Below are 72,089 nucleotides of genomic sequence, written 5' to 3'. Positions count from 1 at the left end.
GGGAGCTATATCCAAATCTGAACCGATTTCAATATAATTTGGGAAATAAATTTTTTTAGATAAAATCTATCACACGTTTCAAATTTCATTGAAATTGGGGATACATAGCGTGTTTGGTGCATCAAATGTTTGAAATCGGCCGAAAATATATATGGGAGCTATATCCAAATCTGAACCGATTTCAATATAATTTGACAAATTTATTTTCGGATCAAATCCCGTCACATATTCCAAATTTCATTGGAATCGAACATTCATATTGTGTTTTAGGCATCAAATGAACGAAATCGGTCGAAAATATATATGGGAGCTATATCAAAATCTGAACCGATTACAATATAATTTAGCAAACTTATTTTTGTTCCAAATTCCGTTACACATTCCAAATTTGGAGACTATATCTTTAACCGATCAATAGATATGTGCATATAAAATCTAAATTTTTGGGAGGTACCTCCGATTCTGATGCTATATCTCCAGTTCCAAGTGGAAATTCAAAAATGTATATAGCCTATGTTACTTTCAGGCGATGTTGCAGTATATATGGAAATTTTCAGAAAAATCTATTCAGCAGTTTTCGAGTCCATAAATTACAAACAAACAAACAAACAAACAAACAAACGTACAAACATTTCCTCTTTTATAGATATAGATATATATATATATATATATATATATATATATATATATATATATATATATATATATATATATATATATATATATATATATATATATATATATATATATATATATATATATACATATATATATATATATATATATATATATATATATATATATATATATATACATATATATATATATATATATATATATATATATATATATATATATATATATATATATATATATATATATATATATATATATATATATATATATATATATATATACAATTATACAATCCACTCATCCACTCCATTTACTTAGTAAAAGTGTGTTCAATAGTCAATTTATATGTTCCCACAAATGGGCTTTGTGTACGAAACATGCGGAATAGGAAGCAATTTCTTCGAAACCTATAACCAAATCTGAAGCGATATAAAAATATTTTTCCAAGGTACATTTGAGATCTTGTACCAAATATGTCCCCTAAGGAATGTGTATTGCGTCCGCGTAACATTACTAACAATACTATTAATCCACATTATCAGGATTTATTGCTTACCCCGAATATTAAGAATAGAATATCCACTCGATTTCAAATGACAATTCCCTAGCGAATATGTCACGTAAATCGTATTCATAAATGCAGTGGATAGATATTATTTGACATATACGCCATGGAATTGACATTTGTCATCGAGTGGAGTTCGTAAATGTAAGCCCTAATTCCTTTACATTTAATCAGCATTGTCTCAACTGAGATACATTTCCACGTTTCTAAAGTAACACTGGTTAAATCCTGATTGTACAAAATACTTAGTACATACTTTTGAGTGCGATTGAGGCGCTGGGAAAATAAAAATAAATGGTCTAAAATTAAATATTTCCCAGCCGTCATAAAATATCACATATGAAGAATTCAGTGATCTTGTGCGCTGACGCATACGATAATGTGTGAGATAATAAAGGTTATGACCCACAGGCACAGATATCGATGCGCTCAGTAGATGCACAAGACCACTTGAATGAAATTACAAGCAGCCCTTTGCAGCAATTTTCTCCATTCAATATTAGAATAGATAAGAACAATTGTGTGGCTGCGACTAGGTTAAGTTAGATTAGTTTCAGTAGTACGTAAGGAACATATTTCTTAAATAAAATCAGAATTGAATTTACAGCCAAACCATTAGGTCGGTTTTCTCTTCTCACTTATTGGTCATTCGAGCCTTCACTTTTGTCAAAGTGAAAGGATCTAGCGACTTTTAGAAGAAAATAGTAGGAGTTTTCCCCCACCAGTGGTAAGAGACTCACTACAAGCAGAAGTAGCTATTCTTCAAAAAAGAGGAGAATAGCTACCAGTAAAAATCAATTGAGGGATAAAATTATAAAGAGCCATAAAGGCAAAATTTAAAAAATATATATATATTTAAAAAAAGACCCACGGGCAAATTAAAAAAAGAGGACAATAACAATCCCACATAAAAATATACAATTTTGGAAAAGAGGACATCAAAGTCCCAACTGAAAAAATCAAAAAATCGAAAAAAGCCAAGAAGGCAATATAAAAAAGTTTTGAAAAGAGGACAAATAGTCTTATTTAAAATATTTAAATTAAAAATGAATAAAAAAGTGGAAGAAGATATTACCACTTTGGTAGACTATTTCCAGTCATTAACTTCGACGTCAGCCTTTGAAAAGGTGAAACACGTCGCGGCATGGAAGATACTGGTAAAAAATTCATATTACCAGTTACGACGGTACTTGAGGGTTCACCACAAATACTTTCCAACCCATATGAAGACATTGTGCTGTGATGTGGATATGTGTATGTTATCAGCAATGAAGCTTTTAGCAACCCGGAGTCGAAATAACACAGACTTGGACATCGATGAAGAAATCGAAGATTCGATGAAACCCCCATTACGATGGACACTGGAAGAAAACAGACAACTTAACTATGTCAAAACAAAGGAAGATTACGACAGAGAATTAGAAGATGGTTTGGGTCCAGCTCTATATATATATATATATATATAAAATTGTACATTTGACAACATCTCAATATAAAAGTGCTTTGGCATTCGTTTTTATACCTTACGATTTTGATAAATTTTGTCAATTCAAAATGCTCTCTTGACATAAAAGAAAAAACTAAAAAGTCGCATAAAAAGATGCCAGTAATGATAATACAAAGACAAATATATATATATATATATATAATACAAATATGATTCTTTGTCTGTCCGTTTGTGGAACTCACTCTAGCTTCCGAACGAAATGATGTGGGTTGATAACATTCTACTCAAATGTATATTATATCTGCAGGACTTTTGGTATTGAAAATGGCCCGTGTAGGTCCACGTTTTGGTATAGCCCCCATATAACGGTATCCTTGATACTCTGTATTTTGAACATTTTAGCGACACCTTTCACCGGGATTGTTTCAAATTTGGTATTTGATATACGTAATGGATGCTACGGCCCATGACAGGAGATTGTCTGTGCAGGTCCACGTCTTCGTATAGCCCCCATACAACGGTACCTCCCGATATTCGATATTTTGATGATTTTAGCGACATTATTCACCGGAATTAATTTCAATTTAGTATTTGAAGTTCGTAATGGATACTACAGCCTAAGACAGAAAATTGTCTGTGCAGGTCCACGCCTTCGTATAGCCCCCATATAACGGTATCCTTGATATTCTGTATTTTGATCATTTTAGCGACACCTTTCACCGGGATTGTTTCAGCCTAAGACAGAAAATTGTCTGTGCAGGTCCACGTCTTCGTATAGCCCCCATATAACGGTATCCTTGATATTCTGTATTTTGATCATTTTAGCGACACCTTTCACCGGGATTGTTTCAAATTTGGTATTTGATATATGTAATGGATGCTACGGCCCATGACAGGAGATTGTCTGTGCAGGTCCACGTCTTTGTATAGCCCCCATATAAGGGTAACTCCCGATATTCGGTATTTTGATGATTTTATCTACATTATCACCGATTTTTTTAGTTTCTCATTTGAATATTGTAATGGCTTATGGCAAATGTTACCTATGCAGGTCCATGTTGTCGTATAGACCCTAATATAACAGCCACATTCGGTATTTTTAAGATTTTAACAGAATTAACGGATTTAAATATTCCATAATATAGGTAAAATCTCGAAATTTTTATGAGAATTAGGTTTGGCTACAAAATTTGGTACAATTGTTTTTGGAGAACGAATGGAGCTGGATATAATGAAAAAGTCGTAAAAGTTAATAAATATTAAACATGTAATATCGGGGTATTCGAACACATGGAACCTTGAAATGTTGTAATCAAATAACATGTAATCCAGACTTTCGGAAATTCGTACTAAATGTATACGAAATATAATATAAGTTTACAACTTTTTTTTCAAAAAATGTAAAAAAATTGTCCTTATATAGATCTCAGCATATGAAATACAACTATTTCGTAGGTTCTTACAAATTGGATAATGTTGACTCATTTCTTGATCTTGGTGTCATATTAGACAATAAATTACGTTTCAATTTACATATTGAGTCTTGTGTTAATAAAGCAAAGTCTTTACTAGGATTTATAAAACGTTGGTCAAAGGAATTCGACGATCCTTTGTAACCAAACGCTTATTTATCAGCCTTGTTCGACCTACTTTAGAATATGGCTGCATAATTTGGAATCCTTTCTATAAAATATATTCAAAAAAGATAGAGTCTGTACAGGTTCAATTTCTTTTGTTTGCTCTGAGAGGTTTAGGATGGAATTCAAATGAACTTCTCCCACCTTATGAGAATCGGCTTAAACTTATCGATCTTCCTACACTAGAAAAAAGGAGATTAATGCTTAGATGTATTTTTATCATCAAACTTTTGCGTTGTCAAATTGATTCTGAGTTTTTAACTGGTGAAATTAAATTCAATGTCCCCTCGCGAAATACGCGTTATTACATACCACTGAAACTAACATTAGCAAAATCGAACTATGAAATAAATAATCCTCTCCGAAGTTTATGTGCTGATTATAATAAATTCAAAGAAAACATACAACACGATTTCTTTGTGTGAATCCTTGCATGTCATAAAAAACTCTATCCTACGTTCTTAGTTTATAAAATAGTTAATAGTAGACTTAGTTTCTGTGATTTAATATTTGTAGTTTAGTTTAGATACTTTAATTCTTTTTAATTGTTAAACCGGCTGATGTTCTAATGTAGCCGGTTTCCCAAGTCTACTAACCCCCTATAATCCGGACTATGGGGTGTACGTGCTCCCTACGTTATGGGGATGTGTCCCTCTCGGTCGGCAGGGGCGGGAAAGTGAGGCGTTGGGAACGATCGAAAAAAATTGTACATTTGACAACATCTCAATGTAAAAGTGCTTTGGCATTCGTTTTTATACCTTACGATTTTGATAAATTTTGTCAATTCAGAATGCTCTCTTGCCATAAAAGAAAAAACTAAAAAATCGCATAAAAAGATGCCAGTAATGATGTTAATATAGATTTTGTAGTATTTTGTGAAATTTTTTAATTTTTCGCATGCGATTTTTTCAATTTGACTTATAATATTGAAGTGAATATTTTGTAATATTTTTACACCTTACAACACAGGTTGGGGTTATTATATACAGATTGCAATTATCGTCCGATCCTCACGAAAATTTTCACAAGTTTAGGCTTTTTCTCAGAAGGGATAGGCCTATTGTTTTCAAAGATGTCCGCAATATATTTAGGGGTTGAAATGGATAAACAACTAAACGTGTTCCTGATTTTGCAGCCGTTATAAACGTCACAAATAGAAACGAAACAAACGACACGAAATCTCGCATGAAGTTAGGGTTTAGGTTGTGTAAAAAAAATACATACTATTCTACCGAAAATAAATTACAGGCGATATCCAAAATACATAAAAAAGGCGAACTTCTGGCTTTTTATGCTGATTTCGTTGACGAATATAGCCACATATCGTAGACAAGCAAATCATATATATGAGTCTAAATTTATTGCTTTTGGAGATGACCGCAAAATATTTAGGGGTTTCAAATGAACCAAAAACAGAAAAAATTTCCTGATCACACAATTGAAACCAATCGACACGCTTGAGAAGAGAGTTCAGGACTGGGAAGAGTTCTAGCGTTTTGGATGACCATTGCGCGACGGAGTGCGTAAATATTGGACAAATGTCCCTGGTAAAAATGCTAAGGGTAATATCTGGGCAGCGAAATCGAAATCTTCCAAATTGGCTTTAGACATAAAGGCGCTTCTAACATATTGTAGTGTCGTAGGGTATCATATTGTCGGCCCCGCACTGCTATGCTTTCTTGTTATATATACGATGTTATGTATACAAAAACATTTGTCAACTACGTTTCGAACTTGAATTTGAATAAATCAATTAATTTTGGATTTGGAATTATGAGATCGTGTTTTATTTGCAATTTTAGCTTGATAGATACCCGTTAGCATTGCAGACTTGGTTATATCGACTCCAAAAGTAAAATGAAAATGCTTTCCAATTGTAACCACACCATTTCTAAGTAAATTTATTTTGTAGAAAATATTGGAATAATTTCCTACTCTAATGTTTATATAAATAACGGAAAAAAATGTAATATATATGCACATAAGTAAATGCTTCTAAAGGCACCGTATGATAAATCTGCTTTGAATATATGAATATTAGTTTATAATTACATAAGAATATACAAATTTATGGGGCCAGTCAGTATTCAAGATCTATATCAGGTAGTCTGGTTAGAGGTCAGCGATAAGTAATGGTTTTTATTTTCCTGGTTGTGGAATTTTGTAATTACGCTGTCTCAGCTCTCTCAAAATGCACATGCCATGGCTGTGGGCATTTTCACATCTAGAATTATTTTTTGAAATAAAATCGTTATGTCTCCTAAGTGAGGTGATATACTTACTTCTCTGCTATTCCCTCGTTTTCTATGTTGCAGATTTTCACAATTTCTTCCAAGTCATCCTTGCCATCGGTGTACATCATAGAAAGCATATCGACAGTTTTTTCCTCGTCCAATGTTGTTGAGCCCTCAGCAATCTTTTGAAAATAGTGGAAAAATATTAAATAATTGAAGTAATAGGAAGGTTATGGGCCAAAATGGAATACAATTAAACTATTAAATGATGAAACAGTTCCATTCGAATTTTCCTATTTTTTATTAAAGAAAAGATTTTTTATATTTTTTCGAATTACAAATATAGACACATCAAAAACGAAAATTCAAGGAAAAGAAAAAAGAATTTCAAACGGAATACAATAAATGCAAATGGAATACTTAAATAACAATTAAAATGTTTCAAATTACGTCGGTGTAGTGACAAATAAATTAAATTAATATATAAATAAATTAATGAGTAAAGTTGTTAATGAGTTCTAAATAGAGGTATTCATTTGCTCTTTTCCCGAACTGCAAGAATTAACTAGCTTTTAATTTTTTTTCTAGTCATCGTAAAGCGAAAATCGGTTATCTTAGTAAAAACTTGTACATTCTTGCAGTTCTGGAACAGTGTAATTACAAGTTATTTGCATATCCATATTTACCAATTCAAATTCATGCATGAGACAATGTCTGAAACACTTCGAGCTTTGATGGGGGTTCTCGTCGTTCTTAATCAATTGCCTAATGTGTTCTGAAAATGTTCGATTTTAACTTATTCGGGTGAATAAAATAAATAGCACATTTATGTACCTCTGTCCGGTTTGGGGTCACAATTTTCACCGAAAGGTTCTAGGGCATCGATTAATTCCTCAGAGGTCATACCAATGTCGTCATCATCGTCATCGGCCTGAAAATATATTTCATAGTTCAAAACATAGTAAAACATTGAGTAAAAATTAAATTATCATAGATTTCTTCATCGAATTTTTCTTCGTTGTTAGGGTTAAACTTTGCCATAATTTGCCCAATGTAAGATATAAACTCATGATACAAAAGCCAATTACTAAGGTCTGACAAATATTTACAATTGAAATTGTAACTACCTCACTTGGAGACCTTTGGGTCCATTGTGATCATCCTGCATGAAAAAGAATAGCAAGAACGAACAAGTAAGAAATCTGTTAGTTCAGCCGGGCCGAACTTTGAATACTCTACACCATTTGGAACAAAATTAGCAATTTAAAAAAAAAAAAAAAATAAATAAAATAAATAAATAAAATAAAGTCCTTAAAAAATTTTGCTAAAATCACAAAAATTCCGAATGTAGCTGTTATATTAGGGTCTATACGACGACATGGACCTGCATAGGTAATATTTGTCATAAGCCATTAAAATATTCAAATGCGAAACTTAAAAAAAAAAAACGGTAATAATGTAGCTAAAATCAAACAAACACCGAATACCATTATATGGGGGCTATACGAAGACGTGGACCGACACAGACAATTTTCTGTCATAGGCTGTTATATCCATTACGAACCAATTTTGAAACAATTCCGTTGAATAATGTCGCTCAAATCATGAAAATACGGAATTTTGGGAGTTACCGTTATATGGGGACTATACGAAGACGTGGACCGGCACAGACAATTTTCTGTCTTAAGCCTGTAGTATCTATTACGAACTTTAAATACCAAATTTGAAACAATTCCGGTGAATAATGTAGCTAAAATAATCAAAATACCGAATATCGGGAGGTACCGTTATATGGGGGCTATACCAAAACGTGGACCTACATGTCCCATTTTCAATACCAAAAGTCCTGCAGACATAACATACATTTGAGTATTTTTTATTTTATCAATCTTCTGCAATTCGTTCGGAAGCTGGTGTGTTTTCCACAGTCGGGCGGACATTGCTTAATCGACATAGAATTTTTTGCTGATAAAGAAGATATATACTTTGTGGGGTCTAAAATGTATATTTCGAGGTGTTACAAACGGAATGACAAACTTAATATACCCTCCATACTATCGTGGAGGGTATAAAATTTTTTGAGAGAGAGATTAAAGGTGAAAGATCTTTAGTTTTAACTCCGACGCCAAAGCCGTTTTGTGAAATTAGCGATGACGAAGGGATCCGTGTTGATAGAGCAGGACAATGACATAGAAGTTCAATCGTTTTATTTTCTCCCTCATCCTCATACAGCCTACAGTATTCAACGTTAGAGTTATCCCATTTGGACGTATTTGATGGGATGATTTGGTGGCCTGTTTGTATCCCTATTGATATCCGTAACGTTGAATTATTCATGGTTAATAGAGGCTGGGTTCTACGCGAGGATATATCTGCCCAGATTTGTTTTGATACCTTACACCGTAGTTCGGTGTACCAGCACACTTTGCCTTTCTCCCTGGAGAATGAATATGACGAAGAGGAGTTATAACATGTCGACGACTATTTATGTCGACTGCAAGCCCATCATTGCCAATCCATCAACTTTTTTATTCCGTTCAATATTAAAATGACCAGATACCCAGCAAAGCCGGTGTGCAGATTTCCCAAAGCTGTTCTATACCTCAGAACTGCACAGAAATTGAATGTAAAAGATTGGTTGGTACAACTTGAAGGGTAGCGAAGTTGTATGCTTCGGCCATTAACGATACAACTTTGTGTACAACCTCTTTGTACAACTTCACTTTTCGTAGATTTTGTGTGCAACATGCCCACAAACGTTACAATCGGTTGGTACAATTTGATTTTATTTTTTGTACAACTGAGATACAAGTTTGTACAACCGGCCTGCAAACGATTCAATCTTGAATACAACCTCTCCAGTAGTATCGTGCGTGGCTTGCATAAGAGCCGCTTGACTATCTACATAAATAGTCACCGGTTCAGTTATTTCATTCTCCATAATTTTAATCAGTTCATGATCTCTTCTTCAAAACACTGTTCTGTATATTTCTATACTCCGGCGCCCGGACCTGTTTCCATCTTTGATCCTTCTGTATATATCGGAGACCGATTAGTGGTAAGTTGCTCCGTTCAATTCATCTCTGCTTGGAATCAGTATCTCAGTTCTGTCATGGTTGGTGATATGTAATCGATGTTCCGTTTATAAGGGTTGAAGGTTAATTAAACTCTTAGAAAGCCAAGAAAGCTGGCATAATCCTGTCGTGTAGTATGCAGCGGCCTGGTACTAAGTTCAACAAATGCTATGTTTAAGGTGTATTTTTTGATGCGGCCGCGGTTAGGATTAAAGCTGCTCACTGTAAGCTTGAGAGTTTCGAGCTATTTAAGTTTATCATTCCGTTTGTAACACTTCGAAATATACATTCTAGACCCCACAAAGTATATATATTCTTGATGAGCATCAAATTTTATGTCGATATAGCGATGTCCGTCCGTCTGTGAAAACCGCTCCAGCTTCCGAACGAAATGAAGTAGGTTGATAAAATTTTATTAAAATGAATATTATCATTTTGGCGATTTAAGCGACGTTATTCACCGGAAAAGTTTCAAATTTTGGTATTTGAAGTTCGTCATGGATACTACAGTCTATGGCAGAAAATTGTAAATGCAGGTTCACGTCTTCGTATAACCATCATATAACGGTACCCTCCGACGTTCCGCATTTTGATGATTTTAGCGACATTATTCACCGAAATTGCTTCAAATTTGGTACTCGAAGTTCGTAATGGATGCTACAGCCTATGACAGGTCCACGTCTTCGTATAGCCTCCCATATAACGGCATCTCCTGATATTCGGTGTTTTGATGATTTTAGCGACATTATTCACCGGAATTGTCTCAAAATTGGTATTTGAAGTTCGTCATGAATACTACAGGCTACAGGACAGAAAACTGTCTGTGCAGGTCCACGTTTCGGTATAGGCCCCATATAATGGTACCTTTCTATATCCGGTACTTTGATGATTTAAACATTCTTCACCGATTTCGCATTTGACTATTGTGTTGACTTATGACAAAGGTTGCCTATGCAGGTCTACGTTGTCGTATTGACCCTAATATAATGGATTTTATTTTTTTGAAAATTGCCAAAATCGTTCGGCCCGGCCGAACTTACAGTTTTTTTACTTGTTTACGCTCCAAAATTGTGTAGATATAAAGAGAGAGCTTAAAGGACACTCCATCCACGACTGCTGGAACGAATTGATCTGGCTTGCGCTACGTGTGACCAGTGCCAATTCTGTCATTGTTTGGTTGGACCTAAAGCTGTTGCCCATCGAGACAACTTTGTAAGTTCTCACTGCATAAGATCTGACACTGTGGTTTCCCCGTAATTGTTGAAAATTTAAAATATTCTCTTGGAATACAGAGGAAAGTAACGATTTTTAAAGCAATTCCAATTCAATAAAATCACAACGAGGTGAATTTAGACCCAAGATTTCTCTTGCTATACGCAAAATTAGTATTTTGCTTTTCTGGGTTTTTACGACAAAATGGAATTTTCCAATCGCCAGATGAGTCCTGTTGTTTTGTATAGTATATATAGACGAAATAAATTCCAAAATAAAGCAATACGATATTTCGGAGATGCGTTACCGCAATACTTCGGTATACATACTGCTCATCAATGTATGGCCACGTAACCATCGCTAGGAATACCAGTTTTAACCGACTGATATTATGTATTTTAAAGATCTTATTTGATTTCAAAGTCAAGGACATAATTTTTGACCCGATATTAAAATTTCACACACTTTCACAAGTCTTTACACACATTGATACCATTTTCAGTATGTATCTGGTCACATAAGTTTTGTATTGCTCTATTTTGATTATTTTATATTAACTGTTTAACCTTATACCAGGGCTAGGCAGAGAGCCTCAAGATTTTTTTGTGATTGTATGTGTTTTGAAATAACAATATATTGCAAGTGTTTTTTGCCTCTCTTTACAGAGTGAGAAATAATTGGTTATCTTTAAATTTTCAATTTAAAATTTACCGTTGTAAAAGCAACTTCGTTGTTAAAAATTAATATTTTGATCAGACAATTCGGAGATATATTTGCAGTTATTTCAATTATGATTCATTTTAAAATAAAAAAATATAAAAGTTGACATTTTTAAAAAATTTATATAATTTTTATTAAAAAAATTTTAAAAAAAATTTATTAAACACCAATAATAATTTCGGACTTAACATCCTAACCATCTAAGTTGATCCTTTAAAAATTAATACCGATTACCACAGGCTGATAGTTATATAGTACGCAAATAGTTGTAAAATTTTATGCTGAAAAATTTTTATGTCGGAAAAAATTTTATGTCGGAAACGCATATCCTGCGTAGGGTCCACATCCTGTTATTTTCCCTAATATTGACTAAGAACGTACATATAATTTCATAGAAATCAAAGGATATGAAAATGTCCATTAATTTGTAAGGACAATAAATTTGTCTAACAATATGAAATAAATTTCTATTCCTAACATATGAATTAGTATGTAAATTTTGTCAAATAGAATTCAATTAAAAAAGATAAATCTTAAAATTTATAATTTTTACAAATTCGGAAATATTTGTTCCGAATATGTAGTAAGATATATTTGTGCTCCAATATTTCTTACGGTGTAGTCATAAAAATATCCGACAGCACCTTCCTCATCGACTGCTCGAATAAAACTAAATATTCTACCAAAACCAATTTGACATAAAATTCAAAACAATTTATTTTTTTCAATTGTGTTGGTGAACACACAGATATCCCAAGGGATACTCTTTGCCTAGCCTTGCCTTATACCGAATTTACATTTGCATTGAGGAGATTTTAGAATTGCTTAATTAATTAACTTTCTCAAACTGACATTTGCATTTTTTTAAAATTGTATCCTCTTGAATAAAATGGAATTCCCTTCCATGTAATATTTACTTACATAAGCGATCGCAATGAGACTTAAACAAATAAACAGATGTTTGCAAAAATGCATTTTTTTAACACTTTTTGCAATGTTAAAAAGTGTTAATTGAAACTATTTCAACACTGCCCCCTTTTTGCGTTCTATTGTCGGTCGATACGCTTAACGAAAACACAATAAATTTGAACTAATTTCCAACGAAGCGGTGTTCTACTTTTATATTCATTCCTTTTCGAATAATTTGATCATGCAAAAATAAAACGAATGTAAACTGATATCTGATTGGGGGCAACATGTTTTCGTCCATTACAACCGATATTTAAACATGCTCTCGATAAACTGTAGAAAGATTTTCATCGAATACAAATAAATTAGAATATTTATCCAATAAAAAATACAAACACACATATCGGCCGCATATATATGTGTCGTAGTTATTCCCACAATTGGTCAATTTCATCTCAAATTCATATAATTTATATTTGTAAATATTATTGATAGAAATCTTTAGATACGAAAAGTCGACATGTCTAATACAAATCTAGTTGTTAATTTTGAGAATAAAAGCGTTAATCATAAATCTGAATACTTGGGACACGTTTTTCAACACAAAAATTTAACATTGGTCCGTTGAGAACTGTAACGTTTAACTACAATATCCGATTTTCCTTTATGATATCGAAAAAATTGAAAAGCTAGTAGATTCTTGCAGGTTCTTCTTGCATAAGTATTTATTGGTATAAATGTAAATGCATAAATTCAAAGTTTCATAGACAAATAAAAGTTTAGACTCAACTAATTATATAAATTTTCAATGACTATTTTTTGGGAAAATTTTCAAGATTTTGTTGCATGCTTTTTTATTTTGAGATGTATTTTCCGATTAAAGTCTTTGTGCATTTGTTTGTAACAGGCAAAAGGAAACGAGATAGATACGTAGTTTCTTTTCATGATCTGCATAGAATCACATTCTGAGTCGATTTATGCATGTCCGTCTGTCCGTCCGTCTGTCCATTTATTACCTATCCAGATGAAATTTTGCACAAATCATTTGTTTGGCCCAAGGACGAATCCTATGAAATTGGAGATAATCGGTCAAAATTTAGATATAGCGCCCATATATATCTTCGTCCGATTTGCCTTTTATTGTGCACTAAACGTGTAATACCCGAATAGAATTTTGCACCGACAACCAAATTAGACCTGAAAATAAGTATGCCAAATTTGATCGAAATCGGTTCAGATATAGCTATAGCTCCCATATATATTGTTCATCCGATTTGTTATTTTTGTCCTCCACAGCCGTAATATGCACTCTGTAACAACAATATTCGGGGAAATATATCAAATACAGCTCAGAAATAAATTTGCTAAATTTTATCGAGATCGGTTCAGATTTGGATATAGCTTCCATATATAACTTCGTCCGATTTACCTTTGATTGTGCACCAAACGTGTAATATTTGCCCAAATGGGATGGAATTTGACACTTACGACCGAATTGAGTCTAGAAGCTAGTATGTCAAATTTGATCGATTCAGATATATATACTGTCCATCCGATTTGTTATATTTGTTACCCACAGCCGTAATATGAACTCCGTAACAACAATGTTCAGGGAAATATATCAAATACAGTTTAGAGATATCTTTGCAAAATTTTATAGAGATCGGTTCCGATTTGGATATAGCTCCCATATATATCTTTATCCGATTTCAAATTAATTTTGCACCAAATGGGCAATACGAGTCCGAATTTAAAAGATACAAATGCTTCGGCATATTTAGTCCTTTGAACTTTAAATTATAATTATATTCATGGCGTGTATGATTGAATTCTCGTATAAAAACTTTTAATTGTTATGCCGAGCTCTACTAAATTAGCAAAGTGGTGTAGGGTATCATAAAGTCGGCCCCGCCCGGCTTTAAGACTTTCTTTACTGGTTTTTTCTTTAAAATTGTATCCAAGCGTTAATGTATATACCTGTATTCTTTATCATGGCTTGTACCTTTTGATCTGTTCCAGAGCCTGCAAGAACCTACCAGTTTTGCAATTTTTTTCGATATCATAAAGGGGAAATCGATTATCCCAGCAATTTTTTGACGTTCTTGCAGTTAAATGACGTTTTATTTAGTTATAATTGGTAAAACAAATTAAGGCTATGTTCCAGAATCTACTATTTATGCATTTTTTTTTCGATATCTTAAAGGGAAAATCGGCTATCGTTGTAAAAACTTTTACATTCTAGCAGTTCTGGAACAAACCATAAGTAAGAACTTGATAATATTGAAAAATGTTCATTGCTTTTATTTGTGTTTCTTTATGATACAGACTTTGCGTATTTGGGTAATAGTATTTTCGTACCTATTTTAGTAAAGAGGCATAGGGAGGAAGAGAAAGAGACATTTTCAAATTTTATATTTATACTTTTTATAGCATATTTTCAAGCACTCCCAATAATTTTAAAAAACATACTACGTAAAAATGCTAATTTATGAAATACTAGCTGACCCTGTCCGCGTTGCCGGCCCGTAGTTTTAGTCTATTATGCATATTTGTCAAAGCATAATTATTCAAAGATATGACTGTTATAAGTGTTCATGTACTGGTCGATTAATTTTTAGTTTTTAGTCAAATGAGCAGTAATTTGGAATTTACTGTATTTTGTACACCTCATAATTGAGGGCTGAATGATTTAAGAATAGTCAAAGTTAATTACTTTTTTAAACCCATTAACACCTCAGATTGTGCATTAGAGTTCTCATAAGTCCGCCAAAAGGTGGACTTGTGGGGGTACTATTACATGGAGAAAATTCTAAAATTTGTAGATATGTTGAAATTTTTGTGTACGATTTTTTTATTTGTCATTTAAATTGTAAATTGGAGACGCCATAAAGTCCATATTTTTCATCATAGTATAATTCAATGACGATTCAACAAATATTCGGTCCCGTGCTACTTTCTTATATTTATAATTTGTTCTTGTTTTTCACAATATATTTGATTTGGGATGTACATCTATTTCTACGTTCCCAACCAATATTCTCTTGAGGGTTACAAATTCAATAGAATACAAAATTTTCTTTTCTGACCACACATTAGATGTGAAAGTGGACTTGGGATACTCCAATGTGGGGACTTTACATAAATAAATTTCTATGTGGCAATTATCTGTACGATGGTTCCTTACGCCAGGGTAGCATAAATACAATTTTTTAGTGGTCAAGACCAATATGGGCCCTACTCCGAGAATTTTCTACTCGTTTAGAAACAAAGATGCCAAATAAGGGCCAAAAATAGAAGAAAATGACGAAGACTCCAAAAATAGCATAAATCATACAATGGTTATTTATGATCGATATCATATATCATATTGCAGGTCATGCAAAAGCGATTTAAGGTATCTTAAATGTTCGGGAAGAATTTTTGGAAGGATAGAAATACTTTTCTTATTAAAAGTCCCATTCGCTCTACTATTTTGCACCCTTTATATTTGGTACTTTACTGATTGTAGTCCCAAAAATTTTTGCATTTTGAGCTCTCATTGGACGGATTATTGTCACATGAAAGAAGTAGGTCCACGCTTTGAAATGAGCCCCATTAGTCTTTTTCGGTCATTTTTGTTTGTTTAAATGTCTGCGCATCTTCCAGCTGAAGCACGATGTAGGCCCTGGAGTTGAAAGGTAGATGTTAGTTACAATCGTATTTCGCACTTATTTCATTTTTTGGTGAAAAATTGTATATAGTGAAAAATTATTCTTTATTTTGTTCACAAAAAATCCACTGAATTCAATATGATAATACAAATTGAAAAAAAAAATGACAAAAGAATAATAACAAATTAAAAAAATCTTCAACTTGTTCGCTGATTTTTTACAGCAACTGTTTAAAGACAAAGTTTGTCAATAGAATGTACTTTTATTTTAAAATTCAATTCCATTGGACATTTTTTTCGATATTTTCCCGTTTTGAGAATTTTTGTAATGAGATCTCTTTTTTCGTAATTTTTTTTAGCGATTTTGAAAAGGTTATTATCTTCTAACTTTGGTGTGACCGCGTTAAATTATTTCGATATCATCTATTCCGTTTCGCCACCACATAATTCGGTACTTCACTTCCATGTAACCCGTCATCAATTTCAGTTCTCAAGAAATTAAGTCAATTAAATAAATTGATATTAATATTCGAATTCAAAAATAAAATATAAAAAACACTACAAATGTACATTAGAAAAAAGTAAGTCAAAATGGAAAAAATCATGCAAAATAAAACATTACTATTGTACATTTCAAAAGTCAAAATGAAAATGTTAATATATCACATTTTTACGTGATTTTTTTTTTGTATATTATCCTTTTCGGATAGGAGACAATTCCGAATTTGTATGAATCATTAAAATCAGTTCAGCGGTTCTTAAGTTATAAGCGTAGTAACTAACACAACTTTCATTTATATATATAGATAATACTGTGCGATAAATTTCAATTTTTCAATTATTACAGGAAAAATCATGTAAATAATGAAAATAGAGCTAAAATAAGAAAACACGTGTAATGACGCTTTGAAAGTTTACACCACAAAATAACCTAAATACAGGGGACAATTTCCCTCTTCTTACACACTTTTGGAAATTTTCGAATTTAGATTCCTCGAAATCTGTGTCATTTTATGTATATAGTGTCTTCGGCAACATTGCAGATAAAAATAATATTTTTATTATATTTTGGAATATATTGTGTTTTATACCCTACAACACTATGTGTTGGGGGTATTATAAGTTTGATTGGGCCAAAAATTATGTAACACCTCGAAATATTGGTTTCCCACATAGGAAAGTATATATGGATCTTCCTAGCTCGCCGAGCTGAGTCGATCTAGCTATGTATGTCCGTCCGTCCGTCTGTCCGTCTGTCCATGTTAATTTGTAATCACTCTACAGGTCGCAATTATGGCCCGATCTTCACGAAATTTAGAATAGAGGTGGGTCTGGGGTCAGAATAGAACCCTATTTCTTTTGGAGATGATCGCCAAATGTTTAGGGGTTGAAATGGACCAAATACTGAAAAAATGTCGGATTTTGCAGAAGCTATACAGGAATTTCGCATGTAGCTAGAGTTTAGGGCGGGGAAGAAGCCTACCAATTTGGGTGGTCATCGGATAATATTTAGCGGGTAAAATAGACCATATTTTTTTGTGTTGAAAAAATTCAAAATTTTTCATTAAACCGCGAATATTTTAAATCCCGGCGAAATCACAAAGCCATGACAAGGTTAGTTCTAACCTTTACATTGATGTTAAGATCCAACAAATCGAATATATAGCAAAATATGTGCGATATATATGTCTATCAAAGAAGATACGCTTGAAAGATCTATTTTATGTCGAGAACGGCTGAACTGATTTCGACAGTTCTCATTAATTTAGAATGGCCTCTTGGCAGAAAAGAAAAAACCCCTAAAAAATCGCATAAAAATATTTCTCTAAAGATGAAAATATTGATTTTGTAAATTTTCTCATATTTTTTCAATTTTGTCATATTTTTGGCATATTTTCATTTTGAATTAAACATTTGGTAATATTTCTACAGCTAACAAAACTAAGTAGTTAGGATATCAGGATATCATATACAGATCGCATTTATGGCCCGATCCTTACGAAATTTTGCATGGGGATAAGATGAGGGTCAGAATAGAAGCCTACTCTTTTTGGAGATGATCGCCATATATTCAGGGGTTGAAATGGACCAAAAAACTGCAAAATTGTCAGCAGGTCGTAATTATCACCCGACCCTCACGCACATTTGAATGGGGGTTACCGAACATTGCAAAAGCCAAGCAGTTTTGGATGGCCATCCAAAAATATTCAATGTGTGAATAGTTTTGTCAACTTTTGTAGACAAAATACGAAAATGTCCATTCCAGTGTCTTTTTGGAGAATTCACAAATACAGGAAAGACGCACTTCTGACTATTTCGTTAAGGCTGATTTCGTTGAAGAATATAGTCAAATGTCTGTATTTCATATAGATGCGTTTCAGTCAAAAACCAATAATAAATGTTTATCTTTTGCCACTTCTGAGAGATTATAGGTCTTTGGGAAATATTGGGTCCAGATCTAGGAAGACCATTTACGTGCAACATCTACCAATAAATTGGAAATGAGCAAATTATTATTCGAAAATTAGAGAACGAAAACTGATGGTTTTCTTTTATTATTTGTCACAATATCTTGTGGAATTCTTTCGAGTATCTCGCCTATATAAACTGTATCGTTTATTATAGTGTTGTAGGGTATTCAACGGTCGGCCCCGCTCGACTGTAGCCTTTGCTTACTTGTTTTTTTTTAACTACGGTTTCTTAAATCTGGGGAAAAACTACCTTTAAACGAGATCGTAGTAATTTTAAATATTCCACAAAATTATTTGTCATTTGAGAAGAGAAGACTTTAAGAATCTATGGCCGATATTATATATACAATATATTTTTGTAAATAGCATTTCTACATACCAGGAACACAAAATGTCAACATTTGGCAAAATTAACACATTAAATCTTGAAAACGGAGTTATCCTTACTATTCCAAAACTGAACCGATATGACCCATTTTCTGTTCCCATGATTCTCGATCACATTTCAAAGCTCTATCCTAAATATTGCGAAATATATTTCAAACTATATGGGTCCCATTTTTATCCCTCCACCATAGTGTGGAGAGTATATTAAGTTTGTCATTCCGTTTGTAACACCTCGAAATATACATTTCAGACCCCACAAAGTATATATATTCTAGATCAGCTTAAAATTCTTTGTCGATTTTGCGATGTCCGTCCCTCTGTGAAAATCACTCTAGCTTACGAACGAAATGAAGTAGGTTGATAAAATTTTACTCAAATGTATATTATGTCTGCAGGACTTTTGGTATTGAAAATTGGTCATGTAGGTTTACGATTTGATGTATCCCCCATATAATGGTACCTCCCTATTTTCGGTATTTTGATTATTTTAGCTACATTATTCACCGGATATGTTTCAAATTTGGTATTTGAAGTTCGTAATGGATACTTCAGCCTATTGCAGAAAATTGTCTGTGCAGGTCCACGTCTTCGTATAACCCCCATATAACTGTACCTCCCTATATTCGGTATTTTGATGATTTTAGAGACATTATTTACCGGAACTATTTCAGATTCGATATTTGAAGTTCTCAATGGATACTACAGCCAATGACAAAAAATTGTCTGTACAGGTCCACGTCTGCATATAGCCATCATATAACAGCTCCTCCCGATATTCGCTATTTGGATGACTTTAGCTACATTATTCACCGATTGTTTTTTCTAAGTTTCGCATTTGAATATTGTAATGGCTTATGACGAAAGTTATCTATGCAGGTCCATGTCGTCATATAGACCCTAATATAATAGCGACATTCAATATTTTTAAGATTTTAACAGAATTTTTAACGGATTTTATTGTTTTTGGCCAAATTCGTTGCAAATGGTGGAGGGTATTCAAAGTTCGGCCTGGCCGAACTTACAGCTTTTTTACTTGTTTTAGCTTAACTTTCATAATCTACTAGATTTCTTCCTTTAATTATGTAAAAGATAAAATATTGTCGCACAATGTAAAAGTACATATAGTGAGGACTGTACATTGTAATTTATTATCATATAACTAATTTTTTTTCAAGAGAAATTAACAATTTGCTAACAACAATTTAAAAGTCGAGCAGCTTTTTTCCTGCTTACTTTTATCGAATGTCGTTCAATAACTTTAATAAGGGAGTTAATTCGCTCAACAGAGATCACTGAGTAATTCTTACGGCAATTGTTATTGTTCAAACCCATTTTAAAATACGTGAGGCAGATTCATTCGTTTAACATTTAATGTTTACTGCCACTACCAAAGCTTCACATTGACCTTAACCGCAACAGTCTAACCTTGAATAAAAGAAAAGTAGCAACAGAATTGCAGAGATCAAAACTACCGCATCAGCATAAAATCGAAGAAAATTTGAGTATAAATAAGTCATGAAATCATTGGTAAAGACATCACAGTTTCTATTCAACTCTCAACAACTTGCACTTGCATTATTGTTCCGCCAATATGAAATTCGCTGCAACGGTTATTTTCTTCGCTTTTGCCTACATAAACTTGGCTCACAGCAAGAGCGTAAGTAAAACAACAACTAAGGCTAAAAACTAAATAAAAATTCTAAACAATTTTTTCCGATTACAGCTTAAAAACTATTATGCCAACAGTGTGACAGAATATAAGGGCCAGCGCAAACCCTTGGCCAGTCCCTTGGCTAACGGCATACATGATAGCAGCTATACCCGTTCAAAGCGTCAAATTCCCCAGGCCATACAAGATTTGCAGGATCTTCTGACCAACACCAAGAAAGACTGTGCCAAAGAATTGGGTTTTGGTTCATCCGTAAATGACAAGACACTGCTGTACGAGGAGAATCCCACGCCACAGGAAAAGTGTTTGATGGCTTGCATCCTGAGAAAAGTTAATTTGGTAAAATACTCATATAACTTTCTTTCATTTGATGATGAGGTTTAGTAACCGTTTTTTTGTTGTTGTTTTTTAGATGGACAAAAACAACCGACTGTCTGTAGATACCATTGCCCGAATTGCCGGCAGTGTCTCACAGAACAATGAATTGGTTATTTCGGTGGCAGTGGCCACGGCCAACAACTGCAACAACTTGATTAGCACCAATCATCCTTGCGAAGCTGCTGCCCAAATCAACAAATGCATCGGCGGTGCCTTGAAGGCAAACAAATTGAAATTATTCTATTAAAAGTATTATATTTTTAATATGAAATATCTGCAAATTTTTGTACTTTTTTTTACATTTTCCATATATATTTGCATCAATTTTTAAACAATAATCAATATTTTTTATAATTTTTTTTCGAGAAAAATTTAAATTAATATTTGAAATAAACTATAATTTTTCAATTAAATTATTTTTGGTAATAGCGTAATTACATATAATAACGTAGAGAGACATATGTCACTAAATAGACCGAGAATTTTAAACTGATCAAAAATGTTTGGATATTAAGTAAGAAGTTACAAACGGAATGGCAAAGTTGATTTACCTTACATAGTGAGTGAGATTCATAGAAATTCAGTAATTGCCCAAATTTAGCCAAACAAAATTGTTAATTGCAAATCGATAGAAAATGTTTTTAAATCTTTCAAAACAGCGAATATCAGACGGTAACGTAATATAAGGGGCTGTATAGAAAAGTGGCCCTACACTTGTAGGTTAAAATATTGAAAATGTCGAACGGTGTCCTACTGACAGTTTGAGTTGGCCGAACCCATTATATGGGTGCTATGTGGATCTATATAGCACATCTTCGTATTTACCCTTTATTGGAATTGTGTGGAAAAAATTATATCGTCCGTCCTCTAAGGCAGTGTCCTATTTGGTCCAAACATGGTACCTTGTAATATTATTATCAAACTTAGATCGGGTTCGGAGATGGGTAATATCCATAGAGGCAAATATTCAATCACCGTGTTTCTGTTAAAAACTCTTTTTATTTGCCTAGGTGTACGACTTTTTCGACGTATGTATGGTACGTGGGAAAAGTATGTCAAATGCATTGCAATTTCTGACAGCCCTTTTCCCACGTACCATACATACGTCGAAAAAGTCGTACACGTAAGCAAACAATAAGAGTTTTTGACAGAAACGTGGTGATTACATATATGCCAAGCTCAGTATAATTGTTAATCTTGAACGATAAGCAGTTGTTTTAAAAGCAGTAAGTTCGGCCATGCCAAGCTTTAAATACCCTCCACCATTTGGAACAAATTTGGAAATAAAAAACAAAAATAAAAAATAGAATTTGTTAAAATTTTTAAAATACCTAATATAGTAAGATACCGTTATTTTTGCTTCTATACGAAGATGTGGACATGCATAGGCAATTTTCTATCACAGGCTGTAGTACCCATTACGAAGAGCAAATACGAAATTTGAAACAATTCCGGAGAATAATGTAGCTAAAATCATCAAAATACCGAAAATGGGAAGGTACCGATATTTAGTGGCTACACGAAGACCTGGACCTGAATAGACAATTTTCTGTCATAGACTGAAGTACCCATTGGGAACTTCAAATACGAAATTTGAAACAATTCCGGTGAATAATGTTGCTAAAATCATCAATATACTGAACTTCGGGACGTACAGTTATATAGAGGCCATACCTCAACGTGGACCTATGTAGTACATTTCCAAAACAAAAAGTTCTGCAGACGAAACACACATTTGAGTAAAATTTTATCAACCTACTTCAATTTGTTCGGATGCTAGACTGATTTCCACAGACAGACTAACGGTCATCGTTAAATCGACATAGAATTTTATACTGATTAAGAATTTATGTATACTGTTGGCGTAATACCAATGCACAGTGGTCGAGGTCGCATGGGAACAGCGGCCAAAATACTTTCAGTGCAGATATCAATATGAATATTTGGTTATGGTACATTAATGGGATAAAAATAAAAAATGTGACAAAATGGATATGGTCGAGGCATGTTTTGGCATGGTCCCCTTACAACGTACCTCCCGAATAAGGGTTATTTGTCCAATTTTCGTCACATTTCTACACAAGATTGTTCTGTTATTTGACATTTTACGTTCTAAAGACCTAAAAAATAGTCTTACGCCATGTTTACGTTAGAAGTTTTTGTACGGTTAACCTATTTTGAGGGGATTTATTTGAAGTGAAAGTAATGGATATGAAAATTTAAAACCAAATCCAGTGGGTTAACCCTCATATATATAAACGTACTATTACTGAAAATTATTTGGAACGGCCTGCCTTCAGGTAGAGTCCCTCTGTAAAGGTACCTCCAAAAAAAAAAGTATTTTTTATTCAAATCAATTCCAAATTTGATTATTTTTTTGTAAACAAAATAGACAATGTTTTTGTAAACAAAATAAACAATTCAAAATAAAATTAAATCAAAGTTACTAATGGATATATATAAATTTCAGTGTTATTCAAGTAAACCAAATGCAGATTTTAATAATATATTTTATTGTTTGGTAACGTTCGCTGTCCCGTTATAAAAGGGTCAGAGCTCAGAAGAAAACGGTTAATAAGATCTGTGTTTGTTGAAACACGAGCATTTTTTCAGGTATGATTTAGTCGAAACTTTTTTATATATTTGTTGGCAGACTTCGCGGCCTCCCTATAATTCTCCAATCGATACAATGACATATTTTACAGAGTCGGGAGCATGTATTAAAATTTTATGAACTGTGGGTGTAAGATAGTATCATGGGTATCTATTTGTTAACTCTTTACCAGTTTCCAGTGTAAAGTCCTTAAATTTTTCGACATTAATATGGCATCCGGAAGTCAATCCTTGTAACAATATTGAACACCTCTCTTTTACATCTTTATCAATCCAAACAACAAAAACATATTCTATGTCATTAGCACCATAGAATTGACAAAATTGCAGCGAAGTCACTTCAGTATATTGAGCATAACATACAAATCTGACAAAATCTGAAAGTTAAATTAGCACTTCAAGAATCTTAGGACCATTACTAATTGCGTGAAAAAAGTCACATTGGAGGATTAAGGGGGGAAAACAATTAAAACTTTAACTGAAATCCAATTTTATTTTCAAAATTAATCTTAAAGGCAACTTTGAATACTCACATCGTCTATATTATACCCAACTACTAAACACACAAATTACTGCACTAAAAATAAGTCAATAATTTGCTTGTCAATAATTATACCAAGATTTGTCTTTATACCCTACAACACTATGTGTTGGGGGTATTATAAGTTTGATTGGGCCAGAATTTATGTAACACCTCGAAATATTGGTTTCCCATATAGGAAAGTATATATGGATCTTCCTAGCTCGCCGAGCTGAGTCGATCTAGCTATGTATGTCCGTCTGTCCATCTGTCCATCTGTCCATGTTAATTTGTAATCACGCTACATGTCGCAATTATAGCCCGATCCTTACTAAATTTTGCACGAAGGTGGGGTTAGGGTCAGAATAGAAGCCTATTTCTTTTGGAGATGATCGCCAAATGTTTAGGGGTTGAAATGGACCAAATACTGAAAAAATGTCGGATTTTGCAGTAGCTATACAGGTCGCAATTATAGACCAATCGACGCGGAATTCCGCATCTAGCTAGAGTTTAGGGAGGGGAAGAAGCCTACCAATTTGGGTGGTCATCGGATAATATTTAGCGGGTAAAACGGACTTTATCTTTTGTGTTGAAAAAATTCAAAATTTTTCATTAAACCGTGAATATTTTAAATGTCGGCGAAATCACAAAGCCATGACAAGGTTACTTCTGACCTTTACATTGATGTTAAGATCCAACAAATCGGATATATAGCAAAATATGTGCGATATATATGTCTATCAAAGAAGATATGCTTGAAAAATCTCTTATATGTCGAGAACGGCTGAACTGATTTCAACAGTTCTCATTAATTCAGAATGGCCTCTTGGCAGGAAAGAAAAAACGTCTAAAAAATCGCATAAAATATCTCTCTAAAGATGAAAATATTAGTTTTGTTACATTTTCTCATTTTTTCAATTTTGTCATATTTTTAGCATATTTTAATTTTGAATTAAACATTTGGTAATATTTCTATAGCTAACAAAACTAAGTAGTTAGGATATCAGGATATCATATACAGATCGCATTTATGGCCCGATCCTTACGAAATTTTGCATGGAGATAAGATGAGGGTCAGAATAGATGCCTACTCTTTTTGGAGATGATCGCTATATATTTAGGGGTTGAAATGAACCAAAAAACTGCAAAATTGTCAGCAGGTCGTAATTATCGCCCGATCCTCACGCACATTTGAATGGGGGTTACCGCACATTGCAAAAGCCAAGCAGTTTCGGATGGCCATCCAAAAATATTCAATGTGTGAAATAGTTTGCCAACTTTTGGTTTATTATAGTGTTGTAGGGTATTCAACGGTCGGCCCCGCTCGACTGTAGCCTTTGCTTACTTGTTTTAAAATGTATTTAATTTTGTAATACAGATCTATTTTTACTCCTCTTTTTCACTGATCCCACTGAAAAAAGCAACTAACTGCATTTCCTCTATTTTGATGCTATTCTCGAAGTGGGCCGTTAGAATGAAGCCAAGATTATTATGTTTTCTAAAAAGCTTAACCTCTTAAGAGTTCATGTGTACACATTTGATAATAAATATCTGATTTTAATTTTTTGAATTTTGGCCAATGGCAGCGACCACTGTGCAATGGCGTGATACCGGTACAAATAAACCCAAAAGCTAAGAGAATAAAAACAAGGATTATGCAGTTTTGTGTATTTGTATTTTCAATGGTTTATTTGTAAAGTGTGTGAGTTTCAGACGAAACGAGACTTTACCTTTGCGTGCGATATCAACAATAGCGAAAGAACAAGTGTCGATGCAGATGAGCACAATAACGGCACAAGGTTGTGAACAGCATCTATGACCCCAGCATTGGAAAATGCCTCTCTGCATCCGAACTGAGCGAATATGACTTTTAGGAGAAAATGCAGTAGAGAGCGTAAGCTCTCGCTCACAATCCGAGCTAAGCGAAAATGACTCCTAAAAGTGAGGCACAGAAGTTTTCCCATTGATCTCGACTGAGAGGCCAATTAATGTAATTAATTGGAATGCTGGGGAAGAGAGGACAATGTATCGAACAAATTCCTTGGCGTAACCAAAGTATCGAACTTATACATATACTTTGTGGGGTCTAAAATGTATATTTCGAGCTGTTACAAACATACATAATGAAAAACTTAATATACCCTCCGTACTATTGCCTTAAGCTTCGTCATTTCGCAACAACAAAACGCGGGTGCTCAATTCTTGTTCTATGAAAATCTTAAATGAAAACTTTAATAAAGGCGACAAATGTCAAATAAAGAATTTTATAAAGGAAATACTAGGAAATAAATTTCATATTTTCATAGAACAACAAGTAAAAAAACATTAAGTTCGACCGGGCCAAACTTTAATTCCCTCCACCTTAGGGTAAAGGAAGCATTAGAAGAAATGTGGTAAAAACCAATAAAATGCCAAATATCGGGAGGTACCGTGGACCTACACATGCAATGTTTCTTCATTATGACCTACAAATACCAATTTTCAGACAAATCCGTGAAAAATGTGGTAAAAATCATCAAATTACCGAATATCGGGAGGTACCGTTATATGGGGGCTATACCAAAACGTGGACCTATAGTTACAATGACTCACCACACGAACTGGGACCCATTATTATCTACAACTACCAATTTTCAGAGAAATTCTTGAAAAAAAGTGCCAAAAAGGAACCGTTATATGGGGACTATATCAAAACGTGGACCTATACATACAATGTTTCGCCACACGAACTTGGACCCATTATGACCCACAAATACCAGTTTTTAGACAAATCAGTGAAAAAATGTGGCAAAAAAAAACTAAAATACCGAATATCGGGAGGTACCTTTATATGGGGGCTATACCAACACGTGGACCTATACATGCAATGTTTTGCCACACGCACAGGGACCCGTTATGACCTACAAATACCGAATTTCAGACAAAGCCGTGAAAAAATGTGGTATAAATCATCAAAATACCGAATATCGGGAGGAACCGTTTTATGAGGTTGCATACCTTTCCTTTTTTTATACTGGTATATAACGTTTACAGCTTTTCATTTTTAGAAAACCTAAACCATCATCCCCCTTAAAAGGTCAAAATTTTTACCGAAAATAAAACAAGGACAGGAAATAAAACAAGAACAATTTTTTCAAACTTTGCAAATCCTAATGTTTGTATTAGTGCTAAATCAGAAATGAAAATGGAAATTAAAGGCCATCTCCATCAAGTACCTCCCCAACAAAGGGCAAAAATTTTGATTTATTGTAACTCTATAAAATGTTTAACATGAGCCCGACTGTCTTCAGATTTCACACATTTCAATATTTTTCCCAACACAAGATTTGGTATTAGGTACGGATAGAACAGACTACTCCTTATAGTACCTCCCCCACAAAGAGGTCAAAATTTTGAATAAACAAAACGCTCGAATAATACGAAATAAACATCTCACACTTTCTAAACTTCACACATTCAACTAAGACAAGATCTTGTATGAAGATCGTAGATACTGGTCCACTCCTTCTGATATCTCCCTAATAAACGATCAAAATTTTTGAATTACTAAGACTCCCATAAAATGAGAAATATGCAACCGATTCTCTTCAAATTTCTTCCAACACAGGTTCAGGTGCGAAGATGGAATATATTAACCCATTACTTCTGGTAACTCCTCCGTAAAGGGCCACAATTTTATTTCGCACAATTCGCGATACAGTCAGTGATTCTTTTCAAACTTAGTATATATTTGACTCATTCGCACATCCAAATATTTTTTATCGGTATTAGATGAAGTGTGAAAATGGAATACTTCCCTTCACACATTTCAACATTCTCCAAAAATTATCTGATATAAAGTGAAAGAAGTTAATTTACTGTTTTTCTTCAGTGATGATTAATAAATAATTCTATTTGTGGATTATGGGCCCGTTTCTGTATGACGATACGAATGAATGAATGAATGCAAAAGAAAACCCCCATCTCGAAATATTGGACCAAGACCCACGACATCGTCCGTCTGTCGATGTTATTTTGTAACCACTGTACATGTCGCAGTTCTAGACCAATCCCTACGATATTTCACATGGAGTTAGGGCTAGGTCAAGCCTATTGTGGGGGGAGATGATCGCAAAAGGGATGAAAAAATTGCAATTAAAATTCAAGAATTCCACTTGTAATTTGAGAACTTATTTTGTAATTCGTAATATTCCTCTTCGATTGTCAACTCTATTCTCTATTCGGAGATGAGAAAAGAAAGAACAACCTTATTCTTTGGATGTAGTTTCAATTCTAATTATACCTTCCACCTTGGAAAGGAGGGTATATTAACTTTGTCATTCCGTTTGTAACATCCTTAAATATTCGTCTTAGACCCCATAAAGTATATATATTCATAATCAGCATAAAATTCTAAGTCGATTTAACGATGTCCGTCTGCCTGTTGAAATCACGATGCAGCCCACATTATTTGACATAGAGCGCCAAAATTTAGCAGAGCTATTTGCATTGTGTCTAGGATGGTTAGTATTGAAAATGAGATATATCGGTCCACGTTCTGGTATAGTCCCCATATAACGGTACCTCCCGATATTCGGTATTTTGATGATTTATGCCACATTTTTCACGGATTTGTCTGGAAATTGGTATTTGTAGGTCATAACGGGTCCCTGAGCGTGTGGCAAAACATTGAATGTATAGGTCCACGTTGTGGTATAGCCCCCATATAACGGTACCTCCGGATATTCGGTATTTTAGTTTTTTTTTGTCACATTTTTTCACGGATTTGTCTAAAAATTGGTATTTGTGGGTCATAATGGTTTCCAGCTCCCGTGGCGAAACATTGCATGTATGGGTCCATGATTTGGTATAGCCCCCATATAACGGTACCTCCCGATATTCGGTAATTTGATGATTTTTGCCACATTTTTTCACTGATTTGTCTAAAAATTGGTATTTGTGGGTCATAATGGATTCTAGTTCGTGTGACGAAACATTGTAATTATAGGTCCACGTTTTGGTGTAGCCCCCATATAACGGTACCTCCCGATATTCGGCATTTTAATGGTTTTTGCCACATTTTTTCCAATGTTTCTTTTACCCTAAGGTGGAGGGTATTAAAAGTTTGGCCCGGCCGAATTTAATGTTTTTTTACTTGTTTTTATTTAAAATTATTTTCCTTAAGTACTACTGAAACTAATCTATCTTAACCTAAACTTACACCGCAACAGAAAGAAAATAGTCTCAAAAGGGCTAAAGAGTTGCTTCGCTTGGCCGAAAGTGGTGAACTGCCGAATTTGGTTTTCTCCGATGGGAAAACATTCGTTGTCCAGCAGTTTGTAAAAAAACAAAATGCCGTTTGAAGGCCATAATTCCTGCCAAAGGCGATCAATTCAAACAAATCTAAAATTATTCTAAAACTGGATGATATTTCCGACATTTTTTTCTTTCATTCAATAAAATTAAAAAAAATGTAAAAATTATGGCGTTTGACTTCGTTGCAGTTTTTTATCTCACCCTGTACTCCCCACAACAACGATATTTAGTGTCATGTATCTGATTCAGAATAGAAATACCTCTGCTTAGTTTTATAGAGATCGGTTCAGATTGGGATATAACTCCCATGTTTATTGTGCCTAAAAATGGATGAATATCGTTTCAGACCCAAATACCCTCGTCAAATTTAGTAGAATTAGATAAAAGCCTGCCATATATTAGTTCCTTTCGAAGTTTGGTATATTTCAATTCTCATAAATTCCCCATAAAAAGTGCATTTGTTTTATATGTGGCTCTAGCAAAATATACACTTTAACCCTAATTTTCAAATGTTTTTTTTCGGATTTCCAAAGGCACGAACAATGTGTAAATATAATTAAAATTCCCAGAATTTTCCATTGTATGGTGGTTCTGCTCATGTTCGAACGGAGTAGTGCAATGATGCCATTAATGATATTAAAGCAGTAATTTATTACATTCTTTGTAACGACTTAAGAAGCAAAGAAGAATGATATTTTAAGTAGTTCATTTATGTATCCCAATATCCAGGCCAAAGGGTTTCAGGTCTACAGAAACATTACCGTAATCTATAGAGTTGTAGAGTATCCCACGATCGGCTGTCGCCTTTGGCCAATTACTTGTTTTCAGTTAAATTCGCTCCACCGTTTGGAAATAAAATAGCAATTAAAGAAAAAATAAAATCCGTTTAAAATCCCTTTCAAATCTTAAAAATACCGAATATACGACGACGTGGACCTACATAAGCCCTTACAAATATTCAAATTTAAAAAAAAAACGGTGAATAATGTCATCATTGTCCATTTTCAATACCAATAGTTCTGCAGATATAATATACATTTGAGTAAAATTTTACCAACCTATTTCATTTTGTTCGGAAGCTAGAGTGATTTCCACAGGACGGGCATCGCTTACTGGACATGGAATTTTATGCTGACCAAGAATATATATATATATATATATATATATATATATATATATATATATATATATATATATATATACATATATATATATATATATATATATATATATATATATATATATATATATATATATATATATATATATATATATATATATATATATATATATATATATATATATATATATATATATATATATATATATATACTAGCTGGCCCGGTCCGCGTTGCCGGCCCGTAGTTTTTGTCTATTATGCATATTTGTCAAAGCATAACTATTCACAGATATGCCTGATATAAGTGTTCACGTACTGGTCGATTAAAAGTGTTTTAAAATACCTGTACCCATATTTAAGTCGTGGGCTTCAAATGTGTGAATGTGCTATACAAATCTATTCAAAAGCATATATCAATCTTATCCCCATGAAAGGGATCAATTTTTAGTATGATAAAAATCGTAGCAAAATTTCCCAGTCAAATGAGCAGTAATTTGGAATTTACTGTATTTTGTACACTTCATAATTAAGGGCTGAATGATTTAAGAATGTTCAAAGTTAATTACTTTTTTAAACCCATTAGCACCTCAGATTGTACATTAGAGTCCTCATAAGTCCGACTAACCATGTCGGTCATGGACAAAATTCTAAAATTTGTAGATATGTTGACATTTTTGTGTAAGATTTTCACCAAAAAAAATCACGTGGTTTAAATAAGTAAAAATAGTTTTATCCACCTCATAATTATGGGCAGAATGGTTTTAGAATAGTCAACTATAATTACTATTTTACACTCATTACCGTAAGATGGGAACTAATTTTATTTGCCATTTAAATTGTAAGTTGGAAACCCCATAAAGTCCATAATTTTCATCATAGTATAATTTAATGACGATTCAACAAATATTCGGTCCCGTGCTACTTTCTTATATTTGTAATTTGTTCATGTTTTCACAATTTATTTCATATAGAAGTAATGTATCTTGAATGTTCGGGAAGAATTTCTGGAAGGATATAAATCCTTTTCTTACTAAAAGTCCCATTCGCTCTACTATTTTCACCCTTTATATTTGGTATTTTACTGATTTACTCCCAAAAAATTTTACATTTTGAGCTCTAATTGGACGGATTATTGTTACATGAAAGAAGTAGGTCCACACTTTGAAATGAGCCCCATTAGTCTTTTTCGGTCATTTTTGTTTGTTTAAATGTGTGCGCATCTTCCAGCTGAAGCACGAAGTCAGTTAACATCGTATTTCGCACTTATTTGATTTCTTTTTAGTGAAAAATTGTATATAGTGAAAAATTATTCTTTATTTTGTTCACAAAAAATCCACTGAATTCAATATGATAATACAAGTTGAAAAAAAATTGACAAAAGAAGAATAACAAATTGAAAAAATCTTCAACTTGTTCGCTGATTTTTACAGCAACTATTTAAAGATCCTTACAAAGATTGTCAATAGAATGTACTTTTATTTTAAAATTCAATTCCATTGAATTTTTTTTTTCGATATTTTCCCGATTTGAGAATTTTTGCAATGAGATCTCTTTTTCGTGATTTTTAAGCGATTTTGAAAAAGTAATTATCTTTTAACTTTGGTGTGACGGCGTTAAATTATTTCGATATCGTCTATTCCGTTCCGCCACCACATAATTCGGTACTACATTTTCATGTAACCCGCCATAAATTTCAGTTCTCAAGAAACCAAGTCAATTAAATAAATTGATATTAATATTCGAATTCAAAAATAAAATAGAAAAAACACTACAAATGTATATTAGAAAAAAGTAAGTCAAAATGGAAAAAAATCATGCAAAATAAAACATTACTATTGTACATTTCAAAAGTCAAAATGAAAATGTTAATATATCACATTTTTACGTGATTTTTTTGGATATTATCCTTTTCGGAGAGGAGACAAATCCGAATTTGTATGGATCGTTAAAATCAGTCCAGCGGTTCTTAAGTTATAAGCGTTGTAACTAACACAACTTTCTTTTATATATAGAGATAGATATAGATTAAAAAGTACTGACAACGACAGTTCCTTAGCCCCAAATAAATACTTAGAGGGGGATGGAAAGTCAACAGTATCTCGTGCAATAATTTTCAAACCGATATCTCCTCTATATTGGCAAATATAAGGATTTTAGATAAATCAAAATTGTGGGCGCAAAAGTGGGCGTGGTCTATATTTTTTTCTTTAAAAACCTAACTCGGGGTATGACGAAAGTTTTTACAAAAAATTATGCAAATCGGTCCAGCCGTTTTCAACTGATTCCGTTACCAACAAACACCAATTAATTTTTTTATAGATATATATATATATATAAGACCTTGTTTCAGAACACCAAACCCATTTTTCGGTCGGTTTTGCCGACAGATGTATACCCTCAGCCCTCTTCACCCTCTATGGAGTGGGGTTTTGAAAGAATGGGTCAATATTGTTCATTTCGTATCGGACCTAAATATGGGCTTATGATATAAATATTATAATAGCAGATGGATAAATCAATTGTAAAGAATCGCTGAGTCGTTTCGCAATTTATGACAGATAAAAATATTGAAAATTGTGTCCCTTTGTGGGTGAGGTACCAGCAGGTGTTCGCAGATATATAGCATCTTCACAACAGATCTGGTGTTAGCAAAAATGCTTGTATGTGTGAAATTTGAAGAGAGTTGGATTTCGCTTCCTTTGATCGTTATGTTTTCCAAAATTAGATTATTGCTTCCCATTCTGTGCAGAAAATATATATTTTTAAAATTTCGACCATTTGTGGGGGAGCCAATGTTGTCCATATTCGCACCAGACCTAGCACTGATGCAAATATTACGACTTGCAAAGTTGGAGCAAAATCGGATCATCGTTTCTCTTTCTGTGCAAAAAAGGAGTGAACGGATATATTCCATCTCAACACCAGAGCTTGGGTTAATATAAATATTGGGATGTCCGACATTTGAAGACAATCGGACTCTTACATCACATTTTATGAGAGTTGTAACTCTTCAAAATTTTGACCATTTGTGGGGGAGGTACTTGTAGGAGTGAACCGATATTGTCCATTTTCACACCTGATCTAGAACTGATATTAGGATTTGCAAAGCTGGAGAAAAATCTGATTATCCCTTCTCTTTCTGTGCAAAAAATATATTTTTTGCAAATTTCGGCCTTTTGTGGAGGAGGTACCAGAAGTAGTGGACCGATATTACTCATCTTAACACCAGACTTTGGGTTAATATAAATATTGGGATGTGTGAAATTTGAAGACAATCGGACTCGTACATCACATTTTATGAGAGTTGTAATTATTCAAAATTTTGACCATTTGTGGGGGAGGTACTTGATGGAGTGGACCGATATTGCCCATCTCCGAACTCGATCTAAGTTTGACAAAGATATTACGATGTACCAAGTTTGGACCAAATCGGATACTCCCTTCGAGAGTTATCGTGCGCACCAGCCAGCCAGACAGACGGACGGACATCGCTAGATCGACTCCAAATGTTCTGAAACGGATTTGGTCCAAAAAGACCTAAGGTCTAAAACGACTAGGCACGTTTTGACCGTATCAAATGATATATACCCTCTGTAGCCAAATGCTGAGGGTATAAAAATGTACTGCTGTACCTACCTACATCATACACTTAACCCAAGTCTTTTATTGTTGAATATTTTCCACAAATCATTCAGATCTATCAATATCAGTCATTTGCCTGTCCTTCTTGGAAAATATCCAAGTGGAACACAATTTAAGCAAGTGACAGGCCAGCCACTCAAATTCGTTGTTCTTGGTTTTTGAACATATCAAGAAGATTTCTTTGACGGTATGACACGAAATGCAGCAATTGACCTTCAAATAAAAATTCTCTTTGCAATTTGTATAAAGCTCTTTTTCAATTTGTATTTCTCTTAGAGTAACCCCAATTTGCCGGTCTCTTCCACAATTCGGTGGATAATACAAAGTAATATCTACCCACATAATATATATTTTGTTTGTACGTGTCCATTAATATTTCTTCAATTTATTGCTCGAACTTGTACATAATCATCGATTATTGACGTATACGGTGAGCATTATTGAACTTATCCACCAGCAACCAAAAAAACAAGAAAAAAAAAAAACAGTGTCGCAAGGTTGGAAACCCATTATTACACTTTTAAATTTCAGCGATTATGCTTTGAATTATAAAACCAACAACAACAACAACAATAATGTGTGGCGTCCACGGTATGATGCGAGGAGGCAGGGAGACGCGGTCAATGCACATTGAAAAAAGTCTCACGTGCTGCTGCGTAGGCCAATAGATATACCAACGACATGAGCCAACGCTGTCAGACATCGAACCTCAAGCAAAAACAAAGCCAAATAAATGCTGGCTTCACTGAAACTAGGCCCAAGTCAATGCATGGGTTCAAGAACTTTGAAAATTCACACCGCTCATGTACGTCAAACTAACACATGCTCAGTCCAAACTAGGAAGAAGTATTTCAATAACATTTGCTCCACAAACCTATTGCCGAGGCTCGTAAATTAAAATTCTCCATAAGAACTGTCATAAAATAACAGCCGGAAAAGAACTTCCGCCCGTTTGTATATAAGAATAGAATATCTGTCGGATATCAGTGTACTTATCAATTGAACAGAAAACGCAAAACATCCTTAACTCTTTTTTCCCGGAATTCTGACAAAAAATTAAAAAAAAAATGTTGAAGAAGTTTTTGATTGTTTTTCTTGCTGTGGCAATCGGCTGTGCAGCCGCTGATCCCATACGTCAAAAACCTCTAAGAAGACGGGTGTCAGCACGCCAAGAAGTGGCACCACCAACACCAGCACCCACCGGTTATCCACCAGCCGGGGTTACACCTGAAGTACCATTTGAATTGCCTACCGAGACCCAAACACCCGATGAAGTTTATGGTCCACCAGAAGCACCTGAGCCACAGCCCGATGAAGTTTATGGCCCACCAGAAGCAACTGAACCCCAACCCGATGAAGTTTATGGTCCACCAGAAGCAGTTGAACCCCAACAACAACCCGAAGAACCTCAGCCCGACGCAGTTTATGGTCCACCAGAAACTGAAACAACATCCACCACCGAGGTTGCTGAAGAATTTCCCCAGGAAACAGAAGAAGTAGTTCCTGTCGAAGAAGAGTTGGAAGAAGAAGCAGAAGCCGAAGCTGAAGATGTTGATGAAGTAGAGGAAGAAGTTTTGCTTAGTGACGACGGTTCCGTCATTGCCGTTTCCACCACTTTTGATCAGAAACCCGCCCGTCTGGTCTATCAACGTTTCCCCCAAAGACGTCAACCACCCACATCGGTACCAGCCCGTTTGAGAGTGGCTAAGATCCGTCAACCCAGTGCCATTGTTTACACAACCAGATACCAAAGATTGTAAGGACCAGAGTATCCTTGCATTGACATGTACTTAGGGATATTTTTTATTGTTTTCTGTTGTTTTCTTTATGAAAAGGTCTATTCGAAAATGGAATAAACCCGCTTATTTTTAATAAAAATGAAGTGTTTGTATAAAATTACAATATTAAAAAAATATTATTTATTTGTTATCTGGGGTGACTCTCTTAAGAGGACAAAAGTATTGTATTGATTTTCTCCAAAGTCTTAAAGTAAGAATCCATCAAACGCTTTTTTGACTAGCTTTAGTCATTGGCTGGCTTCTTCGTAAAAGAAAAAAGGAGCGTAGAATCGAGCTAAGTCAACCTAAAACTTATTTGTCCCGTTGACTTAAGCCAAAAGAGCGTTGTATGTATTCCCACTCTTATTATTCCTGAGATATTGCAAAGGGAGTTACATCTGTGAGAGAGGATAGTGTCAATCTATGAAGAATAAGGAAATTTAAAAACCAAAGGGACAAAATTAGTATTTATGGTCTTGATGATCAGTGGCCAATTTCTATCTTCTTCATTGGACCTTATGCAAAATTTCCCTTTGAAAAAAAATCCCAATAACTCAGTGACTGCTCGTTCTATTCGCTTGGGAAAGGTGTCCTGCCGAAATATCCGAACAAAGGGATTAAGCATAGGTTAGCTAGGTAGATGGCGCCCAAATCGTTTTATATACATAAAGAAAATCAACAATAGCCATCTGATTTCAATGGAAACCTGCACTTACCACATTAACATTGCGGAAAATGAGATAACAGATTACAGGTCACAGATATGGCCAAACAAGTCTGGCAAAACAAACCTAATTGTAGACATTATCCCTGGCGTCATTTAACCATATAGAGTGCGAAATTGTAACAAGAGTCATAATGGGAAGCAACACCAATTATCGTCATATATGCGAGGATGAGAAGCAAAAACCGAAACTTGTCATGACAATGCCCGATCCTGACTAGGATTATCAAAATACCAAGTATTGGTATTGTGGACCTAAATATTCAATATTTAACCGCCAGAGCTAGAACCCACTATGGCCAACAAATACCAATTTTTAGACAAATCTGTGATATCCGGAGGTACCGTTGTATGGGGGGCTGTACAGCAAATTGGACCTATACACACAATATTTCGCCATCGAAAGTAGAACCCATTGTGACCCACAAATACAAATTTTTGGATAAATTCGTGAAAAAATGTGGCGAAAATCATGAAAATACCTAATATCGGTCGTTATATGGCGGCTATACCAAAACGTGGACTCATATATCCCATTTTCGATACCAATCATCCTACCCGCAATACAAATTGTTGTGCTAAGTTTTGAAGCTCTAAGTCAAATGATGTGGGCTGTATTGTGTTTCCAACAGACGGACAGACATTTTTCAATTCACTTAGAATTTTATGCTGATCATGAATATACAGGGTGAGATAAAAACACTGCAACAAAACACAACGCCATAATTTTAATTTTTTTTTATTGGTATCAAAGCAAAAGTTGTCGGAAATACCATCAAATTTTAGAATAAGTTTAGATTTGTTCGAATTGGTCACCTTTGGCACGAATTATGGCCTTCAAACGGTTAATGAAACCGCCACACGCTGCCCGAATGTTGCTCTGCGGTATTTTAGCCCATTCCCGACGAAGCGCTTGCTTGAGGTGATCGACACTTTGGTATTTTTTAGTGCCAAACTGGCTTTCCCAAATACGGATTGGTATCCGGAGATTTTGGTGGTCATTGTGAGCTGGAAATGATGCGAGGAACCTCATTCGTGCTGTTGGAATGTTTAAGGTCTGCGGCCGAAATGTTTGCGAGTCCAAGGCTTGAATATACCCTCCAGAATATTTAGGCGAAAATATTCGGCATCTATTCTGATTCCATCGTCGATTAATACGAGCGGAGATCGACCATTGGCTATTATGGCGGCCCAAGCCATCACCATGGCCGGCGCTTGAGTTCTGGTGGCCAACCGAAGGTGCACATTTTCGGCTAACCTCTTTGGCAAGTAAACACGATCATTTTGTTTGTTTACAAATTGCTGGACGACGAATGTTTTCTCATCGGAGAAAACCAAATTCGGCAGTTCACCACATTCGACCAAGCGAAGCAAGTCTTTAGCTCTTTTGAGTCTATTTTCTTTCTGTTGCAAGAACTTACAGAACTTTTTGGAATTTCAATGGTTTTACCCCGAGCTCATTTTTCAATATTTGCCAGATGGAATATTTCAATATATATATATATATATATATATATATATATATATATATATATATATATATATATATATATATATATATATTTCATGATATATATATATTTCATTACTTTTCGAACCATTTCTGCTGATGTTGCTGTTTTCTTCCGTCCACTTTCTTGACGTCGGGCTACGCTACCAGTAACACGGCAACGAGCGATGGTACGAGACACAAAAGATTTATTCGCATTTAAATGCTGGAGTGCTCTAACGCCAGTTGTGGTTTTCCAGCCAAATATAAAGAAATCACGCTTGAATTCTATTACGAATAACTTTTTGTCTGGAAAATTCTCACCAAAATGCTATTGTACGCATGTAAACAATATAATGAGCTGTCACTGGAATAATTTTAACAGCTGTAGGACGATTGGCTTAGAAATGACAGCAGTCTGAAGTTGGTTGCAGTTTTTTTCATCTCACCCTGTATATACTTTATGGGGTCTACGACGATTATTTAGGGATGTTACAAACGGAATGACAATGTCAATATACCCTCCTTTTCAAGGTGGAGGGCATAAAAATAACCCTTGAAATATTTACAAAACACTGAAACCAGAATGTTTGTAAGGAACTTGGCAAACTTTTCCTAAAGATCCATTATCAGGTCTTATTGTTTGTAATACAAATTCCGGGTTCAGTTCAGAGTTTAATGTATGGGATAGCATACATACTGCGACGATTGTTTACAGGGTTGCCCATATTCGACGGACCCATGACTCTTTGGGCCCATTCCAATCGGCAGGCAACATTCTTTGCGTCAATTGAATTTTGTACGGGAACAAATGCAAATCAGTGCGAATAATCCGTTGTAAAGTGGACCGAGCCATGCCCAACTGCTGAGAACGGCGTTTTTGGGATGTTCTTGGGAACCTCTCAACACTGGCTCGTACGGCAGCGATATTCTCGGCCGATCGCCTTGGTCGACTTTTATATGGCCTCTTCGGATTAAAAAAAGCCTTACCAGTCGAAAATTTTTCGTATAAAGGCTTAATGGTGTTCTTAGAAGGCGCACTTCTCACATTTTTTTTCACAATTGACTTCTTCTATTGAATGTAAATTTCAACTATTTCAGAGCGCTCGCGTGGTCTGTATTGGTTCATGGTAAAAATCTGCTTGGACTGACGCTTCAAACGCGGTATGTCATTAAGCGATGTGACATCTCTGCCAAAAGTTATGGCGTTGCCAGATGGGTCCGTCGAATATGGACAACCCTGTATTTGATAGATTTAACTGAAAATAGGCCATCTCAGAATTTTACATTTATCGCCGAAAACAGATGAAGCTACATTTAAATTTCATCAAGTAAACCCGTATACCAGCAAAAGCAAATCATCACACGATTTCTCAAAAGATAATCTATCGGTTTATCTGACTTTTGGGTGGTGATGGGTCTCCATATATTCAGCATGGATTTTCACCACAAAATATTTTTATACCCTCCACCTTGGAAAGGAGGGTATATTAATTAAAGTCATTCCGTTTGTAACATCCTGAAATATTCGTCGTAGACCACATAAAGTATATATATTTATAATCAGCATAAATTCTAAGTCGATTTAACGATGTCCGTCTGTCTGTCTGTCTGTTGAAATCACGATACAGCCCACATTATTTGACGTAAAGCGCCAAAATTTAGCAGAGCAATTTGTATTGTGTCTAGGATGGTTGGTATTGAAAATGAGATATATCGGTCCACGTTCTGGTACAGTCCCCATATAATGGTACCTCCTGATATTCAGTATTTTGATGATTTATGCCACATTTTTTCACGGATTTGTCTAAAAATTGGTATTTGTAGGTCACAACGGGTCCCTGTGCGTGTGGCAAAACATTGCATGTATGGGTTCACGTTTTGGTATAGCCCCCATATAAAGGAACCTCCCGATATTTGGCCTAAAAATTGCCTAAAAATTGGTATTTGTTGGTCATAATGGGTTCCAGCTCCGGTGGCGAAACATTGCATGTATGGGTCTCCCATATAACGGTACCTCCAAATATTCGGTATTTTGATGGTTTTTGCCACATTTTTTCACTGATTTGTCTAAAATTTGGTATTTGTGGGTCATAATGGGTCCTAATGGGGTTCGTGTGGCGAAACTTTGTATGTATAGGTCCACGTTTTGATATAGTCCCCATATAACGGTACCACCCAACATTCGGTATTTTGATGAATTTTGACACATTTTTTCAAGAATTTCTCTGAAAATTGGTAGTTGTAGATCATAATGGATCCTAGTTCGTGTGGCGAGTGATTGTAATTACAGGTCCACGTTTTGGTATAGCCCCCATATAACGGTATCTCCCGATATTCGGTAATTTGATGATTTTTGCCACATTTTTTCATGGATTTGTCTGAAAATTGGTATTTGTAGGTCATAATGGGTTCTAGCTCCGTTGGCGAAACATTGTATGTGTAGGTACCTGCCGATATTCGGCATTTTAATGGTTTTTGCCACATTTCTTCTAATGTTTACTTTACCCTAAGGCGGAGAGTATTAAAAGTTTGGCCCGACCGAACTTAATGTTTTTTTACTTGTTTTTTTTTTTCTCTAAAAAATATCTTTCATATCACCGTCAATCTGTGTGCCCTGCCCTCTTTAATCTTTGAGAGGTCGTATACTTTATGCTTCACACTGTAATGTATACGTCAGAATTAGTTCTCCATTTCCTTGCTACTTCAAAAAAAAATATTTTGAATCCATTAATGTGCCAAACACGTTTCATCTCCAAAACAAAATCGTTTAACATTAGTTTACAATATCACATACATACATACATAGTGTTTTATGGACCTATCAAATCATGTAAAATGGATGATTCATAATAAAAATCTGAAACATAATTTTGAAAGAACTCCTCCATTGTGTTTTCCCATGAATAGGTTTTAGGCAGAAAACACAAGTGACTGAAATAAAAAATTGTTATTTTGTAGAATTGAATGTTATGGGGGAGCCAATTTGGTCACAATATAAACATTTACAATTGCTGTGATGCGTATGACAAATACACGCACACTCACACAGTCTCTTACAGTGACCATTGGAAATTCTTAAACACAAAAATCAAAACAATTTTGTTAAAAATGGTTAGGTTGCCAAAAAAAAAAAAAAAACATTTTTTGTGACTAACCGACCGACCGACCAACCGCCTCATTTCAAGGTTAGAGGGCCAATGCAAAAGACCAATGAATTTTTAATTAAACATTGCGTATTTAATGCGCTTTCAAATTAACAAGCTAAACAGTTGACACCCAACATTGCAATCGAACGGAATAACTGAACGGTGTTGGTGTTTTTTTTTCACTTCTTCTTCTTCTCCTTACATTTTTACAACGAATCGGAATTATTAAGGACGTAAAAATGACGGCCAAATTTCAGTTGGGTATTTTATTTTTAACGGCAGTAGTCGCATCAACACTGGCGGAACCAGTGGTGCATAAATTACGGTTACGTTTTCCTGGTCCCAGCAAGATTGTGGCAAAACCCATCCAACAGCAAGTAGCCCCCTATCCACCGGCTGGATTAAAACCAGACCCTCCATTCGAGGAGGAAGAACCTGAAATTACGTATTTGCCACCCGAACCGGAATTGATATACGGACCACCTGATGAGGTTTATGGTCCACCGGAACCACAAACAACCTATGGAGTACCGGCCGAAACATATGGACCTCCACCAGCTGTATATGGTCCACCCGAACAAACCTATGGATCACCTGAACAAACTTATGGTCCACCCGAACAAACCTATGGCCCACCTGAATTGACTTATGGTCCTCCTACCACAGAACCGGAATTTGCCCCAATTGTTAATTCCGTCAATGCACCTTTGCAAATTTCTTCACAATTTGTGCCACCTCGTCCCGGCAAGGCAGTAAGTTTCCGCCCAAATCAGGTCAGCTTTAAACCACAATCAGCTGCCGTAATTAATGCACCATTGCAAATTTCTTCGCAATTCGTGCCACCAAGACCCGGCAAGGCGGTAAGCTTCCGTCCCAGCAACAACGGTTTCATACCATCAGCTGCCATCATTAATGCTCCCTTAAGGCCTGTATCCCATTTAACTGTTCCTCGTCCCGAACGCGTCATCAATTTCCGCCCTAAGCCCTTTCAAGCTCAACAACTCTTCCCCCAAACGTCACTAACGTTGCCTCGTGTGGAACGTCCAGTTGCTTTCCGTCCTAGACGTATTCCATCACAACAACAGCAACAACCAAACCGATTCAATCGTCCACTATCATCCAATATATTTGGTGCGTCGAAAAATAGTGGCCGTCCTTCCGGTCGGCAATTGCCATCAAAGATTTTCAATTGAGATTGGAATTTTTATTGAACGTTAAATGGAGAAAGAGCTAAAGATTTCAACATTTTTCTTGTTATTGTTATTTGTTTTGTTATATAATTTATAATTTAATAAAGAAATGTATTTTATTTAATCAATATTGTTTGTTTTTTTTTTGTATTATTCAAAGGAAAACAAGATAGAATTGTTGTTACTTTAGGTGATCTGCATAGAATCGTGGTCTGTGTCGAGTTCCTCTGTCCACGTGTTTTCGTAAATAAATTACAGGTCACTCTTATTGTTCGATAAAGACAAACATTTGCAAAGTTCCAATATCTAATACCATTACAATTTTTGGCGATCTGTTCAGATTTGGATATAGCTCCTCTATCGTCTGATTTCACTTTTATTATACCCTCCACTATACATAGTAGGGAGGATATATTAATGTCGTCATTCCGTTTGTAACTCATCGAAATAATAATTTTGGACCCCACAAAGAATATATATTTTTGTTCAGCGTAAAATTCTAAGACGATTTAGGCCTGTCCGTCCGTCCGTCTAAAATTTTGCACAGATCTGTCTTTTGTCTACAGGCAGGTCAAGTTCTAAGATGGCCTATATCGGTCCACGATATCGTATAGCCCCCATATAACGGAAACCCCCGATATTCGGTATTTTGATGATTTTAGCTACATTTTTTTAATGGAATTGTCTCAAATTCTACACAAGGAGTTCTTTGTGAGTACTTTACACCCTGAAGGAGAGTTGTCTATATAGGTCTACGATATCGTATATCCCACATATAACGATACCCCCGATATTCGGTATTTTGGTGATTTTAGTCACATTTTTCAATTGTCTGAAAATACACACAAGATGTTCCTTGTGGGTACTTTATCCCATAGAAGATAATTGTCTATATAGGTCAACGAAATCGTATAGCCCCCATATAACGGTACCACCCCACATTCGGCATTTTGATGATTTCAGAAAAAAAAAAAAAATTAATGCAATTGTCTTAAAATCCACACAAGGGGTTCCTTCTGAGTACTTTACCCCCTAGAAGAGAATTATCTCAATAGTTCCACGTTTCAGTACAGCGCCCATATAACGGTACCCCAGATAGTCGGTATTTTCATGATTTTTGCGGCATTATTCACCGGAGTTGTTTTAAATTTCGTATATATAGTTCGGAATACTTACTACAGCCCATGGTACAATGCAGAGAAGGTAGGCCTGTAAAATACAATGAGCTCCGATAATTTTTTACGAGAGAATAACGGTTTTCGTCAGTGAGTGTCTTCCAACGCGTGCGATAGTGCTTGTTTGTAAAGAAAAAAATAGTGGTGGCGTCAACTTAATAATCGATTTAAATAAATTAAATTTAATACTTTTGGAATCAGAAATATTTAATAATAGTAAATAACAGTCTGAAGATCACTTTTATAACTTAAAAACATACAAATCAAGCTTTTGTCTGTTACATTATTTAATGCCGACATTAGGAACAGAAAAAAAAGAAACTAGAAAAATATCATTTTTGACCTATTTCACCAAAACTTGAGAAAATTATTAAAAAATAATCCAAAAACTACTCAAATAAAAAAATAGTTTTGAGTCGGCAGTTGCTTTTATTTGTGCTTTTTGACCAACTTTTCTAAATTAAGTAGGTTTTTTTAAATCAGCTATTTGACGTTTTAGATAGCGGTGGCATTTAAAAAAAATGTTAGTTATCTAAAGGAAAAAGATCAATTCACAAATTCCAAATATAAGAAAGGTATTTTTTTATTTAATCTAATTTTTATTTTAATTGAAAATCAATACATTACTGAAGGTAACCACACTATTCTTGATTTTCTACCTATAATTGGTTTAGAATGATAATTAAATAAAACACTATTTAAAAACGAAATTAATTTCGAATTCTGGATTAAACTGTGAATTAGTAATATATCATTATTTTATACTATTTGAATTAAAAAATAAACAAAAAAATATTTTTTTACTGAAATTCCATATGCCGACTACTGGCAAATAGACATGCCGAGCATTGGAAAATGGTGCCGACTACTGGCAAAAAAAAACTACTTTTTTAGTAAAATTGCAAATTTTGCCAATTTAATAAAAACAAATTCAATTGTTGTTTATTATTTCGAAAACTAAACAAAATTTGGAATTTGAATAACTTTATTTTTCGGCAATTAAAAGATTTTACTCAGAATGTTGAAAGATTGAAAAAACGAAAATCCTAAAAGTGCCGACTATTGGTAAACTTACCCTATGAAAAATACATGAATCTTTATTTGAATTGAATATAATATAATGTAATGTTTGAAAATTATATTTGCGAAATGCGTCTTCATCAAGAAATAAGTGCTATCAACAAAAACAGAGATTTTTGAAGCAAAATTCCTTAAAAATATCCAACATTTTACCCTTTCGGAGGGGCCTAGGCACCCATCCTGGCTACTTCGGTTGCTACTGGTTAAATACCAAATGGATAAGTACCGAGATGTTTGCCGAAATGTTGGGTATTAGCTTCTTTAGAGTTATTATGTCATTTTCGGCTTTTTAACAAATATAGCGATTAAAAATAATACTTTAATTATTTGGCTAAATACCAAGATAAATATCCGAGAATTTAACCAAGTGTTGAGTTAAACTATTTTATAGGGAATATTGAGAACAAATTTGCAAAGGTATCGTTATATAGGGGAAGTAGAAATCATTAAAACTCTAAATAATCAAATTTGCAATAATTTCGTGGGAACATTTTGTGTCTAAAATCAGGAAAACGTGAAAACGAGGACCGATATACCTAAAGAAATACAATCTATACCCTACCCTCTTTTTCATGGTGGAGGGCAAAAAATTACTAAAATGCTCACATTTTTCATTCATTTGACCTTAAATTCGTCGAATAACGGTACTTTACCTTAAGTTAAGCTTTGTATTATTAGTTTCACAAGAACATTTAATGTAATTTGTCATGTAATTTGTATGGGTAAAAATAGTTTGATGTAAGAAAGGCGGCAATATTTATTATCCCTATATAGAGAAGTTTTCCATACAAATTGCAGCAGCGTAAGAAGTAAAAGTGCAGAAAATATATCAAGAAGTGTTTCCATAATACAAAAGAAAGTCTAAAATGTAAATCGTAGAAGAAATATGGAAAACATACTTATCCAAACTACTAATAATAAACCCAAAATAAAAGTTATTTACAAAATAACACGCTTAATCACAAATTTTAACAGCGATTTCCTACAAATATCGCTATGCACGGTTAATGTGTGATACTTGCATCGGTCCCCGAAATTCGTTTTTAAAAAGTTGTTCACGCCATCTAGTAAACAAAAGATTTTAATATGTAGAGTCATCTAGTATGTAAATCAATTCCCATATTTTGCAGCACCATCTAGTGAATACATTAGGTGAGGTTTGTGTCTGAAAATAGGGTTACAATTGGCATGTAGATGGCACTAACTCCAATTATAAACACAACAGAATAAACATTACGGCCGTTGTTACACAGATTTGAGTTGACACGAAAACTCTATTTGGCAGTCCTTCCTCAGCAACTTCGGTATACTGTTATCATGATCACGCTGGTCGCTTTTTTCGCACACATACTAATAAACAAAAACGAGTAAAAAAACATTAAGTTCGGCCGGGCCAAACTTTCAATACCCTCCACCTTAGGGTAAAGGAAACATTAGAAGAAATCTTACAAAAACCATTAAAGTGCCGAATATCGGGAGGTACCGTTATATGGGGGCTATACCAAATCGTGGACATACACATGCAATGTTTCGCCAACGGAGCAAGAACCTATTATGACCTGCAAATACCAATTTTCAGACAAATACGTAAAAAAATGTGGCAAAAGTTATCAAATGGCCGAATATTGGGAGGTACCGTTATGTGGGGACTATACCAAAACGTGGACCTATACATACAATGTTTCGGCACACGAACTAGGGCCCATTATGACCCACAAATACCAATTTTTAGACAAATCAGTGAAAAAATGTGGCAAAAACCATCAAAATACCGAATATCGAGAGGTACCGTTATATGGGGGCTATACCAAATCGAGGACCCATACATGCAATGTTTCGCTACCGGAGCTGGAATCCATTATGACCAACAAATACCAATTTTTAGACAAATCAGTGGAAAAAAGTGGCAAAAATAATCAAAATATCGAATTTCGGGAGGTACCTTTATATGGGGGCTATACCAAAACGTGGACCTATACATACAATGTTTTGTCATACACGTACAGGGACCCGTTATGACCTACAAATATCGAATATCGGGAGGTAACGTAATTTTTAATACCAACTATCCTAGACACAATACAACTTGCTCTGCTAAATTTTAGAGCTCTACGTCAAATAATGTGGGCTGTATCGTGAATTCAACAGACAGACAGACGGACGGACTTCATTAAATCGACTTAGAATTTTATGCTGATTATGAATATATAAACTTTATGGTGTCTACGACAAATATTTAAGGATGTTACAAACGGAATGACGAAGTTAATATAACCACCTTTCCAAGTTGGAGGGTATAACAATCTCCCATTATTCTTGTTATAAATGGAAACATTGATATTTTTATACCATCCACTATACTGTGGAAGGTATATTATCTTTGCCATTGAACTTGTAACTTCTAGAAATAAACACATAATATCCTAATAAGTATATACATTCTTGATCAACCTAAAATCCGAATTCGATTTTGTACCTATAAGACAAAATTAATTGTTATCACTGCACTAGCTTTAAGCTAAATTGGCTCATTTGTAACAAAAAGGAACAAGGAACATAGGGTCAACCTAAAACTCCTTTGTTTTTTTTACAAAGAAGCTAGCCGCTGACTTAAGCCAGTTAAAAGAGCCTTTTATGTACTCTCACCTTTATTCTGTTGGTCACATAATCCCCTAAATGTTTCTTAAGTCTCTATCAGACAATATGCTTTTACATATGTGGTGCCAAATTCTCCAAATGTTGCACACATCGTGTGATACGTGGACGACATTATATTTGGGAAATACATGAGTAAAGTACATACTTTACCATTACAGCAAGGCCTATTTCTATCGGGAAAATTAACGCTCCGTTCCACAAACTACAAGAATATGCTAGTTTTCAATTTTCTTCGATATTATAAACAAAGTTTATATACCCATAGTATGGGGTATAAAAACGGTGTTGGGCGAAACGAACCTAATTTTTATACTGTGGAGGAGTTCCCCATATAAATGCAGAAACTACATCGAGAAGGGTTTTTGTAACACAATGGAGGGTCTACAATGTCACTTGTAGAATGAATATGAAAGATACCCCCATGGTAGAATTACAAGGTAACCATTTCACGCCAGCTGGTATCAATTTGGTATGTCAAAAATTGTTGTAATTTGAATTCGCCATACAGAAACATTACAAAAATTCACACTTCAAACAGTAACAATAAATAAACTTAGAATACTCTCAGCCAAATGACTACATCGGCTATATACCTTTTGATACGTCAAAATGTGCCTCATCGAAATAATGGTTTTGGACTCTAGATCTTTTGGATGAAATCCATATTAGACATTTGGAGTCGATTGGGCGATGTCCGTCCGACCGTCTATTTGTGTTTTCATTATTAAGGCCCCAATTTAAGACATAAAAGTTTCAGAGCTTTCACGTGGTAGTTGCTTTAAAATGGAAAGCATAATTTTGAAAATCCCCCTAAAATAATTTAGCGCAAATGATTAAGCATATTTTTAATGGCGAACGTATCATTTTTATAAAATCCAATTTGAGATAGAAACAAATAGTGTAATACATGGTACAATGAAGAGAAGGTAGGTCAACTTTGAAAAAGTTGGTCTACCTGTTTGGCTTATATAGAGGTCTACCTGTTTGGCTTGTAATGTCAGAATTACTATCAAAACAATAAAAAAGCAAACAACTTGTTGCATTGATTTTGAATAAATAATTTAAAACCGCGAAAACTGAATGAATGCTCAAAATTTCTTTTCAATATCATGTTCTATATATCTCTTATGGTTTATTTCGCGACAAAAACTGTAGATTTTGTCGATGCATACGTCGCAATAAGCATTTTGAAAACACCCGAATTTGAATATTTTCTGAACAATTTTTTTATTATTGAAAAGAATACACACACATAAACAAATTAAGTTGACATATTAAGCCAGAAAAATAAAAAAATTAAAATCATATGGTAGTTCTGCCCTACCTTGAATTCATTGTACCATGGTGTAATCATGGTACAATGAATTCAAGGTAGGGCAGAACTACCATATGATTTCAATTTTTTTATTTTCTTGGCTTAATATGTCATCTTTATTTGTTTATGTATGTGTTTTCTTTTCAATAACAAAAAATTGTTCAGAAAATATTCAAATTCGGGTGTTTTCAAAATGTTTATTTCAACGTATGCATCTACAAAATCTAGAGTTTTTGTAGCGAAATAATCTTTTAGAGATATATAGTACATGATTTTGAAAAGAAGTTTTGACCTTTCATTCAGTTATCGCGTTTTTCAACTTTTTATTCAAAATAAATGCAACAAGTTGTTTGATTTGTTATTGTTTTGATACTAATTCTGACATTACAAGCCAAACAGGTAGACCTCTATACTTGCAATTTTTTCAAAGTTGACCTACCTTCTCTTCATTGTACCATGGGTGTAATATTCTGCATTTTTATGATGCCAATGTTAAAATTGTTTATTTGACTAATCTTAAATTAAAGACATATGGACGGTCAGTGATTTTATATATCTTAACTTCCTCCGATTTGAATTCTTAAAGACATTAATTCGATTCATTTGAAAAACAAAAATTTTGAGAAATTAATGATACAATTAAGACAAGGTAGGCAAACTTTGAAAAAATTGCAAGTATAGAGGTCTACCCATGGGTCTACCATTTTGGCTTGTAATGTCAGAATTACTATCAAAACAATAAAAAAAGCAAAGAACTTGTTGCATTGATTTTGAATAAATAATTTAAAAACGCGAAAACTGAATGAAAGGTCAAAATTTCTTTTCAAAATCATGTTCTATATATCTCTTATGGTTTATTTCGCGACAAAAACTGTAGATTTTGCCAATGCATTCGTTGCAATAAGCATCTTGAAAACACCCGAATTTGAAAATTTTCTGAACAATTTTTTTATTATTGAAAAGAATACACACACATAAACAAATGAAGTTGACATATTAGCCAGAAAAATAAAAAAAAATTAAAATCATATGGTAGTTCTGCCCTACCTTGAATTCATTGTACCATGATTACTCCCTTGAAATAGTTCTTTAAAATTCAACAAAGTCGGACTCGGAAATATTCTTTAGAATCTACGATTTAACGTCGGAAGAATGTTTTTAAAATTCATTATTTGGGGCTCCGACATTTTCTTTAAATCCCTGAAACTATTTCAAAATCCACAATTTGAGAACTGGAAATATTTAAAAATCCAGGATTTGATGTTGTGAAGAACTCTAGATTCTTTCAAATTTCACGAGTTGGGTCTTGAAAAAATCCGCTATCTGGGGCTGAAACTTTTATAAATTTCTACAAACACATCGCAAAAAAGTTCAAACAAATCCACCATATAGTGAGTACATTTTTGATGGGTTGATGATTTCTTGCCTTATTTTGAGTTCTCCGAATTCGTTTTGAATTTGTTCCAACTGAGATTATCATTCCACGCGGTATTCACCCCAATATTTCTATACCTTTTGCTTTTATCGAGTTCTCTTATATCGAGGACCGGCATAAACTGTACGAGCAACACAACATTTCCCTGCAAAATTTAATAGAAATTTTTCAAAATTAAATGTTCTGATTGGTGCAGAACAATTTGCCTCAAATTTTATATGTCAAGTAATTTCGCCTATCTTACAATTTTGACATATCAAGTTCGAACAAAAGTTACTTTGTTGTAATTTTCGCCTATATTGCTACCTGGTATTTCTACCATGATACCCCCAAATACAATTTTTTCTTTTGGTACCCTTATTCTGTCAGAATATACATGTGTGTGCGTATGGTTTTGAATAAAAAAGGGAATTTAGAGACAACAGAAATGCATATTTTCCACGTTACCTGTCCCTCTATCTTAAATTCAATTTTGTGGTGAAACCCCAATATTCCATTCATGTTTTGTGGGTTTCGCGCAATATAAAAATTTTGTGAAAAAATATTAAATAAATGGTCTGTTCCAGAACCAGGTTCTGGAACAAGCCTAAACAAAACCAAGTGTTGCTTGCATGCATGGTAGAAAAATGTAGGTAGATGCATCAATACTTGGGAACATTATTATGTCAAAATTTTTAAAGTACTTTGTCCAAAATAAGTAGATTTTTATATATTTTCTTATACGACGCAAATCGGTAATTGTAATTATATGTATTTTTCAACAATTTTTACAAATTTCAATAATTTTTCATTCACGATTTCCAATTTCAAAATTGGTTTGACAGTTCGTTGTCCCAACAACTGTGTCGATGCGACTACATGTATTCTTGGCATGCATGGCACAATTACAGTAGGTAGAACAAAGCTACCCCTAAATACAATTGTTTTCTTTTGGTGCCCTTTTTCTGTCGAAACAATAAAAAAAAAAATATATGCATATTATACCCCTTAAAGGACAACACATTGTACAATTTTCGGATAAAACTGTATTGTTTTCAATGATGTTGATTCAGTATTGTGGAATAACCCCAAAATTTCATTCTAATTGTTGCATGTTTAAAAAGTCTATTTGACATAACAAGGCTCCAGTACAGAGTTGCATTTTCTTAGTTTCCTGGATGTTAAGCAACCTTTCGTATTAAGCCATGGATATACTGAACTAAAATCATAATAATAAGCCCAAAACAAAAGTTCTAACTTTTTTCTGTTCAAGGACGTGCAAGAATCTACTAGTTTTGCAAGTTTCTTCCATATCATAAAGGGAAAATCGGCTATAATTATAAAAAATTGTACATTCTTGCAGTTCTGGAACAAACTATATATAGCATGCTTCACCACAAGTTCGCAATAGATGGTCTGTTCCACAACTGCAAGAAAGTATTTTTTTACTACGATAACCAATTTTCCCAATTGGTTTGACAGTTTATTGTCCAATGCCACTGCCTGTATTCCTCTACAATGTTTCTGACCAAGGTAGATGTACTAGGTAATCGCATCAGCCCAGCTGACGGCACCATTAAATGTCAAAACAAGTTGTTGTAATGAAGAATTCGCCCTAAATGAATGCAACAACAAATTTGTTTATGTTGTCTTCCCTAAAAGTACATTTTTATAATATTTCAAATAATAGCAAGTTAAGAGTTAAACCAGTAAAAAAATTAAAAGAAAATGAAGGAAGGAGGTTAGAATGGGGTGCAGCTTTAAGAATTAAGTTAGCCTCAACATCTAAGATTCCCAAAGCACATCACGGGAAGTAGTGCAAGAATTCGACTCTTGTCATTTGCAGTTCCAGAAAACTTTCGGTTTAAACCAGTAAAATAATACTACAATTAATACTTATTTTACTCCTATTTGTTGTACAATACAAACTTTTACTGCGAAGTTCATTTACGACTAGAGGCACACAAAATAAAATGTAAACAAACACCTCGTTTCTGATTGGTTGAAACAAATTTGCCGCAACCTTTAAATGTCATGGCGAATCTATGTTTTTCGCCTTAGATGCCAATTTTGACATTTGAGGGGGACATTCATGTACCTAATTCTGTTCTAGAGAGAGAGAGAGAGAGGTCCAGCGATATAAGAGAAAGACCCTAGATCATGAAGCCTATCAAGCATGACTGAATAGCATTCATACTGATGCAGTCGCAGAGGTAGTTAAGAATTACAGTACGAATGTCATCCTCGGAGTCCACTACTATCCATTGCAGCTGAAGAACGTCAGTTGCCTAGACAAACTAGGGTAGTTTTCGCCCAACTACGCTCAGGATGGTGCAGCCGTCTCAACTCAAATTGGGCACGAATTGACCAAGATGTGCGATACAGCCAAGCCTACCCAACTCCGTTCAGAGGATTTTTGGCTTCAGCCCATTAAGGTTGCACAATTCCTAAACCTGGACATCGAAGAAGAACCGGATTTATCAGTCCATAAATTACAGAGCATGTTATCACTGCTACAACAACAACCAAATTCTGACAGCGAACAACATTTTTCCAATGCCAATGGGAACATGCCAAATATCGACTATTGAAAAATCGTTATTGATTCAATAAATCGGCATGGGAACCCGGCGGCGAATTAACAGCCGTCCTTCAAGACCAGCAGATTATTAATCGATTTTGATCGATAAGTCCAAAATCGACCTACGAATCCCTAGTCGCATATATATACATTCATTTTCGGCTTGCAGGCGTCCGATTAAAAAATATCTTTTTAAATATAAAAATCAATGCAAATAATTGTGTAAAACATCAAAAATTCAACATCACATGCATGCCCAAGTGATGAGCAATAGTTTGTGAAACAGAAACAACAATTTATGTCATAAATAAATGTGATTGCAGTGGTTTTAGCCGTCGTCGTTCAGCGTTCGAGACCCAGCATTTTTTTTTACTTTTTTTGTGCAGTCCGGAACAAAAATACAGACAAGCGGCGAAAATGATTTGAGCATAATTAAATTGTTCAAATATATTTTGGAAACAAATAAACCTTTTTTGTCGCACCACCATCGCCCAATTCATTCCTCATCGCCATTTATTTCTTATTTTTTGGTTTGTCATATAACCATTCGGTCAGGTTGTCTGTTCTTTGTCGTCGCCACTCAGACTGATGTGGTAAACAAAAAGTATTGCGTTTCGACATTCTTGTTGACGGCGAATAATTGGCAGGTATTCTTCCTTCGCTTGCACTTTCACAAGCATCATCACGTCGACAAGCGGAACAGCAGCGGACATTGGCAAACCGCATTGAGTAGCAGAGTGACTAGATTTCGACATAAATAAATTATAGGTAAGTTCATTGTTTTTAAGGAAATCAATTTCAACAGAAGACCTTCCTTTGCAAATGATTGTCAATGATGTAGGGGTAGGGTGGTGCTCAGTAGACGGGGTGGCCTATGTGTTCGTTGTTGCCGTGATGCCATTGACCGTGTTTTGTAAACATTAACCATCTGATTTATACTAATTTTTTTATTTAACTGAGAGATGAAAAAGAAATGAGTGCCTATAACTTATCCAAATGTAACTATTAATCGGATGATAACAATTTTGTTTGCAAATTTGGGAATAGTGGGAACAGTTGTGGCATATACCTACTATGAGACTATATTATTATAGATTTGTAATTCATTACAAAAACACTTAATCTGGAATACCATTATAGTTTAATTATAGCCTGTTGCTATTCTATAAACAACACTAAGTCTTAGTCTTTTATCTGAATCAATAGTTTTATATTTAGTTAATGACATATTACTGACAATTCGATTGTATATATTTATAGCTATCATTAATTTGAAACAACTCTTGACTATCCATCCACAGATATAGTTATGTCTGCCACCGCCGGGAAACGGAAGGAAATCTACAAATATTTGGCACCATGGCCATTATATTCGATGAACTGGAGTGTTCGACCAGACAAACGCTTTCGTCTGGCTCTGGGGAGTTTCATCGAAGAATATAACAATAAAGTTCAAATAATAAGTCTGGATGAAGAGACCAGCGAATTTAGTGCTAAAAGGTAATTTTCATGTTGCCCAACATATTCCATCTTTATTAATTTTTTACATTTCTTCAGCACTTTTGATCATCCATATCCGACAACAAAAATTATGTGGATACCCGATTCTAAGGGTATATATCCCGACCTTTTAGCCACCAGTGGTGATTATTTACGAGTATGGCGTGCCGGAGAACCAGATACCCGCTTAGAATGTGTTCTAAATAACAACAAAAACAGTGACTTTTGTGCACCATTAACTTCATTCGATTGGAATGAGGTTGATCCCAACTTAGTTGGAACTTCTTCAATAGATACGACTTGTACAATATGGGGCTTGGAGACGGGACAACCACATGGTCGAGTATATGTGGCTGGGCATGTAAAAACACAACTTATAGCTCACGACAAAGAGGTATACGATATTGCCTTTTCGCGGGCTGGTGGTGGTCGTGATATGTTTGCTTCAGTCGGTGCTGATGGTTCGGTGCGAATGTTTGATTTAAGGCATTTGGAGCATTCAACAATTATTTACGAGGTAGGGTATTTTAATTTCACAAATTTATGTTTTACTTATTATTTGCAATGTCTTTTTAAACAGGATCCCACACATACAGCTTTACTTCGTTTAGCATGGAACAAACAGGATCCAAATTATTTGGCCACCGTAGCAATGGACTCGTGTGAAGTTATAATATTAGATGTCCGTGTTCCTTGTACACCTGTTGCAAGACTGAGCAATCATAGGGCGTGTGTCAACGGTATAGCGTGGGCGCCGCACAGGTAAATATAAATTGATGATAGTCTCATTCATCCAGAAGAACTTAAATTGGAAGTGCAAACGCGAGAAGAATTATTATTAGCAGTCAATGGCACACATTTTAAATTATTTTTAATTTTTATTCGCATATTTTTCAGTACTTTTTACAAAATTTGAAAATATTTTGGCAGTAACTACAATTGACATTTGTAGCATTATACATTCTTTGTAATTGTATTTAAGGCAAATTCTATAGTTCAAGCTAAAAATTGCCTAAGAAATTCTTTCAAGATGTACTGCTGTGTCTTAAAAATATTGTATTAATGACTTTCTTCCTATAGAGGAGTATTGCGTGCCTATAACATAATTCTCATACATAAATTTTTATGTGACAATATACAATATACGTAGAGTAGCCATGCATAGAAGTTTTTAGAAATGTCATCGTCGCTAGTTACCTAGCGCACTAATTGAAAATAAATAATAAAAAGTTAAATAAACTCTCCACTGATATACATTTTGATATATATTAATACTTTTCAATAACAAAACACAAACTATACTCACATGTTTTTTTTGTTATCATTTTTGTAGTTCCTGTCATATATGCACTGCCGGTGATGATCACCAAGCACTGATCTGGGATATACAGCAAATGCCACGTGCAATCGAGGATCCAATTTTAGCTTATACAGCTGCCGAAGGTGAAGTCAATCAAATTCAATGGGGTGCAACGCAGCCCGATTGGATTGCAATTTGCTATAACAAAGCATGTGAGATCTTGCGTGTCTAGAGACAACAGAATCATCGTCACCGTAGCAATGCTCAAAGGACGTTGTATATTGAACGAGTTCTCATATATGCACCACCACCACAAAAACAACAGCCACAACCACAGCCACAACAAAATTTAATAATAATGAAACAAAAACAAAAAAATCTTATATTAACTACTAATACTACTACTACTAAATATATCGATAAAGATAATTATTACTACGTACGTATAGTCTACAAAATGTCATCGTCGTCGTCTCACAGTCATCGTCATTATTGCCACTAAGAAACGAACGAATAATGATCGATAGAGATAATATTTTCAAAGTGAAATCTTAACAATCGACACTAAGTGTGTGTGATATTGTTTTTTATTTGCACACCATAATAAGAAAACTCGAAAAAGCAGTAAAGTAGATTAAAAATCGGATAAATAAAAACCAACCAAAAGCAAATACACAACGTAGAAAGAAAAAAAAAAAACAATGCATACACAGTTCAACATTTGTTTTCCTCTTTGTTTGCCAAAATTAGACGAAAAAAGTAATCAACAGCTAATTGAAAATGCAATCGCTAAGAAAATTCAGCGAGAATCTGTAAAGTTCTAAGAATGTAGTTTACTTTGAATCATTAATTTTAAGCGATTAAGTTTTTAATTCATAAGTTTAAGAGAACATGTAGTTTGCTAATTATTTATATACATTTTTATTTATATGTTTATTTTAAGTGTATAAAACAAAAAGAAAAAAACGAAAAATAATAACTGATCGTGGACAATTTAGTTGGAAATGCTCACAGAATACATACATTTTTGTTAGTTTTATTTTTGTTTTTAATATCTTTATTCTTCATTATCGGAAAGAACGTAAATTCGTCAAAACCAATAAAACGAAAGTAACTAAATCGGTTTCAATTACAAACTTTATAATTAGGGTTTTTAAGAACAGCATGAAAAATAAATATGTATTTAATTCCTATTCATTAATATTCTCCAAATACGTTTAGATCTTTATGTTTTCCATATTTGTTTACATTTACAGTTCAAATATTAGCTGTCATATAAATTGAGTCAAACTCACAAACAAAATTTTTTTATCATAAGTAATATTTCAAAAATTTAAAGATTACAAAAAAAAAAAAAAAAACAAATTATTATCGATTTTGTTTGTCCTATTTTAATTACAATGTTTTTTCTCTTGAGAATACAAGCCACAACTTAATCGTAGAGTTCGACGTTTGAAGTCATAACGGCATATGAATGAATTAATATGGAATTTTAAGTCAGACTGACTTAAATCTGTCTACTTTTAATAAAGCAACAAAATAACGAATTTAATGTCGAAACTCAGTTCCAAACGATTAATTTTTATCAATCTGAGCACATTAAAGACACATCTTCATGCAAGGCATGTGTGGATCTCTAATTTGGAAACTCGGTGTGAATCTAACATACTAAAAGTGCATTTAATTTTTAATCCCATTAATGCCAAGTCTTTCGGCCCAAAGTGTGCTTTACTCCGACATCAAAATTAGTCGTTTTTTTTTAAATATACAGCGAGAGATAAAAAACCGCAACAAAGTCAAACGCCATCATTTTTACAAAAAATGTCGGAAATAGCATCAAATTTTAGAATACGTACGAATTATGGCCTTCAAACGGTCAATGAAATTATAACACGCTGCCCGAATGTTGCTCTGCGGTAGCTCGCTTGCTTGAGGTGACCGACACTTTGGAATTTTTTAGTGCCAACCTTGCTTTCCAAAATACTTCAGACACAATAGTCCAACGGATTGGTATCCTAAGATTTTGCTTGCCATTGTGCGCTGGAAACGAAGCGAGAAACCTCATTTTGTAACCATTCTTGGGTGGCGCGTGCTGTGTGCGATGGTGCTGAGTTCTGTTGGAATGTCCAAGTTCTGCGGTCAAAATGTTTGCGTGCGCAAGTTTTTAATACACCCTCCAGAATATTTTCGCGATAATATTCGGAATTTATTCTGATGCCACGGTCGATTAATACGAGCTGAGAGTGATCATCGGCTGTTATGGCGGCCCACACCATCACCATGGCCGGCGCTTGAGTTTTGGTCGCCAACCGAAGTTGCACATTTCCAGCTGACCTCTTTGGCAAGTAAAACCGATCATTTTGTTCGGAGAAAACCAAATTTAGCAGTTCACCGCTTTCGGCCATGCGAAGCAACTCTTTAGCTGTTTTGAGTCTATTTTTTCTGTAACAAAGTCGTGTCTATAACGACTGACTTGGTCCCTAAGAAAGGTCAAGTTTGTTAATTTTGAAAGTAGTCCCCATGGAATAATAACTTGTGTAGAAATGTAGTTAGTTGTAAACACCATGTCATCGATGTTCAATTGACCAAGTAGTGCGAACGACAGAATTACGGGCATTTATAAAATACAACAATTTATATTCTTTTTGTGCTGTCAAAATGCATAGCTTAAAAATTAGTGAAACATTTATTCATATTTTATTCCTATTTGATATATTTCTTGCGAACATATGTTTGACAGCAAGAGAAAACTATGGTCAAAATTAGCCTCCTGTGTGATCTCATACAAATTGTCTTGGTTTCATTGTTAGATTATCGTATTTCCTATGAAACAAATAGTTATGGCATTGTAAATGCTTTTACTGATCTGGGCGACGAACATATAAGGAAGTTTTTAAATGTTTTTCCATGGTGTAGGGAAAAAACGGGGAAATACAATATTCTTTTTTTAAATTAATTTTTTAACTTTAAATGTCTACACAAAATCTATTGCAATTAAAACCGTTTTAGTTATTTTTCTTCAAATTATGAATTTTTGTTATGAAAAGAAAACTTTTTTCTTTTTTGGTTTTCTATAAACACAAGCAAACATGCAAAAGAACTTTGAAATAACAAGAACAACAACAACAAAAAATAACCAATAAATTTTTTATACAACAATAACAAAAATCCTACCTCGTTTTCCATTAAGGATTATTTGAAATGAAAACTAAACAAACATAAAAACCAAAAAAGAAGCAAAAACGGATAAAACAAAAGAAATTCAAATAAGAAATGCAAAATTTTTAAATTAAGTAAAACAAAATGAGAAAACTGGAAGTAAAAAGAATTGAACATTTAGCCTTATTTACTAAACAAAAAAGAACAAACCAACAGAAATAACAACAACAACAACAACGTGACGAAGAACAAAACAAAAAATCATTTTCAGCTACTACGGCAGGATAAGGGACTCTAATTAGTTTCAATACTTTCTTTTTTATTTAAATTATGTTCAATTGAAAAAAGCAACAAAAAGAAATATAAATTATGCAAAAGAAAACAAAAGACAGAAATTATAATTAATGTAACAAAACAAAAAAAAAAAAAAAAAAAAAACGTGAAGAAATATAATGCAGCTTTTTTGTAACTTTGTAACCACAATATATTTTATATTTTGCAATTGAAAAACCAACAAAAACCACACAAAACAAATATCCAACAAACCAAAAATGAAAAAAAAAGATATGAAACAGATCATCAACCATAAACAAGGAGTGCATGCTTTATTCTGGAAATATTTGTTACCACCAAACGCCATCATAATATCATAATTAAATATCCGACTTTAGACTGAATTTAAATCAGGGCAATAACACAAATTCATAAACATAAAACAAGAACAGCAATGAAAGTTTAATCTTACAAGAAAATTAATTGTCAAATATTTCATTTTTTTATATATCTCAAATTACGTTACTACTACAATTTTTACACTTGCCTCTAAGTTTAGAAGTTGCATTTGGTTTAGTTCCAAAAAATCAAATTGGCTGGCTCTATTCTAATGTATCGAAATCGAATTGAAAAACATACAAGATAATTTACATATAAGTCATGTGTCGTAGTGTAACACCATTTCACATACACATCTGATCTGATCAGTATATCATATGAAAATTCAATATTCTCGTGGTAATTAATAAAATAAAACAAAACATTCAAATTTAATTAAAAAAAAACTCCATTGGTTCTTTTAAATCTAAATTTTAAATTGGCGCAGTTTGTGTGGAATGGTATGTTTAAATAAGCTTGATGGAATAACTAACGCTTGTTCCAAGGAACCCAAGATTTTGAAATGGTTTGCATATTTCGCTTCGATGGCTTTGCGGGATACATAATAGAAGAATTTTATACACCTTATGCATTTATTTATCTCCTTTCTATGCCAACATTATAACGTTCTATTCTAGCTTTATTGTGGCTCTGGTATAATTTAATGAAGGTGTATTTTTGACACGGTTAAACTCAGTACAGTGGAGGAAAGCTTCGACAGCGACAACAACAAGCACTTCCCCAATCCCACTGCAGCGGATTGTACTATACCGGATTGACCCGAAACAACAACACTTCAGTTTCGGTCAGCGGCTGTTTATCCATTTTTCTGTGTTGAAGCACCATGTCCCGGAATGCTTGCTTCGGATTGCCGGGATTGAGGAAAACCCCAGACCTTGGTTCTGCTCGGTTTGTCAGAACGTCATCCACTACAGATCTGTTTCGGTGCGATGTAATGGATGTAGAGAATGGACGCACTTTAGGAACTGTTCCGGACTACGGCGTTTGCGTTGCGATTTGTTGTAGTAGCGTAGTCCCCAGCGGGTCCACGTATTCGTCGTCCCCAGCAGAGTCGTCTTCGGAGTATGGAACTCCTATGCAATACCGCAGCATCTTACGCCATATTTTGTTGTTCTAACTCCAGATTGTGGATCGTTCTTGCAATTTAATATGCTACGGACTGCGAGGCAAAATAGAGGAGGCAATGTTGCTATGGTTACAACTTATTAAGGAAGGATCGTACCAGAAGTGGAGGTGGGGTTAGCGTTCCTGATACACCATTCTGTTCAGTACAGACCTATCTCGCTTGTGCTAGTCTCTAGGGACCCATACATGAAATATATGGGGTAGCAATCAAATGTAGAACTACCGTGGTAGAGGTGCCTTATGTGTATAACACACAGATTAATAGCTGTGAACCTCTTTATTTGCCAGATATTAGCCCATTGTTGGTAGGCAATAACCGCCTGGTACTAGGGGATTTTAGTGCTCATCATGAGTTGTGGCACTCCGTCCTAGGTAGTGATCAGAGGGGATCAACGCTGGCAGAGCAGAGAATGACTGCTCCACATTCTGCCCGATAATCGAGGATGTCCCCACCCGAATAAGAGTGGAGTGTCACGCGGTCTGGTAAATGACCCGTCATTTCTCTTGGCTCAGACCATCTCCCGATAATCATCTCATCTGAACATCTGTACGCCGCACTTTCCTCAACCATTTTAAAGCCCACTGGCTAGAGTTCAGAAAATTCACCAACCGTCGCTTCAGTGAACTGCCTAATCCTTCTGATGTTCTCCGTCGTTCCAACCCTTCTGATCCTAGAATCAGTGATTTACAGTGGAAGTCAACCGGTTGGCACAGGAGCATATGAGGAAAAAGTGAGTAGACCATCTGAAGTGTAACGGTTAAGACGTTCTCGAACCCTGGAAAAGAAGATGATAGGACCTCTGTCACTTTTAACGACGTAACGGTGCGCTGAGTATTATAACCGACAATTTGTCGAGCACCCCGAGAGTGACAGGGCCAAGCTAAGAGTACTACGTCGTATTATATCTATCATCACGGATTCCGTTCGCAACATAGTACATATTAGTAAAGGATTGAACCAGAACAAGCCGTGTGATAGAACAGTGTTGGTAGCCCTTGACCCATTAAAGGCATTTGATAGGTCAATCATGCCACACTGTTTGAGGATGTGCAGAGAATTACCCTCCGGCCAAGATTGAAACGTTGGATAACCAACTATATATGTGGATGCCAGTCGTAAATGGAATTCCGGAACGAGAAATTCAAAGCCCGTAGGGGCGAGGGAGCTCCCCAAGGTGGGTGATATCTCCGGAACTGTTAAACCTTTACCTTTCCGGAATGACTTGCCCCCCCAGACGTCATAGATATTGTAACGTATGCGGATGATTGTACGACCACGAACTACTCCAAGATTCTAGGGGTCACATTTGACACCATGTTCAAGTCGTCCGCGCAAGCCACAGCTATCTGCGACAAGATGAAAAGTAGGCGCTAGCCAGCAGCACTTGGTGTGCGAACAAGGAAACCTTATTGGCCTCTTATAACGCGATAGGTCGGTCTGTGGTCAGCTATTGCGGCTTCAGTGTGGTCTGCAAATACTAGTGCTATGCAGTGGAAGTACATCCAGACCTGCCAGAATGCTGCCCTGAAAACTGCGACATGGTGCCTCCTCATGACACCAGTGGATCATCTACATGAGGAGGCGAAAGTTCTTTACTTACGTCAGCATAATCATTCGCTTTCGTTGCATTACCATCTTTGGCGTTACCGTGGGAGTCATCCCAACCATTATATTCTGGATACAACTCCGCCACCCAGGCGTGTCATGGAGGACATTATGCGCTGGAAATGAAGAGAGGAACCTAATTGCGATGGAACCCATGTGCGATGGTGATGAGTCCTATTGGAATGTCCAAGGTCTGCGACCAAAATGTTTGCGTGTCCAAGGCTTTAATACACCCTCCAGAATATTTCCGCGATAATAACCGCATTAACCATCGGCTATTTTGGCGGCCCATACCATCCATGACCGGCGCTTGAGTTTTAGTGGCCAACCGAAGGTGCACATTTTCAGCTGACCTCTTTGGCAAGTAAACACGATCATTTTGTTTGTTTACAAACTGCTGGACAACGAATGTTTTCTCATCGGAGAAAACCAAATTCGGCAGTTCACCACTTTCGGCCAAGCGAAGCAACTCTTTAGCGTTTTGAGTCTATTTCTTTCTTTTGCGGTGTAAGTTCTTGCAGTCTGAAGTTGGTGGCAGTTTTTTCATCTCACCCTGTATCTGTTAAGATCATGATACTGCCCACATTTGACACAATAGTTTGTATTATGTCTAGGATGGTAGGTATTGATATATCTCGGTCCACGATTTGGTATATCCACTAAATACCGATACTTCCCGTTATTCGTTATTTTGATGGTTTAAGACACATTTTTTCCACGAATTTCTCTAAAAATTAGAAATGGGTTCTAGCTTAGGTGGCGGAATATTTTACAGGGTGGCGCAAAAGTAATGCTCACAACAGAAAATGCTATAAATTTTACGATTAGCTCCTATTTCCTTAATTACAGCCAAAAAATATCTGAACTTTACTTTAGCATCACCTTGTTTATGCATATGTTCTTGACAGATATTCCGATGTTTTTTTTTTTGTTTTGTAATAATTAAGACATTTGAGGCCAATCGTACAATTAATGGCATTTTTTAGGAAGATTACTTTAGTCAAATCAAAACAATATGTACGCTATAAGAACAAACAGTGGACAGGCAAACATTTTGTATTTTCTCAATAAAATAAAAACATATGAGCCACGAAAGAAGAATTTGAATTCTTTGTCCTCTCATAAGAAAATAATTAGGTGTGCAATCTCCAAAATTATTTTTTTTAATTTTCAGTAATTAACTATACATATTTAGAATGTCTCATAACTTTTGACACAAATATTTCCAGATCGATGACTTCTTGGCACTGACCACCAATCACAGGCTCTTTTTATTTTCAGTTCATATGTTCGGTTTTTAACTTCTTGGTAAAACTCTGACTGCGTTATTGAATTAAATCCAATGACAAAAATTAACAAAAAAAAAAAAAAAAAAAAAAAAAATAATAATAAATTACAATAAGTAATACAATATAACACACATAAATGCATATACGTATATATTTTTATTATATATCATTTAATAATAATTTCACACACATAATTGTGAATATCAATAGAAATTGAAGTAATAAGGAGCTGTAGTGCGTTTTAGTAAAAAACACTTTTATTTAAAAATTGACAATTTTTACACAAAAACAACAATATCCTTATTATTTTCTTTGTCTGTGATATGTCACAATATCCCCATTCAACAAAGTAAGAATACATTGTATATAGATCTAGATACATGCTCCATATTTGAAATAACACCGCGCGAAACAATGTTGTTCTTCGGTTACATAATTCAATTCAGTTTCGGATATTTTCAATTTAAGTTTTCCTTTTTTTACCACATCAAGTCCTTGGTTGCACACTTCGTACCAAAACGCATTTCCTGGTCATTACCTTGTCATTAGCAATATTGTGTTTCATTTCTTCGTAACAAGGCCTACATAAGGTCTGCCAGGGACACTACTAATGTATGTCGTGGTTCGTAAATTCAAAAATTGTCAGGGTCTACTGCCTTTGAAAAATGACGAAAATAATCGATATAGAGGGTATGCGATTGTAGAGTACAACTTAGATTCAAGACAATTTGTCTTGTGTAAACGTTTAGTAATGTTTAACTACAATTTGGACATATTTGTCGTACTAGGGCCTAGGCATGGTACATTAAAAAATAAAGCAGAATAATAAGCTGTGAATCCAATTTGTTTCTAAGTGTGCCCGACTTATGTCACTACAATGTTTGTATTTATTGTTTTATTATACCCTCCACCATAGTATGGAGGGTATATTAAGTTTGTCATTCCGTTTGTAACACCTCGAAATATACATTTTAGACCCCACAAAGTATATATATTCTTGATCAGCATAAAATTCTATGTCGATTTACCAATGTCTGTCAGTCTGTCCGTTATATCCGTCTCCGAACGAAATGAAGAAGGTTGATAAAATTTTACTCAAATGTATATTATGTCTGCAGGACTTTTGGTATTGAAAATGGAACATGTAGGTCCACGTTTTGGTATAACCCCCGTATAACGGTACTTCCTGATATTCGGTATTTTGATGATTTTGGCCACATTATTCACCGGAATTGTTTCAAATTTGGTATTAGAAGTTCGTAATTGATGCTACAGCATGTGACAGGAGATTGTCTGTGCAGGTCCACGCCTTCATATAGCCCCCATATAACGGTATCTCCAGATATTTGGTCTTTTGATGATTTTAGCTCCCGGTAGCTACCTATATTCGGTATTTTGATGATTTTAGCGTCATTATTCACCGTAGTCGTTTCAAATTACGCATTTAGAGTTCGTAATAGGAACTACAGTCTGTGACAGAAAATTGCCTATGCAGGTCCAGGTCTTCGTATGGGGCCCATATATCAGTACCTCCTTATATTCGGTATTTTGACGATTTTAGGTACAATACTCACCGAAATTGTTTGAGTTGTCGTATTTAAAGTTCGTAATGGAAACTACAGCCTGTGACAGAAAATTGTCTATACAGGTCCAGGTCTTCGTATAGCTCCTATATAACGGTACCTCCCTATATACGGCATTTTGATGATTTTGGCTACATTATTCACCGTTAATTTCAAGTTTCGATTTTTAATATGGCTTGTGACAAACAATGCCTGTGTAGGTGCACGTCGTACAGGCCCTAATATAATGGCTGTATTTGGTATTTTTAAAATGTCAACAGAATTTTTGGTGAATGTTATCGTTTTCGAAAATTTTCAAATTCGTTCTAAATGGTGAGGGTATTTAAAGTTCGGCCCGACCGAACTTACTGCTTTTTTACTTTTCATTTGTTAAAATTCTTATTTCATCCCAGCGGACATACAATTAGATCAGTGTAGGTTAAGTGCACTCTTAATATTTTATCCTGAAAATATAAACAAAGAATGTAAAAACTTTACTACTATAACGGATTTTACCTTTATGATAATTAATGATAATTGTAACTTATTCAATTCATGCTCTGTTCCAGTACCTGCAAAAATCTACTAGTTTTGCAATTTTCTTCCGATTTCTTGCATTTCATTAAAATCGCATAAATACATTTCCTTAAGATCTGAGAAATATTTTTTTTGGAGAAAGGTATTACAATTTCGACTTATCAACTCATTTACTTGTTTATTATTTTTTATCGCTTCTGCCCTTAAATATTGAATTGTTCCAGACTATTTTAATTGAAATTTACCATTCACATTGTCACCCGTGGAGCGATTTCAAATATCGTGCATTTAAGTTCTCACACACTTTTTGTAAACCGAACAAAGAAATCACAAACATTCATTAGACTTGTAATAATCATTTATTTTATAAAAATCAATTTATTCTTAAGGAGAAATAATAACGGAAAATAATGTAACGTTTATCTTATAAAAATATAGTGGGTAAGAAACAAAAAAACAAAATGAAAATAGCAGCAGCAAAAACCAACAGCAACAAGAACAACACACTTCAATAGAACTGATACATTACGTTTAAGATATAAAAACAACAAAATATTCATTATTATTAATAACCTCCACTATAATTTAGGAATAACATTTAAGATCCTCAATACATACATACATACAAACACCCGATACAAAACGAACAAACAACATACATATATACAATAAAATATATATAACATCCTGACCTATCAACCAAGATCGACAAACAACACTAATCATATACATACAAGACACAGCCTACAAACCTCCTATACAAATACACATACGCCCGCCCACATGTAAAGACAAACACATCCAACCGACCCACAAAAACAACAATATCCACTTACAATACAAACAACAACAATTAGATTAACAACCACAAAAAGCAGCAACAACAAACAATTCTATCCTGCGAGAGAGAAAATAAGATTGTGTACACAAATTTAGAAGACAACAAACAAACAAACAACAAGAAATTGTAATAAATAAAATAATAATAAAAAGAAAACAAAAGACAAATGAAATAATATTCCCCAAAATGAAGAAAACAAAACAAACAAAATTTGAAATAAAACATTCTATCCATAGATTCGTTGAGTTTTATTCTTCTATTTAAGCAATGGTTTGGACGTAATTCGACTTTGAACTGATCGACTTTAATTATTTAACTGTCTGAAACAGGTTAGAATAGCAAAACAAGAGAATAGTAAAAATAGCAAAATAGTTATGATTTTCTCTTTAATTAGATAACAAATATTTTAGAAAATTTTTGCCTATTATTTGGTGGCAAGAGTTCGAAAATCGAAATCGACTTTAAGTTGGTAAGACAGTATCTAAATTCGCGTTTTAATATTCACACCCGATTTTTAATTTATACCATGGCAATATTAGAAAGTAGTCTCACTTCGAGAATTCACTCGAGCATGTCAAATACGACTATGGGTATCTATGACTTGACATTAAAAAGAACAAGTAAAAAAACATTAAGTTCGGCCGGGCCAAACTTTTAATACCCTCCACCATAGGGTAAAGAAAACATTAGAAGAAATGTTTCAAAAACCATTAAAATGCCGAATATCGGGAGGTACCGTTATATGGGGGCTATACCAAATCGTGGATCTACACATGCAATGTTTCGCCTACGGAGCTAGAACCCATTATGACCAAATACCAATTTTCAGAGAAATTCGTGAAAAAATGTGTCAAAATTCATCAAAATACCGAATATTGGGAGGTACCGTTATATGGGGACTATACCAAAACGTGGACCCATACATACAATGTTTCGCCACACTAACTAGGACCCAATGTTTCGCCACACGAAGTAGGACTCTTGATATCGTAGGTGCTTTAGGGTCCACTATACAATGGCAAATTGCAGAATAGGCATTTCTGTCATACAACCTATTAATTTAGCCCTTAATCTTTCGCTTCTTTTTGGCACCAATGAAACAGCTTCCGAGTTAGGTGGTTCAGTTAATAGTAGTTTCTTCATTTGCTGCAGAAACCAATTCATCATCTGAATTACTTTCTTCAATACTGAAATGTTCTTCACATATCCCTCCTCTTGCTCGTTGATGCGGGATCTTATAAGCAATTGAGGATTTTATTTTTCTTGAATCTGTTGCAAATAAGGATAACAGTCTTCGCTCGCAATAACTATGTTTCGAGTCTTTGGACTCCACAATCTGTATCCATTACACGTATAACCCATCATTACCATTTCCTGTAATTTTGAATCCAGGTTTTTTCTTTTCTTTTTTTTTCTTTTCTTTTCTTTTCTTTTCTTTTCTTTTCTGTTTAGCAACCCAGAAGAATGTTTTCTTAGTTTTGAAATGTTGCATAAACTTGTATTCTTCAGGTGTCTTTTTGACTGATTTTGTAAAGGCTGTCTAATGAACTTGCTGATTTGAAATAAAACACATGCCAAATTATAAAATGCCCCACAACATTTTTATTTGATAGCTAATTTCTTGTCATTTAACATTTAAATATAATTTAGGGTACCACCACGACTATTTTGCACAAAGGTCACTCTGGCGCTCCAATCTTCGATCACTTTTTTAATGCAATTGAGGGTGTATTTCCGCAAGGACACTTTGAATATTGGCTTTCAAAGCGTCAATCGTAGATGGTTTATCCACGTAAATCAGTCATTTCAAGTATCCTCAAAAAAAATCCTCGAGTGGCGTAAACCACACAAACACACAGTTAAATTTCTTGAAATAATGTGGCCATTAACATGCTCCTTCAATAAGTCCATTGTTTCGTCCGCAGTATGACAAGTGACTCCATCCTGTTGAAACCACATTTCGTTTACATATATATCTTGAAGTTTTCGCTTCAATTATTGCAGTCCGAAATTTGTAATTCACGTTCTTTATATTGAGTTCAGACGGAAAATTAGTGCAACCTAAAATTCTCGAAGTGTTCTATAAACATTTTTAATTGTAGACTTCACAATTTTAATTGAAGACTTCACATTAAACTATCAAAACAGCTGCTAGGCAACAGAGTTGTTCATATTAAAAAAGAAACTCATAAAAAACTCCTCGTATATGTATGAAAATATCAAATGTATAAAAAGCCGGATTTTCGTGTTATGAAATTTTAATATGCAACACGGAACTGAAATATGTATTTTAGCATTTTTTGGCTAAAACCCGAGTTAAGCTGTAGCTTCCGTGCTGCTTTTTTGGTGCTGAGTTATTTGGATGCTAGGACTAATTACAATTTAATTGCGCTCTCACAGTTATTCTGTGTTGCCTGACGATTAAAAAAAACATTAGCTTTCCCAGTTAATATTTTTGCAATGTCTTGCTACTTTTTGGCGTAGCTTATTGGTAGGCAACATTTTTTGAAGAATTTTTTGCAGCAAAGCCGAACATTTTCCGAGCTATTGCAAAATTGGCGGTAGCATTTGAAGCCCTAAAAGCACATATGAATTAAATACCAATCAATGTCAGATTTTCTTTAAACTTCGTCAATATTACATTTCCCATGCAGATTTGATGTGTCGGTCTACTTCTTCTGCTATCTTTACCTTCAATAACAACAAAACTAAAACTACTAGAATTATCAGGTGTCACAAATCACAGTTTTCATCAATTTTCCCCAAGAAATCGAAGAATAACGGTACTTTACCCTTGTAAATTAAATATATTTTTGGTGAGTTGTCCATACAAACTACAAATTTCTGTTATTGTTCCTGAAATATTTTTGTAGTAATTTTGCCTTTCTGCTGTCTTCTTTTGTCACAACAAATTGTTTTAATTAATAAAGCATAATAAATTTGATTTTTTATATTGATATGATTAGGATTAAATGTGTTCCGATACTAAACGTTATAGGGGCACGCGATAAAAAAAGCTTCCACGCCAGAAGCTAAAGCACGCATTTCTGCACGACCTTTTAAATGCTGACGCATAAAATGCTTCTGAAACAGGTGGTGGACAACAGTAGTTTTGTCTTTATTCCCACACTATGTTCGAAACACATTTTTTAGCATGTATCCCAAATTACAGATAAATTCTACAATAGTAATAGCTGAGACATAACTACATAAAATACATATATATATATTTTAAAATTTTTTAGAATGTATGTTTTCATTTTCACAATAACCAAGACATAGAAAATAATGAAGACTAATTACCAAGTTTATTTTAAATAGTATGCTAAAGAAAGGAAGTGAGGTGGAAATAATGAGGAAAACTGGTTGAAACAATGATGAAACCAGTAAAGAAAGTCTTAAAGTCAGGCGTAGCCGACTTTATGATACCCTACACCACTTTGCATATTTAGTAGAGCTTCACATAACAAATAAAAGTTTTAATGGGGAATTTGTGAGAATTAAATCATACCAACTATGATTATAGTAATAATTAAAAGTCCAAAGGAATATCCACCTCTTAATCGATTTCTACTAAATTTGTCGAGGCATTTGTGCCTTTTCAATTTGGGCTTGTATTATACATTTGGTGCACAGTTAACTTGAAATCGGATAGATATATATAAAAGCTATATCTAAATCTGAACCGATCTCGATAAAATTTGGCAAAGGTATTTCTGAGCTGTATTTGATATATTTCACCAAATATCGTTACTACGGAGCCCATATTACGGCTATGCAGGAAAAATTCAACAAATCGGATAAACAATATGTATGCGAGTTATAGCTATATCTGAACCGATTTTCACTAAGTTTAACATACTGTTTTCTAAACTCAGTTTGGGTAATTCCATTTGGGTAATTATTACACGTTTGGTGCACAATTAAAGGCTAATTGGACGAAGATATATATAGGAGCTTAATCCAAATATTAACCGATCTCAATAAAATTTAGCAAGGGTATTTCTGAGTAATATTTTATATATTTCCCCAAATATTGTTGTTACAGAGTGCATATTGCAGATGCGGAGGAAAAAAATAACAAATCGGATGAACAATATATATGGGAGCTATATCTACATCTGATTAAATTTGGCATACTTATTTTCCGGTCGTATGTGCAAAATTTGCTACTATTTGAGCTGATAATACAATATAAGACGAATTTGACGAAAATACATATGGGAGCTATATCTAAATTTTTACCGATTATCTCCAATTTCAATAGGGTCCGTCCTTGGGCCAAGCAAATTATTTGTGCAAAATTTCATCTAAATCGGCCAATAAATGCGACCTGTAGTTTATTTACAAAAATACATGGACAGACGGACGGACATGCATAAATCGACTCAAAATATGATTCTATGCAAATCATCAAAAGGAACTATGGGTCTATCTCGTTTCCTTTAGCCTGTTACAATCAAATGCACAGAGACATAATACCCTGACCACCTTGTGGTGTAAGGTAAGAAAGGCTCTGAAATAGAAGGTATTACAAGCGACAAATAATGAACCTCTGAAATCTGTGGTGAATAATTTGTACAAATAAATTTAATAGTTAATTTATTTGAAACATTCTCAAATAGTTTTATACCCTCCACCATACTATGGAGGGTATATTAATTTTGTCATTCCGTTTGTAACTCCTCGAAATACTCATGTCAGACCCAACAAAGTATATATATTCTTGATCAGCGTAAAATTCTAAGACGATTTAGCCATGTCCGTCTGTCTGTCTGTGTGTCTGTCTGTCTGTCTGTCCGTCTGTCTGTCTGTCTGTCTGTCTGTTGTAATCACGCTTCCTTTCGAACCTGCCAGTAGGCAGGTTAAGTTCGTAAATGGGCCATGTAGGTCCAAGAAATCATATAGCCCCCATATAACGGTACCTCCCGATATTCGGTATTTTGGTGATTTTTGCGTCATTATTCACCGGAATTGTTTCAAATTTGGCATTTGAAGTTCGTAATGGATACTAGAGCCTAAGACAGAAAATAATCTATGTAGGTCCACGTCTTCGTAAAGCCCCTATATAATGGTACCCCCGATATTCGGTATTTTGATGATTTTAGCGACATTATTTAACAGAATCGTTCCAAATTTTGTATTTGAAGTTCGTAATAGATACTGCAGCATAAAACAGAAAATGGGAAATGTAGGTCCACATCTTCGTATAGCCCCCATATACCGTACCCCCCGATATTCAGTATTTTGATGATTTTAGCGACATTATTCGCCGGAATTGTTACAAATTTGGCATTTGAAGTTCGTAATGAATACTACAGTCTAAGACAGAAAATTATCTGTGCAGGTCCACGTCTTCGTATAGCCCCCATATACCATACCCCCCGATATTCGGTATTTTGATGATTTTAGCGACATTATTTACCGGAACCGTTTCAAAGTGGGCATTTGAAGTTCGTAATAGATGATGCAGCATTAAACAGAAAATGGGCCATGTAGGTCCACATCTTCGTATAGCCCCCATATACCGTACCCCCGATATTCAGTATTTTGATGATTTTAGCGACATTATTCGCCGGAATTGTTTCAAATTTGGCATTTGAAGTTCGTAATGAATACTACAGCCTAAGACAGAACATTATCTGTGCAGGTCCACGTCTTCGTGTAGCCCCCATATAACGGTACCCCCCGATATTCGGTATTTTGATGATTTTAGCGACATTGTTTACCGGAATCGTTTCAAATTTGGTATTTGAAGTTCGTAATA

At 34.4% G+C, this 72,089-nt stretch overlaps 5 protein-coding genes across 6 annotated transcripts; 4 read left to right on the top strand and 1 right to left on the bottom strand.

Annotated features, from left to right (window-relative positions):
• Positions 1-6,159: 6,159 nt before the first annotated feature.
• Positions 6,160-12,606, bottom strand: LOC131800832 (uncharacterized). The gene is made up of 5 exons (XM_059118585.1): positions 12,447-12,606; positions 7,354-7,450; positions 7,206-7,294; positions 6,568-6,701; positions 6,160-6,509 (listed from the first exon to the last, which is right to left on the bottom strand). Exons 1-5 carry the CDS (start codon positions 12,498-12,500, stop codon positions 6,425-6,427), a joined length of 459 nt encoding a protein of 152 aa, XP_058974568.1. The 5' UTR covers positions 12,501-12,606; the 3' UTR covers positions 6,160-6,424.
• Positions 12,607-19,898: 7,292 nt separating this feature from the next.
• LOC131800761 (uncharacterized) lies at positions 19,899-21,250 on the top strand. Its single transcript, XM_059118448.1, has 3 exons — positions 19,899-20,598; positions 20,665-20,949; positions 21,023-21,250. The coding sequence occupies exons 1-3, from the start codon at positions 20,533-20,535 to the stop codon at positions 21,233-21,235; spliced, it is 564 nt and encodes a 187-aa protein (XP_058974431.1). The 5' UTR covers positions 19,899-20,532; the 3' UTR covers positions 21,236-21,250.
• A 13,609-nt stretch (positions 21,251-34,859) lies between these two features.
• On the top strand, positions 34,860-35,938 carry LOC101900203 (fibrous sheath CABYR-binding protein). The gene is made up of 2 exons (XM_020036668.2): positions 34,860-34,983; positions 35,298-35,938. Exons 1-2 carry the CDS (start codon positions 34,860-34,862, stop codon positions 35,936-35,938), a joined length of 765 nt encoding a protein of 254 aa, XP_019892227.2.
• A 5,297-nt stretch (positions 35,939-41,235) lies between these two features.
• LOC131800760 (uncharacterized) lies at positions 41,236-42,544 on the top strand. Its single transcript, XM_059118447.1, has one exon. It carries the CDS (start codon positions 41,558-41,560, stop codon positions 42,509-42,511), a length of 954 nt encoding a protein of 317 aa, XP_058974430.1. The 5' UTR covers positions 41,236-41,557; the 3' UTR covers positions 42,512-42,544.
• A 10,312-nt stretch (positions 42,545-52,856) lies between these two features.
• LOC131800831 (DDB1- and CUL4-associated factor 7) lies at positions 52,857-56,233 on the top strand. Of its 2 annotated transcripts, none has more exons than XM_059118583.1 (5): positions 52,857-53,499; positions 54,033-54,231; positions 54,289-54,748; positions 54,812-54,993; positions 55,565-56,233. In XM_059118583.1, the coding sequence occupies exons 2-5, from the start codon at positions 54,041-54,043 to the stop codon at positions 55,761-55,763; spliced, it is 1,032 nt and encodes a 343-aa protein (XP_058974566.1). In that variant the 5' UTR covers positions 52,857-53,499; positions 54,033-54,040; the 3' UTR covers positions 55,764-56,233. The 2 variants fall into 2 exon arrangements, with proteins under 2 accessions (XP_058974566.1, XP_058974567.1); XM_059118584.1 differs by having other exon boundaries at positions 53,992-54,231.
• The last annotated feature ends 15,856 nt before the right edge of the window (positions 56,234-72,089 follow it).

This window comes from Musca domestica, unplaced genomic scaffold (genome assembly GCF_030504385.1).
Source record: "Musca domestica strain aabys unplaced genomic scaffold, Musca_domestica.polishedcontigs.V.1.1 13, whole genome shotgun sequence".
Taxonomy (NCBI): Eukaryota; Metazoa; Arthropoda; class Insecta; order Diptera; family Muscidae; genus Musca; species Musca domestica.
The sequence above is the reverse complement of the archived record's forward strand: the minus strand, read 5'-3'. Positions and strand labels throughout refer to the sequence as shown.

Bases quoted from the DNA above. Each gene is read 5' to 3' on its own strand.
- LOC131800831 (XM_059118583.1), top strand. From the start codon at position 54,041: ATGTCTGCCACCGCCGGGAAACGGAAGGAAATCTACAAATATTTGGCA. The intron at 54,232-54,288 runs GTAATTTTCATG...ACATTTCTTCAG, and splicing joins AGCGAATTTAGTGCTAAAAG to CACTTTTGATCATCCATATC. The intron at 54,994-55,564 runs GTAAATATAAAT...TCATTTTTGTAG, and splicing joins ATAGCGTGGGCGCCGCACAG to TTCCTGTCATATATGCACTG.
- LOC131800832 (XM_059118585.1), bottom strand. From the start codon at position 12,500: ATGCATTTTTGCAAACATCTGTTTATTTGTTTAAGTCTCATTGCGATC. The intron at 7,451-12,446 runs GTAAGTAAATAT...ATATATTTTCAG, and splicing joins GTCTCATTGCGATCGCTTAT to GCCGATGACGATGATGACGA. The intron at 6,702-7,205 runs GTAAATATGGAT...TATTTTCAAAAG, and splicing joins TCATGCATGAATTTGAATTG to ATTGCTGAGGGCTCAACAAC.
- LOC101900203 (XM_020036668.2), top strand. From the start codon at position 34,860: ATGAGCCAACGCTGTCAGACATCGAACCTCAAGCAAAAACAAAGCCAA. The intron at 34,984-35,297 runs GTACGTCAAACT...TCGGCTGTGCAG, and splicing joins TGAAAATTCACACCGCTCAT to CCGCTGATCCCATACGTCAA.
- LOC131800761 (XM_059118448.1), top strand. From the start codon at position 20,533: ATGAAATTCGCTGCAACGGTTATTTTCTTCGCTTTTGCCTACATAAAC. The intron at 20,599-20,664 runs GTAAGTAAAACA...TTCCGATTACAG, and splicing joins ACTTGGCTCACAGCAAGAGC to CTTAAAAACTATTATGCCAA. The intron at 20,950-21,022 runs GTAAAATACTCA...GTTGTTTTTTAG, and splicing joins TCCTGAGAAAAGTTAATTTG to ATGGACAAAAACAACCGACT.
- LOC131800760 (XM_059118447.1), top strand. From the start codon at position 41,558: ATGACGGCCAAATTTCAGTTGGGTATTTTATTTTTAACGGCAGTAGTC.